General features: G+C 38.0%; 1 protein-coding gene and 1 pseudogene across 1 annotated transcript; both read right to left on the bottom strand.

Annotated features, from left to right (window-relative positions):
* Positions 1-19,273: 19,273 nt before the first annotated feature.
* On the bottom strand, positions 19,274-54,221 carry LOC120766354 (DNA-binding protein D-ETS-4-like). The gene is made up of 5 exons (XM_040091784.1): positions 52,689-54,221; positions 28,490-29,621; positions 27,514-27,674; positions 19,883-19,955; positions 19,274-19,813 (listed from the first exon to the last, which is right to left on the bottom strand). Exons 1-5 carry the CDS (start codon positions 52,731-52,733, stop codon positions 19,431-19,433), a joined length of 1,794 nt encoding a protein of 597 aa, XP_039947718.1. The 5' UTR covers positions 52,734-54,221; the 3' UTR covers positions 19,274-19,430.
* A 7,936-nt stretch (positions 54,222-62,157) lies between these two features.
* Positions 62,158-64,409, bottom strand: LOC120775945 (annotated as a pseudogene).
* Positions 64,410-72,089: the final 7,680 nt, after the last annotated feature.

The raw sequence follows: 72,089 nt of genomic DNA, 5'->3' as shown, positions 1-72,089 counted from the left end.
TGGTGGAAGGTTTCCTCGAAGTCTGTGGACCTTATCGTTTTCTCGCTGAGAGCTCCACCACTATCATGCCTATGATATGAACGTACCATTCTAAGTTAGATTAAATAGCGCCATAACACCCGTCAGGGAGATGAGAGGCACTTTAGCTTTATGAGGGATTCAGTCCAACCCAAAGTTGCTCTGAGACTCTACCCCTTCTGTTGCTGAACGCGGTTCGGGATTGCTAACTTTTACAGCAAATACACCTTCATTATCCACAACCTGCGATCCGATCGGTTCCCTACAGCTCAGCACTTAGAGATTACCCCTAATCCGCAACCGGAATTTTGAGGCTCAAGGTAATACTTTCAAGTGTTTCCTTGGGGTCACTATCTTTGCCCCTTTCTGGAGCTGGCGCTGACGTAATTAAGGGAAAACAAGTACACAAATTTTTCTTGACTTACCCATCCGCCGGAACATGGAGAAGAACATGCAACAAAGATGTTGTGACGTAGACTTCACATCGAGCAAGTATCTGTATTCACGAAGGCCTCCTCTAATTTCACTATTTTCAATTGTCATCTCTTGCGCTGTAGCAACTATTTTAAAGATATGGTTATAACATTCACCAATACTGGTATAAGAAAGCTCCGTGGCGAAGTGAATACCGGCGCGAGCTAACTTTGACCAAAAAAGACGAGTTGATGAGACGGCAGTGTTTGGAAAGATAGTCACGTAATAAAGGCGAGTTTTTGAGTCCATATGTGATATGGATGAAACTGGGCTCACTCATCTCTGGGTTCCGGGGTCCACTGACAGTCATCCAGGGGACGCCGCCGATGAGCCTACTCCAAAGCGTGAAGGCGTCGTTCTCGATTTGCCTGAGAGCCTATTCTGTTCTTAGGTCTTAAAGCCCAACACGGTCCGTATATATATGAAGAAAACTGTATTTCGTACTCCTATAAATACGCCTAATTTGCATGCCTTTTGGTGCATTTATTTATGATCTGGCAGTTTGCAGAAGTGTGCTTTGTTGTTGTTACTTGATGCGCGAAAAACTTTGGCAATAACGATTTTGTGTAGGATTACATGGGTTCAAGCACTACGCCTGGCGTATTTTAATTTCCACAGGTCTAAGACACACACATCGCGCACATCGTTCAGGAGCATAACCGCAATACATATGCACATTTGCTCGCATGTTAACTTTGGCTCGAGCAACGCAGCAACGGTGTCAACTTAGTTATCCGCAGAATTAGCGCAACATGGGTATGATTTATCCCTAAATACACTTTGGCTGCGTGTGTGAGGCGCTGTGCCTTGCAGTGTATTTGCTAAAACTACGTGGATTGGATTAATATTATTATAAGTAATTTACCGTTTATACACAAATCTTACCTAATGCCATATTGGTATACGATTTATTTAACAAAACCTGCTGTTGCAGTTTTGGTTTGAAGAAAAATATGTTAAGAGTGACATTTGCCACACTTTTATTACCAATGGTCACTTTTTAAGACAGGAACAGGAATTGCATGGCTATGAGTCTACTTTTGCTTGTATCATTGTTCTAGGTTCTAGGCAAGGTTTCCAAGCTTCTCAGAAAGGGGATCTGCATGTCTTGGGCTTCTAAAGAACTCATCGAAAGATTGCTTACGGGCCTCATTTCAATTGACGCTGGCTTACTTGGATATCCGAAGGTGTACGATTTAAGCCTTGATCTTCTAAAGACGAAACTGTTCAGAACGGAGAATCGAGATTATGTGAATTTCTTCTTAACATTTTATACAAAATACACGTGAACATCGGATTGCATAAATTGACAATTAAAATTCCTAAAACCCGAAAAGATGAACTTATAAAGGACACCACTAGATTTCTCCGATTTAGACTGGCCAGAAGGAACCTTGGTAATTTCTTGATGTATTCAGCTTATCCAGAATTGAACCAATAAGAGTCGAGTCGAGTTAGTACTCTATATATCAAGAACTGCTGGTCTACCTTTGCGACGATCTCGGTCACTGGGGTCCTTCTATACACCAAATGCTATTTTCCAAACGGAGGAGGTCTTGATCTTCCTCTGTTTCCCGGAGGGTCGAATACCTTATAGTTGGAGTGTTTTCATCCATAATGGACGATGACCTAGCCAGCGTAGTCGCTGTCTTTAATTCTCTGAACTAAATATGTCGTTTCACGGCTTATAACTCATACAGCTCATCGCTCCATCGAATGGTATCTGCTATTGCCGCTGCTGGTACTTTTAACCAACACCATAAATCTTCTCAGACCATTTCTTTCGAAAACTCGATTCATCAGATGCTGTCATCGTCCGGCGCTCGCAACATATATCAATGGGGAATAGCCGAGGACTTATAGAGTTGGTTCTTTGTCTGACGTGAGATGACTTTACTTCTTTTCAATTCCTCTCTTACCAGCCCCATCCACGCATTGACGGCGTGATGTCAACCGGGCAGCGGCACGTTCCCACTGAGGAATGGACATTCCAGCAAGCTCAAACCGTAATCCTAAATGAGTTTGCAGAGGTCCTCATCAAAAGCGGTGTCCCTTTATCCGTTGTTTTCCCTTTCATTGGTAGTGTTTTTTACGTGGCGGGTCTCAAACCTAGCGCGCAAACCCTAGGGAGGAAATGTTTCGTCTTCTAGCGTGTTCTGGTTCAGGTAATCTGCAGTTTGGTTTAAACATTTGTCGACTATCTAAAAGAAGTCTGAAATCTCTATAAACAATAAAACGATACTCAGGTCTCCAACCCACCACTTAGGTTTTACTTGGTAAGCTTTCGCCTTAGCCACGGGGAGGATATTCTATATGTATTTACTTATCTAACTATAGCACATATATTATGCGACTTTCATTAAAAAAATTTGTAAGAAAAATTCCAAAATTTCACATTAATCTCGACTCGGCAATGCGTGCAAATTCCAAAGAACTCTTTAGAAAATCCGTTTGGCGGCGAAACTTTCACCATGTAAACTGAATTGCGAAATCACTACCTGTCCAAAGCGGCTTAAAATGTGAGTGCCGGACAAATTATAAAGCAACAATAACGGCACTCTGGTTAACTGTAACGCGAAAAGTACGCATGCAAGAAAAAGCGCGGAAAACCAGGGTAAAGATTTGATACAACTTTTCAGCCACACACACACACACACACGCCCATATACCTGCACATGGATACCCGGGTAATGCTTGAGTTTTGCTTGCACTCCTGTGTATATGACATGGCAGTTGGCGGCAGGCCTCCTTTACCAAATAAATAACGCCCCAATGCCATCTCGAAGGGAAGAAATAAGTTGGGAAAAATGCACCCAAATTGCCGAATTCAATTTAATGATAGGATCGTGCTGAATTCTACAGCGCAACGTATCTGGAGCCTTTGCCGGCGACGCAGGTAAATTATGCAAAAGAACACGGCTTGTCTGCCGCGAAGAATATACGTTGGTAGCGTCGGAAAACGCTCTACTAATCTGATTATCACTATGATGGATGTTTAGCGTGGATATAGGCTTTACCAATTGAAATCTGGTCTTATAGTTTGAGTTGACTTTGTGGTACTTTTAAGTGGCTACCGGAAATTAAATATTTCCATCCCTGTTAGATTTGTTTTAACCTTATTTTGATGTTTAGGTCTAAGTGATAATGACTCTCAAGTGGGTCAGGCTCTGGTTCAGATTTATTCATAATTATATATTAACCACAACGATGCTTCCAAGCTAGAAAAATCGATTGCTTTTATATGTGTATTTACTAACTTATTGGCAACCTCATTTCTATGGAATGTACATAGGTATATTTGCTTATCAGTTACTTACCATTTCCTGACTCTCTTATTGCTAAGGATCTACATTTTATATCTGTACCTGCTTCTGGGTGAAAAGAAACAGGTTGGATTTGCATGTCACTCCTGGTCCAGCAGATTGTGTTCCCAATTCACGCTAAGCAATTCTTAAAGGAATTTGGCTTAACCAGTAGTCAGGATCTATTTTTGTCTTCTATAGTTTCAATATATGTGACCTGGTCTACGGAAAGGGGGCTTAGGTGTCAAAAAAAAGGAGGAACACTAATGAGATAATGAGAAACTGACGATTATTTTTAACAGCTGGGTTTCCCAGAAAACTAGTTTCGCACGTTAGCCTCTCTTTTCTTGTAGACCAGGGTCACATATACTTTCTATGATAATATGTGGGCACTGCAGCAACAATAGGATACACTCATATTAAACTGCCTTATGCCTGGAATGTTAGAAAACTGCGTAACGTGGTCACTAAAAATTGCCATTACGACCCTTACTATAAAAATACGCATGTAATATGATATAAATTGGTCAAGTAAATTCCTCTTCCAAGTAATAATTTTAAACTGGCGAGTTTTCAACAGCGCGCCGCAGTTCTTCCTTTTCGCTGTTTTGCTCCCTCTCCACCTGGTCTTTCCAATGGAATAGAGATTTTGCGCTTCCTCTGCTTCCCCTGGTGAGAATTGCGTCGAAAAACTTTCATAGAGCTCACTGCTCTCCATCGAATGCGATATCTGGATTGGAATCGCGTGTCCTCTACCTGGTCTTTCCAATGGAATAGAGATTTTGCGCTCTCTGCTTCCCCTGGTGAGAACTGGGTGTCGAAAAAAAACTTTCAGAGCCCACTGCTCTACTCCACGATATCTGCTGCAAAGGACCATAACCTGCAGAAATCTTCTATAGAAAGTTCGTAACGTCAGACTCATCAGATGCTGGGCTACCGTCCATACTTTTGTACCCATAGCAGGACGACGATGAGTAACTTGTAGAATTTGGCTCCTGTTCATCAGTAGAGGACTCTTACTTCAATTGGGCTCATACTTGGGGTCCGAAATAGCCCTGGGATGGATAGAGTTATTCTGGGGCGTTAGAATCGAGGCCACGTTGTTTGGTGTTCAGGCTGGTTCCAAGAAAGACGAAATTATATACCACTTCAGTTAAGGACTGTCAAACAGTTGATGAGAATAAGCAGCGAGTGTGACGACTGTTTGTTTGATAACAGAAGATATTGGCCCTGGGCCCTCAGTTCACTACCAGACCCATTTGCTTGCCGTCCAACCTGAGAAAGCAGTACTAACGGCGCGTTGTTATATCCAATGATATCGATGTCATCGGCGTATTACCGCAGCTGTACAATCTTATAAAGACCAAATTCCCATTAAGCCCTGTGTTTGAATTCATTTTTCTCCCAGTAGATTGATGAAGACGCACTGTCATTGAAGAGGTCAGGAAGTGCCCTCCCGTAACTTCAGGCATGCTCTGGGCATCAGTCACCATACATCCGGGTGGTATTACAAGAGGAGTAATCAAAGATAAGGAATAATTTTGGAAATTTCTCAAAACAAGATGCTACTTGTAAGGATCAAACTTTCTTGCTCTGGAGCCAAAAATCTTGTATATAAGATGTTGACAGCTGTTCAAATGTTAGAATTTTTCTTTAACTCCTTTGTTTGATCACTCTTTACAAAACTTTGTGAAAATCACAAAAAAAAAATAATACAATGAAGTGTGCTTAATATTTTGGGCTGCATGTTTCATTTCAGGGATTTTATTTCGCCAGCTTTGCAGCAGTGCTCACTGAATCTTAAAGAGGTATCAAATTCCCTGGCATTTTATGCCATTTATATGTATAGCCGAGGCGTATATAAAGAAATGTATATATATCTGCCATGGTCGGCAGCGAATTCATTGGCTTTAAAATGTTGTTATTTTTCACCATTTTGCTGGCCGTCCTCACTCGCATCCTGATATAAATGCATACACACACTTTGCATCCATATTACGCCATCACACGTTGGCAGCAAGAAGTTCTTTTATTTTCGTTCGCACTCCCACAAATCCCCTGTGATTTCATTCTAATAAGATACATGATTTGGGAAATTGAGTTCTATTTAATTGAATACAAGTATGGCAGTAATGGCAGTAATTATCTCCAGGCTTACAGCCATCCACACAGTACGCTTGTAAGTGAAGATTTCTTTTTATGGTAGTGTGTGTGGTTGCATTTGTATTTGCTATGTGCTCGCTGGATGCCGTTAGAAAGGAGTGAAAATTGTTTGGCAGCAATGAGATAATTCCAAATTACTTTGTCAGCATGGCATGTTAGCAATTAGTTGCGAAAATCGTTGAGCAATATCAAATATTAGAATAAGTAATGGCATTTCGGGTGGCCAAAAAAAGAAATGTGCAGTGAATGATGGAACTATTCCAATGCAAATCAATCCTATTATTTTGTAGTCCAGCTCAGCTAAGCGGCAATTTAGTGGACGAATTTTTCTTTATAGTTTTTAAAATTTCTTGTGGACACTGCAGATAATTGTAATGAAAACTTGATTTCCATTATGTATTTGTGAGCAATGATTGTTGAAATGGAGTCTTTAGACGTTTGGAATTCACTTTTTTGTGGAAACGACTCAAATAAAACTTAAATATAGTCATATATTATTATAATAATATCTAATAAAATTTGACTAGTAGCTTCCTAAACTTCGCTTGCCAAATATCAGCATGTGAACGCTTGCAATACAATTTGTATAAGCTTCCGGCTGGAAGAACATTGAGGACCAATAGACTCAAGAGAACCAAATTTGGTGAAAACGCTGGCTGAACGATACCTTTCTATCGTGTTTAAAGCCAACACACCCCGCTAGAATTTGAGGACACCTTAATATTGTGCACCTGATTGCCTGCAAATCTAATAAATTTGGCCTGACGATTTTCGAGCAATGCTGCTTTCTAACCTGTTTGATGTCACACAAGAGTTGAATGGATATCATGACCTGCTCTAATGACCGCCCGACCTTCACTGTGCTCTCTTTGGTTGCACCTAAATACTTGAGTTCGTGTTCGTTTCCATTGAAAATATAAAATAGTAAGCAAACTCGTTGTTAAATCTTCATTCTACGTTCGATGGTTAGGCGTTAAAAAGGCGGATTCTCAACCTTACGCAGGAGATCACACAGACTGTTGTGTAAGCATCCTCGCGACGCCAAACGCAAAACTCATGTAGCTGATATCAGCCAGTTAAAGTCGCTCTGGAATCTAATGGTAAATCTGCTTCAGTGTTTTTTATATTTATTTCATGGTATCATCGCGACAAGTTCCAATGATATGACATTCGGGAGTTCGACTGAACATTGTTCGGTTCGGACGTATCTTTAGAGCCAGTTGCATCAGCCGCCAAAGAAGCATTTAAAGGCAATCTTCCAAGCTGCTGATGCAACTGGCATCCGCAAAGATATTCAATCTTACTGCCTGAATCCCGATCGGACAGTGTTCAGTCAGAATACCTACAACCATTGAAAAGTGGAACGAATGAGTTCCCTGTATTTCCTGCGGATTTACCCAGGGCCAAAAGAGACCTTCCAACTGCGCTGCCGCTGGTAGTCGAACAGCGCTTGCTTACGTAGTCGGAGGCCCAGCAGCCCAATAGTAAATCGCTGGAGCCAAATCAGCTCTTAATCGCCCTATACTGCGTTATTGAGACAAGAGTGTCTGTCCTAAATAAAATTTCCTGGGCCACCGCTGGGTCCAGACACCCAAACTAATCTAATCATGAAATAACTCAATTATTTCAGCACAGTTTGAGCGCCTAGTCAGAAAACCCGCCACACATCGCTGCCTTTACCTTTTGCAGTGCAGCCACCACCTCGCTTGAAGCTGCAGGGCCAGGAAGCCTAAAGCTGAAGCTGATGGACAGCCAGTAATTAACCCACCAGAAAAAGCACACTGCGACCCCCTCCAGCCAGTCCAGACACAGCCAGGTTCAGCGATCTGGTAATCCAAGTATTTTCCCACAGTGCCTGCCTCGCAGTCATTTAAATGGCCGGATTCTCTTAGGACAACTTTTTCAAGCCATGGTTATCACACGGATGCTTTTCTATAATATCCGTTTAGTACTTGCTAATTTTTTCAAGAGTGTAATTTTTTCAGCACCTTCCATCAAACAAAATTCTGTAGAATTTGAATTATTATAGTGATGCAAATTTAGCCATGATCGTCTGTTCTGTTCTGTTTGGAGTTTGGGTTTCGCTTACGGAATTCGTTTTTTTGGGCACCATCTGATAGGCTGAGAGTTTTTATGGGTCGCGGGTCGAGGACTGTATAGGGATGTCTGACCGGAGATTTAATTATGGTACCACGGGGTTCTTGAGTTCAGTCCAACCTGCCTATGCGGGACTGGTTCTCGGGGAGTATCGTGGTAGCGTTAAAACCTGAATATTTAGAAGAACTGACACTTTGTCAGCTGAGTGTTGAGTTGTATTGTAAACCGGCTAATGGACCCAAAATGCAGATTTTAGGATGAGCCTGAACCCTACAAAGGTGGTTAGTGTTTCAATTCATCGTCAATTGGTATTGAAATAAAAGTTAGGCATAAGGTCCGGAACCGCTGCTATTTCCTCCAAGGACTGACCACTTACCAATAAAACAAGTTTTGTAAGGAGTCTTTGAATTCTACATGTATTAGCTTCAAGTTAAACAGTAAATGAATTTTGCCACCAAAGCACCTTCATTCAACACTCCACTCACTATTTTTACATTAATGCCACTAATTAAAACCACTACTCTTTACAAATAAATGCTAATAAAAATTCTTTTTAATTACCAGAATTACAAATAAATAATAATCAATCACACTACTATGAGTCCTGCACACTGAGGTGCACCTGTGCCAGACATGCACATCAGCGCTGCTATCTGCAACTATGCGCCGCAACGTACCCATCATGGGAGCAACTACTGGCTGCTTGAACAGGCTTTCGCGAATTTAAAACTAACGCATTAAAATGTACTCATTAGTAGTTTATTTACAACTTACACGCCACACCGCCAGCTCCGATTCACGCCATGCGGATCGCGCAACACTCGCCACCCTTCCGCTGGTTGGCTGTCTGCTCGCACTTTCGCGCTGTCGTCGTCGTCGTGGCGGGCTCAAAATATCAGAGCCTGCTTATGCCATCAGTAATATTAATCTGGCTGCGCTCACATTCCAACCTCTTTGCAAAGCGTTTCCATTGGCTTTGCAATTGTAATGGTAGTTGTAATTTTGCAAATACTTGCTGTCGAATGCCACTGCCGCATTTATAGCCGCAGTCGGTGCTTACTTGCCGATCTGGGTTAATAATTTATGACCGATAAGGAGGGCTTAACTGTGTTGACTCTTTGCAGGCCCTCGGAAATCTCTTAAACATTTTACGCTTAACGTATAAATTGCAAATGCAGGATGCGATGTGTTCCAAGCGCTTAAAAAGAGGTATGCGAATTGCTAATATTTACTGTTCCGTTAATTCAACGTAATGTTTACTTGATTTCTGCTACTAAACATTTTAATCGAATTTACTGGGTGGTGAATTCAATTTCATTTTGCACTTTTTCCATGAGTCCGACGCGCCGCAAATTTTACAGCACTGCAACATAGACTGAAAATCATGTATAATATATGAAAATACCAAATACGCGTATGAATACGAGAAAGTTTGACTTCATTGAATTTATTCCTCTAAAAATGTTTTCGTAAGGTTTTGGTTTTAGAAAATATCTACTCTATTATATAGTAGTAGTTATTATTACTATTGTTATTTTGGTATATTTATGATGGTTGTGTTTTGTGTCCTCATGCTGTGGGTAACCGCAATAAAAATATGTGTGAAAACTGAAGGAGGGGATTGTGAACTGAAGCTGCTCGACCATTCTTATCATCATAGATTTCTTCTCTTCTTGAAAAAGGCTTCATTGGGTAGTTTGAAAAAAGTCTTTCTGCATTTCTAGTCAAACTTCAACTTTTTTTTTACGTTTATAATGAAATTCTAATTAATTAATTAAGTACCAATTTAGTCGACTACTTTTTTAAGTGATTTTTTCCGCTAGAGATGGTTATTCACCAAAATACTTTATGGTTTCTAAGGAAAAACAGCGACAAGTAATTTTTCAATGCGCTCTCTGAAAGCCAACTTTACTTCAGTAGTACTTCAGGTAGTCCGATGGTGCAAGGTCAGGCTATATGGGAGGCACCAAAACATCCCAAACTCAAGCTCTCTCTAGTTTTTGTCGACTCCATCAAAGATGTGTGTGGTCTAGCGTTATCCTGATGAAGTCGAAGTCTTTCTGCTGGATCAGTTCTGGCCATTTTGTTGACAAATGTGGAAATCCACCGTTAGAACTGACTGGAAGCAGCCTATGGATGATTCCCTTTCCACCCCACCAAACACTCAGCATAACTTCCCGAGGCGTCATCCTGGCTTTATGGGCTACGCAAGAACTCACTAATTGACCATGATCTTACCATTGCCCATTTGATCTAATTTTCAATCTCCTCTGTTACTGTTCGTTTGTGAAATGGTTCGGTTCCATTCGTTTCAGCAAAGAGTCGCAGATGTTAATTCGGTCCATTAAATTTTTCACAGACAATTCATGTGGTACTCAAACAATGAGCTTAAAATGGCTCAAAACCGTTTGATGATGAATATTAAGTTCCTTAGCGACCTCATGGGTGTTTACGTGACGGCCATAATCAATCTTTTCCATAATTTCATCGACTTTTTCAACGGTAGGTCGACCAGAGCGAGTTTCATCTTTCACATCGAAATTACCAGAACGGAAGCGAGCGAACCATTGTTGTGCTACCCGAACTGATACAGCATCGTCTCCGTAAGCTTCACAAATTTCATTGGGGGCTTACGTGGTATTCTTCTCTTTTTTTATACAAAAATTTTAAAACATAGCGAAAATACGAAAATACTACCCAATACTATATATACTCGGTCTGCTGAGAGAGCGACTCTCTCGGTCAACGACTGCTGATGCCTAGGGGACTAGACGCCCTGATTTTTCCAGATTTCCCCTGCACGCATAGAACCAAACATGTCCGAAACATAGTTTTGAATTAACCGTTTATCGTAGAGAGATAAATTACTGCGTAGTATGTGCAATACGTCATCATAATGGTGGCTACAGCGTGCCAAGTTGCTAAGCAACCAAAAAAGTATTTGTATTTCTAAACCTTTAAAACAAAGTTGATGTAAAGCACTTGAAAGACGCGCAATGAGCTTAGCTGCGGTATAGAAAATGTGGTGGAAACGCCGTTTACATGCAACAGAGTCAAAAAAGAATGAAATGAAGGTGTGGTAGAAATAAAGACCAAAATGTCGGTTTAAAATCAGAGCTGGAAGTGGAGGATATTGCTGTAGCAGCGAAACTTTTTCTTGCTTTGGTTTGTTTGTATGTGTGTGTGATGCGTGTTTGTAGGCGGTGGATGTGTGGGTGCGTGCTAGTGGTGAATCAATTCGACTTCGCTGTAGTTTAGCAGCGGTATCACAATAATAATAATAATAAACTCAACTTTACTCTTACTTCATTTAGGCACCACACGGCACAAGGAGATGACGCGGCCCTTAGTTGCACAATCTATTAAACTTCGTTGCGTCCACGCTGACACTAAAGTAAATAGTAACATTTCTGTATATTTTTAATTATTAGCAGAAAGCGAAAAATAGAAATAAAATAAAAGTAAATAGAACTTAATTTAGCTGCACCGAAGCTGTATATCCACGCTAGTCTTCTGAAATAAAAAAAAGTTTCCATACAAGAACATTAGTTTGCTCCGTCAATTTGTATGGCAGCTTATATCCTATAGTATTCCTTGATCTTGTGACAATAACTCGTGTCAAGTTCTCTGTGAAAATATCTCGTCAAATGAGAAAGTTAAATGTTAGTACTAGCTCTGCCTGTATACCAGCTATGTGCCAGTGATCTGATCTCAAGAATTTCCTTTTCTGATTAAGCACCATAGTTTTAGACAATAACTCAACATTTCTCCTTCTGAATTGGTAGTAGCGTATAGAGAAGGACGACAGGTAAAACATGGTGACGTATATGAATGCACCCATATTCCAGCTCTGACGCTTTCTTTATGGGTGCTGGCAAACTTCCTGGCAACCTTAATGTACATATATAAATTCTAAAATTGCATAAATACAAATTACTTAGGGTGAAACCCACTGCCAGGAAAGCTGTTAGATGCAAACAAACATACTTTCCTTATCTCTCCCAGATGGTTAGGTAACATGAGAGGCATGACTGATATACTCGTGTTGAAGTGGTGGCTAGGAAGGTGGAGCGCCCTTAAGAAGTGTGTTTGCAACTTTGTAAAAGTTCTGACAAGATCTTACGACGCTACTATAATTGTACATATACACCACACATATAATGTTTATAGTAAGCAGCAGGTTGACTGTCCTGTCTTCGTAATAGCTCAATATTGCTGGAGCTGAGAGGCACCATTGCGTACCCAAACATACCCAGCACGTATACATGGCGGCACCTTTAGGTCCTTTTGGCATTAATTACCATGCCTGCATCGGCACTGCAGAACGATGCCGTGCACTGGCGTAATGTCCTCGTCTTTGCAAGGACCTTCCGCAGTACGCCAACGTCTTCAGTATTTGCGCGCGCACACGAAGTGCAAGTCTGTTCTTCCTTCTGTGTAATACTTTGCCTTTATATATAGGTATATATATATATATATAATATCTATTGCTTTTCATATTTTCTTTTAGTTAGTCTTAAATGTTCTGTATTAATACATACCCTCTAAAGTGAATATGTGTAGCAAACTTGTGAAGTGATTGTAGCAAAGACATGCTCGCGGAGTGTGCGGAGGCACTTCGGCGTACATATGGCAGAGCCAGCTGCCGCGCCACCGAATGGTTACTTATTATTGTGTATCTCTTTAACCCCTTGTCTTCTACACCTTTCGCTCCTGTCGGCATACTCGGCGATTACCAACTACTATTACGTTGTGTGTATTATACATGTTTGTATGCACATAAGTGTGTCTGTCTTATTGAAATTTTAAACTCTTGTGTTTAACTTAGCTTAACGATTGCGTTTTCCGGAGCTTTAAGTTCAAAAAGTTTTACACCAAATTTTAATTTACGATGATGTCTTGTTTAATGGTGCTCTCTTCTTGGCAGGCAATGTCAAATCTATGTTTATATGAGAAAGTACCTTGTAACATCTTAATCTGGCAGAAATTAGTAGTGTCCTCCAAAAGGCGAAGGCAAGGTGCATATATACTAATAAGAAAGGGTTAAGTACTGTCATTGTTCAATTTAAAAAGCCTGGGCTGTGATGGTCTTTAATGCGCTCAAACAACTTTGTTAGCTGGGCTCAGTTCCGAAGCGCCAGTTACGAGTTATATATTATATTCCAGGCAGATCCACGAAAAAACAATAGTCCTCCTTGCAGTAATAGACATAAGAAAGTCATTCAATAGCGCCAAATAGGTCAATATGATAGACGCACTAGCAACCCGTTTCAAAAATCTCCCCTACTTGATGAAAATGATTTGAAGCTATCTTAAAGATAGGGAACTACTGAATGATATAAATGAAAGGAAATTGGTGCAGACCAATGGAACGTTAGTTACAATGGAATTTTAAGTGTTGAAATGTCAAAACACTCCTACTTCGGACGAAATTGAAATAGTCATGACCACAAGATAACTGACGAGAAAACAAACAAATGAATGCTGGGAAGAAGTACCGCCTAACCAATAAAATATATATAGCAATGGCACAGTATGCGATACTACTTTTTAACACATATGGGTATTTTCATCGATGCGTATTTGCCCTAGCTAATACGTAAATGACCGTAAATCTCTGCAGAATCTTTTTTTAAAAAAATCGTAACGTCGATCTATCCGATATTGTTGCTAGTCCATACCTCTGCACCAAATAAATACAACGACTGTGAGTTTGACTTTGTTTGTCGAGAGAGAATCCTACTTCAATTGCCTACTTCCAGTCCGAAGTAGTAAATTCTATTAGTAAGAGTTATTCTGCGCTGGATTTCAGCGTCGAACATGCGGTTGATGATGATCTCCAAGATAGATGAAATTATCTGCTAACTCTGGAAGGAATGACTGTCAATAGTATGTAATGTGGGAGACAAATCACAGTCGCAACGACGCTCTGTTTGATGACAGAGATTTGCCTTGCCCTCGTTTACTACCAGACCTATTTGTTTCGTCTCCTCTCCAGTCCAGAGAAAGTAGATTTTAATCGGGCTTGTTTCCAACTTTTATAGAAGAGAATTTCATTAGTTCTGTAGCTCAAACTATTTTTGTCCAGGAGTATCTTGAAGAAGTCACGATTGGGAGTGTCCTTATCGTTCCCGATGCGACGGGAGCTTTGGTGTTGCTCTGCTTCCGAAGCAAGAGGTGGTTTGTATCGATCGTCTTTCACGGGTATTTTCTAAGAATTGGCGTAGTGGTAACATCTGTCAGTTGTTGATTTCTGCCTGGCACCGGCTATTACTGATAATGCACTGCCGCCGCGCAGAGGTAGGTTTTGCAACCTTTGGTAGTACGCCTGATAGAACTCTTATATGGGTTGAGGAGGTCATTTGGCGCAGATTGTCTCCCTTTTTTGTGGATTAGGCAAAGCACACTTAAATTCTACCTACCAACGCCTTTGTCGGACCATATTCTTCAAAGAAGCTGTTAATGCCTCTATCGCCCTTTTCGACACTGTATTTGAATAGCTTCTAAGCGTATTATCCATCGGTTCTGCCTTTGTGTTTCTTCAGACGGCTACTTATGTACTACCAAAAATGGAAAGAAAAATGGAATGAAATGATACAGACTACCTGACCCAGGAGATTTCAAGTCAAAAGAAGGTGAGCCAAAGTCAGGCACCACGGGAAGAAACTGAGCTGCAAAAGGTCCAGTTTAGAAAATTGCCTGGGGCGCAGATAGATAGATGAAAAATACTCAGGGTTTGTGGTTGTTTCTGGTCCTAAAGGTCCAGAACTGGATTAATCTCCAGGAGCTTGCAGGGCGACTCACGTAGATGGAGGCTGCCTTGAGTCTGCATCTACAACATTCTGCAACGTGTACCGGAGTTTCGTTTTTCATGCCAGCGTCTGCAAACTGCGTGCAAATACAATTTTGTCATGCCGGTTAAGTGCCTGTTCGCGGAATTTATCCGAGGAAGTTGATCACATTCTAAACCTTTTGCCAACCTGTAACCCTCAGCCGCGCTTGCTGCCAGTACGTTCTTTCCCCACTTCTCCATGAGCAACCTCATGGTATGGAGCCCCACCGCAATGTGCTGATTTATCCCACTGTCCTGGAATCTGACGCAGGCCGGGCTAGTCTGTCGTGCCTGAAGTAATAAGAGAAGCAGTCCGGCAGCATTGGAAATTTCTATGGTAGAAGGAAGTGTTTATAGCCCCCAATTTCATTACATCTATACTTGAGCGAAGAACAAGTTAGCTTCGGTTTTATTTTTATTTTCCTACAATACAATTCACTTATTCCATCCCGGATTGTTTTACAATACACCAACACTTTATTACATGTCAATCTGCATTTTATTTCAATTATCGAAATGTTACAATTCCTTTGCACAAATAAATAAATAATTATTTTTTAACATTATAATTAACGTTTTGTTTGCTTTAAATAAATAAATAAATTACGATATAAATAATTGATTGTTCGGCAAATAAATAAATAAATAAATATGTATAAATATTATAAAAGCAAAATGACGCTGCACAAGCCTTTATGTTTTGTTTTGTTTGAGTTTGTTTGAGTAATAATAAATTGATTTCCCATTGAGTTATTATACGGCAAAGTTTGTGAAGGTTTCGGCAACTTGTTCATATTAAATTATGTTGCAACATTATGTTGCTTGCTTGTATTTGTTGAACGCTTAAAGCTACTTCTGCACTTCTAAATGCCGACTATTATTGGTCATTAGGTGCTAAGGCGCCATTAAATAAATTATGTAATAAATAAGTTAGCACATTAGATTATCGCATAAATTAAATAGGCAATAAATTGACGTTCATTGTTCTGCAGCCTGCTCTATTTTTTCCAGGAGTATCTTGAAGAAGTCTTCACAGCACGATTGGGAGTGTCCTTATCGTTCCGATCACCACGGAGCTTTGGTGCTGCTCAAGCTTCCGAAGAGTGGTTTAGCACTTGATCGTCTTCACGTGCATTTTCCTAAGAATTGGCGTATGGTGAAGTATCTGGTCAGTCGTCGTTGACTTTCTCTAAGCCCAAGACCACATCGATAATGCACTACCAGCCTGCAAACATGCAGAGGTAGGCTCTTTTAATCTTTTACAGTACGTCCTCGATAGAGACTTCCTTATGGGATGTTGACGAGGCTTGGCCTATGCAGATTGTCTCCTTTTTGATGGATTAGGCAGCAGCACTTTAAATTCTACTCATCGGGAACGCTTTCTTGTCGGACCATATCTCTTCAAAGAAGCTGTTGCATGCCTCTTTATCCAGTTCTTCGACACTGTATTTGAATAAGCTTCTGAGCGGTTATCCATCGGCACCCGCCGCTTTGTGCTTTCTTCAGACGGCTACTTATGTAATCTACTAAAAAATGGAAAAGGAAAAATGGAATGAATTAGGACACAGACTAATCTGACCCAGGAGGATTTCAAGTCAAAAGAAGGTGAGCCAAAGTCAAAGCATCCTGGAATGCAGGAAAGTAGAAAACTGAGCTGCAAAAAGGTCCAGCCGGGAAAAAAAATTTGCTCTAAGTAGATGGGAGGAGAGAAAATAATTCAGGGTTTGTAGTTGTTTTGGTCCTAAAGGTCCAGAACTGATTAATTCCAGGAGCTTGCAGGGCGACCCACGTAGTAGCTAGAGCCTTGAGTCTGCATCTACAACTTTCTGTGCAATCTCCTGTACCGGAGTTTCGTTTTTCATGCCGCGAAACCGGCAAACTGCGCAACACACTTTCCTCATGTTGGACAAGTGCTTCCTGAGCTTGCGGAATTTATCTGGAGGGAGGTTGATCATATCTCTAAACCTTACAACTTTGTAATTCCTCTGTAGTAGCTTGCTGCCAGTACGTTCTTTCCCCCACTTTCTCTTCCATGCGGAGCAACTCCTTTATGGTATGGAGCCCCACCGCAATTCATTGCTCTAGTCCCACGTTCTGGAATCTGGCGCAGGCTGGGCCAGCCTGTCGTGCCTCCAAGCAATAAGAAAGCAGTCCGGCAGTACTGTACTTACAGAAGGGCACAGTCTCACCACATCTATATTGGAGCGTTGTTGCTAGTTGGTTTTATTTTTTACTTTCCACAATACCTACCATTCTCAACCTGATTGTTTTCATAACACACACAATTTTTTTGACATATGTCAATTGCATTTTTACCAATTATCGAAATGTTACACCTGCAACAAAATAAATAAATAAATACTTTTAACATTATAATGAATGTCTGTTTGCTTTTAAATAAATAAATAAATTACGATATAAATAATTGATTTGCCTGGCACAAACAATGTATAAATATTGAAAAAGCAACGATCTTGCCGCTTTATGTTTTGTTTTTGTTTGAGTTTGTTTGAGTGCGAAATTGATTTCCCATTGAGTTATTATATAAAAAAAGTTTCTGTAAATATTTGGCAACTCTGTTCACATAAAATTATGTTGTACACAAGCTGCTGCTTGCTTCGTATTTAGCTTAAACGCTTAAAGCTACTTGCAACTTGGCCAAGTCGACCATTATTGGTCATTGCGGTGCTAAGGCGCCAATAAATAAATTATGTAATAAATAAGTTAGCACATTAGATTATCGCATAAATTAAATAGGCACAAATTGACGTTCATTGTCTTAGGTGAATTATTACAAAACACTTCTTCCGCACTTAATGCTAAAATAAATAAATAAATATAATATTTATATTTAATAAATTAATAATTTTCTTTCAAATGGCATTTCTTTAGGGGAAAAATGGTTTAGTTCAACACTTTTTCTAGCATTGGTTATTGTTTTTGTTATTTTCTTGCATGAAAATACACGCCTTCTTAAGTTAATAAATAAATAATTCTTAAACAGCTACGAGTGGCATTGATTTGTTCATTGTCTTGCTGCTAAGTGCTTTTGTTCTTCATACAAAAAAATCAATAAATAAATAAATTAAATTAATTAATTAATTTATACACCATTGTGAAAATTGTATTTCACCACATTATTAGCAATAAATAAATAAATAATTGTGTATAAAAAATATTATTAAAAATATTTTTTGTTTTTTTTTCATTGTAAAATGTCAATAAATATGTATATAAGTAAAAACTACTTGCTGGTTCTAAGATACCTTTGAAATTGCATTAACCCTATAGCTACAATAAATAACCTACACCTGAAAACATATTCACTACAAAATTAAACCATTCACATAACATGCGCCGTAATAAATAGCTACGTATATAAATATAATGTATATATTTTAAATAACAATATTTACAATCTCCTTTGGTTAAATTGAGCAAGGAAAACGGGACGTTCATCGAAAAATCTTTTCTTTGTTTATATATGTTTACATATTTCTTAATATTTTATTCTGCATAAAAGCTTTTAGTAAAAAAATTTTCAAGGCAGCATTTCTATTATGTTTTTGGTACATACTAATATGGAAATCCGCTTTATCTACGCTTTTCTGCCAAGCACATTTTCGTTGCAAACACGCAAAGGTGTCAAATACGACTCACCCTTTTTCATAACTTGCGATATCGCTTCAGTACTTAAAGTTAAATTCTTTTGTTCATAGAACTTAAAGTGATATATCATAGATATATGGCTTTCCAGTGTTACCAAGGCGTGTTTTTCGAACGGTTTCATAATGGAAACTTGTTTTGGCAATGCATAGAGTAATAACTGAACTTGTGAAGCACTTTATACTGTGCGTGATGCTTCAAGCATAAAGTGAACTTGTGAAACATTGATTAAATACGAGTACTTAAACAAGTGTCAAATTATTAACCGCATTTACTTCGGGTTAAGAAAATACATTTCTGTGTTTGCAATTAAGCTTTGTAGATTATAAAAAAAAATGTATAAAAAGTTCATACTCTATCTTATTTATTACAAAATTACTTTTTTACTAAGTTGTTGTTATAATAATATTGCTTTAAAACCGTTCCAACGTTGCCAATTTTCATACGCAGCAATACTAACAGTATTGCCGTAAGTTATTATTGGTCACTGGACATTTCAGAGATTCAAGAATTATCAACAGCATTATTAAGCAATGCTGTGGCCTCTAACACAACAGCGTTGCGTAATTTTACAGGCACTTTCTTTCGTTTATAAATAAATAAATATTTTAATAAATAAATAATTTAATAAATAAATAAATTATTGAACTTCTTAGCATCCACGAATAAATATGTTTTCGTTATAATTTAAATAAATAAATAAATATTTTGTATATATGTATATGCAATAAATAAATAAATAAATAGCAATAAATTATTGATTTGTCATTAAGGCCATTTCTTTGCCACACCAAATGAACATTGCATAACCCAAATGCCTTTTTTATTTTCTACGCGCCGTCTCACTTTCACATTTCTTCTAATTTGTGCTCTCCAGCTTACAACTGATAGGGATGACAGAACTGATAGACCAAACGTTGTGAGCGCTCGGTCTTCTTCATGATCCCCTTCTTATAGTACTGCCGTATGGAACGCGATAATTTGTCGTAATTCATTGCTGGTCGATTCTTGCGTCCGCCCCATAATTTTGCTACACGCACCGAATCTTCAATCTTGAATATGCCCCGGTTGCGGTCGATCCAACGTATGGCCGTGCCGTGTGCATGCGGTTCGGCGAGCAGTTCCTTGAGGAATTGCCACAGGTGTATGTGTGAGCCACCGCTGCGGCCGGTGCGCTTCGTGTCAGTTGATTTTGCTGTTGTGGTTGTTGTTGTGCCGGCAACAGCTAGAGCGCTTGTGGTGGGCAGCATATCCTCGTCATCTGAAAGTGCAAGTAATTCGTTGATTAATTTGCTTTAGTAGAGATTAAAGTGTTTCTTATGAAGCTTACCGTCGCTTTCTGCCGCATTGCTGTTGAAATGATAGCGCCACACCTCTAGCTGCGCGTACAAGTCGGAGCCGCTCTGAAATGAAAGAAGATAAGGAAAATTAATCAGTGCAATTCAGCTGCTGGTAAAAGATTTTAAAAGATTTAAAATAAAAATGTATTATTATACGAGTATATGAATTTCTCTAGAAGAACAGACACTCCAGTATAGCAAAATTTTGCACGTTGAAATGTGTGATCAAATATAATTTAATGGCTACGTAAGATCTATATAAAGAACATACTAAACATGCAAGTATAGAGATCATACACAGTGCGACAAATCAGTGAAAACTTTAGAATAATTTCGACAAATGGCCTTGGCATCCATAGTATTCTCGGGTTATGATCTCCAGCGCCCTTTTCTTATACTCAGACCTCGTTGGAAAGTAAATAACGCTACATTGTTATGGTAATAGCCGTAGAATAATAGAAGTTTTTAAGACTAACTGAAGGTTTTAAGATCTGGAGCATATTCTCTTAGAACCTCCAGCGGTGATCTAGTGACTGAAACCCAGAGCATACTGAAATTATGGAGGGAACACTTTTCCAACCTGGTGAATAGCAGTGAAAGCACAACACTAGGAGATGTTAAGCCGATTTCCCAATCGATAGCGATGGAGCAGACGTCACATTGCCCGACCATGAAGAAATTCGAATAGCAATTACCCGTCTGAAGAACAACAAAGCGGCTGGGACTGATTTGTTGCCAGGCTAGCTATTCAAATACGGCAGCGAAGGACTGATAAAGAGCCTGCATCAGCTTATTTGTAGAATATGGTCGGACGAAAGCATTCCCGATGACTGGAATTTAAGTGTGCTCTGTCCAATCCATAAAAAGGAAAACCTCACAATCTGCGCCAAGTACCGTGGGATAAGCCTACTCAATACGAGATATATGACGCTATTGACATAGTTCAGCGAATTAAGAGACAGCGGCTACACTGGCTGGATCATGTCATCAGGATGAAAATATTCCAGCTCTGAGAGTGTTCAACGCGGTACCGGCCGGAGGAAGCAGAGGAAGAGGAAGCCTCCTCTACGTTGGAAAGGCCAGGTGGTGACCATAACTGGCGCTCTGCTGTAAACTCGGCTATAACCGCGTAAGCAGTGTGGAATGAACAATGGCTTATAATCACCAACCCTTTATAGATATTTCCAAATAAATAATCGATTTTCCCGTGAGGCCATAATGAGGAATGCCAAAAAGTTCGAAATCCATTAACTGTGTCTGGTAATAAAAGCCAACAACTAAACTGACGTTGCCGACAGCGCTTCTCTACTGTCGCTGCCACAAACGCATTTTTTTCATACATGCATACACACACTTCTATACATGTATATATTTGTATATGTATTTCATTTTGTATCGAAATTCGGCCTTGTCGCGACGAAAGTCAACGGCTCTCATTTGCATACGCTCAGTTAATACCAAAGTCAGTCAAAACTTAGTCATTTAATGTTTATACGGTGCCATCATTACAGTTTCTGTTTTTATCTTGTCTTTTCTAAGAATTATGTAAGCGCCCAACGAATGTGTATGGCAGCGCGAGTGTACATGTGTGCGTGTGTGGATATGTGTGGAAAGAGAGATGCCCGGTTACACAATTCGATGGCGACAAATAACTGGTATTAGCGGCGATTTTTGGAAGTTTAACGAAAGGAAGAAGCACTTTGTTTTGATTGCAACTATTTATCTACATCATACGTATATATGTATGTATGTAAATAAAAGCATGCCAGTGGCATATTAGCTCGACCTTTGACCAAACCATGCTTTCATTGCATGCGAGCAATGGACTCTCGCGGAGGCTTAGCTTTTGGAAATATTTTTTGTTTGTAATTATTGCTCTCTTTTTTTGTTATATATTTTGATTGATAGTGTGCGGCTAATAATTATATGATTTTAACAGCAATAAATTTATGTAGGTTTTCGTATATAAATTAATAAATAGCTGAGTTTTGTAATAATAGTGAATTCGAGCATTGTTTTGTGGCAAATTTAAATTGATTTTTGATGTGAAAATTAAAAAAATAAATATTTTTAAAATTTTAAAAGTTTATATTAAGTTTGTCACGAAGCTTGTAACACTGAGTTGATTTAACACACTTCCCTGTCTTCCCGAAAAGTTGCTTATTTTTCGAAACCGCCGATCTCGAACCATTATAGCATATAGCTCCCATACGAGCTGACCGAATAAATTCAAGTTCTTATTTGAAAAAGTTCTTTATTTGGCAAGATATCAGCACGCAATTTGGCTAGGACTATTACTTATAATAACGGTATAACCTCATAATCTCGGAAACAATTGTTTAGAGCAGACGCCACAAGCATATAGCTGCCTTACAAACTGACCGATTAACGTCAAGTTCTCGTATGAAAAACGGTTTTATTTGTGAAGGGTTTTCAGCTTTGGTGTCCTCGAAGTAAACGTTTTTCCTTGTTCTTCAAATTTAATAACTTCCAGATAACTAGCAGTTTGTTTTGTCTTGGGACAATTGTTTTTAAGACTATATTAAATCATTTTTAAAAAAAGCTCACTCCACATTTTCTGTTTGCTTAAAAGTGGTTCACAAAACTAAAGCTCATAGGTCAATGGGTTGTCTTCTTAGTGAGTTGTTCTCAGGAAAATCGAGTTCACGTATGCCGAGCGTACTTCATTTCCGGTCAAGAACTGGTAGTTTGGAAGCTATCTTCAAATATATAATATTTGAACTAAAAAAACTCAACCTTTTGATTACGAAAAAAATGGTATTTTCGCGAAAGTCGGGTCTAAGTAAGCGAAAAAGTTGTGGTTCTAATTAGAAATGTCTGCTGGGTGGCAATATCTCAAATAATTGGAAAACGAAAAGCCACTACAACAACAACAAAAATAATATTCAACGCAACAACTAAAATATCTAATTAGAGATGCCAGCTCTGTAACAATATTTACAAAAACAAAAACAAAAATATTATTCAATACAACAACACAAAATTTTAGCAATATCTACACATTTTTTAGAAAAAAAGACGCTACTACAACAACAAAAACAAAAATAATATTCAATACAACAACACAAAATTTTCTTATTAGAAATCTCAGCTCTGCAGCAAAAATCACAAACAATTCGAAAAGAGAGTCCACTGTAACAAAAACATTAATATTCAGAACAACAACAAAAAATTTCTAATTAGAAATGTCAGCTCTGTAGCAATATCTACAATTTTAAGAAAAATAGAAGCCACTACAACAAAAAATAATATTGAATACAACAACAACAAAAATAATAATCAACACAACAACAAAAAAATAAGGAAAACGAAACTTCCTCAAAGTTAGTGCGGAGTTTTTTTGCCGATCCGTTCACAGAGGAAACGTGATTTCAACACTGTTCCATAGAAGGTCAGTCAAGAGCACAGCATGTTTATGATGAGAACCCGATCTTTCGCTTATACCTTTTCTGTAAGCTAATCTTTGATTTTTAAGCTCACACAGCTCAAATTTTTTTCTCTCAGATATATTTGGACTTATTTGAAAGAAATGTTTTAGCATTCGGGGTTCTCTTTCCCGAATTTCTCATCTCTAACCCTTTATTGTAGTATAAGTCAAAAAAAGCTTTTATTTTAGTAACACTTGTATTTTGATTAGGGACGACTCAGATATTCTAATAAGCTCGCAATATTTTGTTGCTGGGAGAACTTGAACTTAACTTCAAATATGTCCATACAGTTTTTCTTGATCTGACACATTGCAGAATATTTCTAGAATTTAATTCTGTTAGAGCAGTCTTTTTTAGGCTGAAAACTGAGCTTAAGCTTACAAAAAAGCTCTTCGGTTCGATCTTTTTTGGAATCCGATACATTTATTTATATATTTAATTAATTCTAGCTTAATTTTCTTATTTAACGGTCATTCGACTCTGAAAGAACTCAATCAAAAAACAAGAAAGGAGTGACTCTCCCTTAATTGGCCCACTCTGAGCGCCTAATGCAAACCTAATTGGGAAGAAGAAGCACAACAATTGCTGCTTGTTATCGATATTTGCATATTTCCCTCATTTAGATCAATCAACGCTGATTTACCCGTCACCGAAATCAAAGTGTTAAACACAAAAACACAAAAGAAAGAAGCAACCAAAGCAACCGTTAGATACAACAACAACAGCCAATCAAACACGCACACTTGCAGCAATAACAAAAAAAAAATCAAAAAATGAAAAGCCAAATGCAAACCAAGCCGGCGCGATGCCATTCAGCCGAGATTGCATTGATGGAATATTTTCATCTACAATTGACACGGTAACCAACAGCAGTACCGAAAAGTGCAACAGCAGCAAGCAGACACAATGCAAACGAGTAGCGAGTAACGAAACCCAAAAAACCATTAATATTGTGATATTTATAGACCAGCGCATACGAGTGGGCCAGCAGTGATCAGACCACGTCGTCACTGCGCCGAATCGGCTGTTGTGGCAGTGAATGTGCGCCGAGGGGGCAGAGCGGGCGGTGGTGGGTCGAGAGTGGCCCAACAACGTGGTTGCCTACAAAACAGCCAAAGCGCCGAAAGACACGCAATCTACAATACGGCCCAGTGTTGTTGTACAACTACAACATATCAATAGCAGCAACAATCAACGAGCTTATTGTGTATATATAACTACAACAACCATAATGACAAAATCGGCTCACTTTCACCTTGCAATGTCGTTGCTGGTCGTTGGCTCAGTTACTTTATTTCCACATCGTCATGCGAGCCGTATTGTTGTTGTTGTCATTGCTGTTTCGACTGTTTGTAGTGTTGTTGTGCACCGTATTGTTATTGTTGCTGTGCCGTCCAACATGCAACTCGGCGACTTGTTTGTCTCTTTTCCCAAACAACTGAATTTATATTGTTGTTGTTGTTGCTGCCACTTTTGTTGCTTTTGCACATTATGCACAACGCATCAGCTTTGGGTAAATTATCACAATTCGGCGCATAATAATTTTCCAGCTGGTCGCGACGAAGCCACAACAACGAACGGCCTTTCGGCCCCCTTCCGCCACCAGTCGTCGTGGCAGCGGCGCGATAGCGGCGACAGCTACAATTTCACTAAACAACCTTCACACTCGCGCATTCTTTTTCACCTTCGTCCATGACCACGGTTACTGATTTTTTCATTTCATCGATTGCATTTCTTCGGCGACGTCTGCCCGCTCTCAGGCTGCTAGCTTGCGATTGTGTCTGGCTGGTGCGCGGCTTTGACGTGATCATGGTCAATCTGTCGCCGTCACCGACGCTCCGTTTACTCTTCCTCTTTGCACTTTCAAAAGAGTGTCGTGTCGTCGATATGAAGTCGTTCTGGCTGCGATTTTGTTTTGATTGCTGCCGCGCGTTGTTGTCGTTGTTGTTGCATTTGCCGGTTTTCTTGTCATTTTCGACTTTTTGGTTTTTTTGTTTTGCGCAATTTTTTTCGCTTTGCTGATTTCGTTGATTTGGCTTATATTGCTGCATGTTTACCGGCCAGTGTTGCCATCTTGAAATGAAATGAACATAGTATGAACTTAGTGGAATGTACCCTTTTGAGTCTTTTTTTCGTTTGGTTTTCTCTCGTTTTGTATACCTTGTTCTCTGAGATTTTGACTGGAAGGGTGTTTGAGGGCCATTGCTGAAGCTAAATTTTGAATATATGGTTACTCGCATGTGAGTTTTGAACTAAACTGTTCTTCTAGTATATTAATAGATAGTGGCAGCCGCAAAAATGGAAAGAACCGTTAGAAATTGTAAATATCTTCAGATCTCAGACCTTAAAGAAGAAGAAGTTAAAAAAACCTCAGGATTACTGTTGCGGAAGTTTTCTATTGAGTTTCAAAAGCTCAGAAACTTTCGAAAATTTTTGGGTTAGGTCAGTTTGGAACGAGTGCACCATTTGTGGGCACGGGTCTGAAAATCATGTAATTACCATTATAATTAATAGCACCCGCTATTTTATCGACGATTTTAAGAATTTATTTCAGAAATGTTTCAGTTTATACCGGTGGCAACACTCTTCAATACTTTGCGCAAGTGCAGCTCGTTTTAATTTTATTGTTTTTGCTTTATTGCCGCACTTGTTTTCCATAGCACTTGGTGCTAGTCACTTACTTTCGTTTGCATACCCGTTTATAGAACAAAAACAACAAGAAACAACAGCAAAAACACATTTTCTTCAACAAAGCTCATTTAACGCGCCGCTCTCGCTCTCTTTCGCACGCTATCGCGCTCTCCCTTTGCCACCTTTGCCTCTGCATTCCAGCGCTTCAACTCGATAACTGTTGTTATTTTTACCATTAGTCTTCCTCCTTTCTTTCGGATCTTCCATTTGGTTAGTCCAAAAATAAATTTAACACATTTTTGTTGTTATTGCTTTTAACTAGTCACTCGTTCCACGCTCGGTACCGCGCACCGCTTGCCACTTGTGTCGGTGTTGTGGTGCGTTAAAAGCTTACTAATCGTTACTAGTTTCAGCGGTGTGTTGTTGTTGGTGATGGTGGCGTCTGAAGCACCTTACCGTTGCGCTATCATTGTTGTTGTTGTTTTACTTTAATTATAGCTTTTAGGCGCAAGCGCTGCTTCTTCATTGAGTGAGTGTGTGTGTGTGTGTGTCGGGCTTATACGAAAATGACGTCAACGCGGTTACGAAACTTGTTTCTTCGATTCTCTCGTCTCTTCTTCGCTAGTTTGCTACTTTGTTGTTGCCTACTTATTTGTGTTTGTTTAATTTTACAATGTCCATTTTTGTGCAAAATTAAATTTTGGCCCCTTGATTTTGTAACCCATTCGTATTTGTTATATGAGTATTTGGAATTTGGTGCGACCACTTCGACAAGCCCGTCTTTCTTTCTTTCTCTCCTTGCTTTTGTTGCTGTTTTGCTGTTGCTGCTTTGATAAGCAGTGCTTTCGTCTTTTGTCCACCACTAAACATTATTGAATGCGTCTTCTGCACATGCCGCTCTGCCCGCCCGAATGTTGTCCAACTCGTGTAACTGTATTTTTGGGGCAAATGCATATTAAAGCTTACGGCATTTACGGTGTCGCGCACTAACAACAATACGAAACATTATAATGGAAAAACTACCTTGCATCTTGCTTTGGTTTTCTGTGCTCTACTTAACACAAGGGACGGCTTAGTAAACGAGTTGCGATTGCGTAAGTGAAATTCGTTTGAATTTGAATTTAGTTTTATTAAAAGTTATTGGCCCTAATAGCTTTTTTCGTATTTACCGTTAAACCGATTTTATGCAAAATGATTTTCGTTTATCGATAATTTGATTTTCTACTAAAAATCTATGAAAGCAATTTTTTCCGTATCTATCGATACATCGATTGTATGCAAAATTCTAAGTTAATAAATTTTTCGTTTTTATCGATAAACCGATTCCTTTTTCGATAATTCTATTTCATGAAAAATGATTTTTAATTTATCGATAAATCGATTGCATGCAAAAATTCCAAGTAAAATAAATTTTGTTGTTTATTGATAAACCGATTTTATGGAAAAGATTTTTCACCTATCGATAATTAAATTTTGCTGTAAACGATTTTGCATTTTTCGATAATTCGCCTTTTCACAAAATGCTCTTGTTTTCCACTTACCTCTGGCACTCGTCGCTTAAATTCTTCCTCGCTGAGTAATATTAGTGCTGCACCATTTTCCGGGAATTTTGCCTCCAAATCTTCAATTTCTGGCAATTTGAACTGGGCTACTGTGGAACGTAGCCAAGAGTGTGCTTGAGATACCGACCAATCGCAGGGATCTGAAAAATAGACGAGAACATTAAGACTAAATTTTTTCAATGAGACAAAATTTTTCCATTAGAGACTCGGTAAAATGGGCGTAGACACGTTTTCAAAAGTAGGAAATCAATTGGAGGACATAAAATATGAGACTTAGTTAATTAGTACCTTTCACTGCATCAATAAAGCTTTAGAAATTTCGGTAGCCCTTTGATCAATTATTGAAGTCACATAGAGTTCTCAATAATACCAAAGAGAGACAATCTTTGAAGATAGATCGTACACCTTCTACGAACAATCTTTACTATGAAACGAGCTTAGTACTTTAAACTATGAAGAACCTAAAAGTGGAGCTCAAGCAATATTTATACGTAAAGTGCTGAGAGCCTTAATATAAATTTTGAGTTTATGGTATTGAAATCGCGTATTATTCGGGTCCACGGAAATTGGAATTCATTTACTTTGTTAAATTTAAGGTAAAAATTTTTTTAAGATCCCGTATTTACACTATAGGCTGTCAGAAACTGCTAAAGCCTCCGAACTTTGACTACTTTTTTGACGTCTTGACTTAATCGAAGCACTTCGAATTAAAGTGGAAGCCTTAAGGATATACTTTGGTCTCGCGACTTTTAAATCTTTCCTAAAAGAAATAAGAAACTGCTCAGTAAGTTTAAAACCAAAAATTATCAAGTCTATTACCGACTGTAAGGAACATTATCAAGTTCGTTACCGATTAAAGGAAGGAACTATAGTTGTATAATTGACGATATTATCAATAAATAAACCCTTAAAATCGTCCCCAAAACAAGAACTGAGTCTTCAATATATAACTTACCTTGTGATATCTGCAATTTGGCACAGGTCTCCACGGCCTGGCTCTTCGTATCCTCGAGGGCCATTGAGATCACTTGTTCGATATTGCCACCAACTTGATTCATGCTACAACCCATGGGAAAGTGGTTCTCTTCGAAGAACTCACGTAGCATTTGATGATCTTGACTTTTCTGTTGCTGTTGTTGCTGATGCTGCTGTTGTTGTTGTTGTTGTACGGGCATCGCTACCGACGGTTTCAAATGACATTCACTACTGCTATTGTTGTAGTCGTTATAAGCTGCGTTGGAGAACTCCTTTTTATCGAGCAACATTTTCAGATCGATCAAAGTCTCCACATCAGCATCAAGCGGTTCCGATTTAATATCGGGCCACGACGAATGCGGAGACGGAGCTTCACAGTTGGACTCTGGTGGCGATGGTGGCAGGATGTGCAACTCTTGCTTAATATTGCAGGCATCTAGCGAGGGATATGGCGATGAGGGGTGCAGAGATGAACGCGACGAGCTCAACGAGGAGCTCTGCGACTCGAAACAACCGGCGAATTGTGATTGCGGAAAACCGTATTCCGATTGAGCGGGACTCGATTGGGGTGAGGGATAAATATGCGGATACGGTGGTGGTGGTATCAATTGATTCGCCGACTTAAGCATCGGTTGCGATTGTGGCTCGCGCTTGATCTCCTCCGGCAGGGAGATAGTGGAACCGAACGACCAGGCTTGCTCGACTTTAATCTGTGGTGGTGTTAATAGGTTATGAAACGGCACGGCGGTTGGGGACAATGCGGGTGTCGTTGTTGGTGTAGTGGGTGTATTACAACCAAATTGATATACTATAGTGGGTATATTAGCGTTTGTTTGAGCACAATCCTGAGGTAGTAGTGATAGATCGAAGTTTTCGGCATAGGCGGCGAAAGGATCGTTGTAGGTGGTTGAAGACGACGCAGACGAGGACAAGGACGCGGTTGCGTTAGATGGTTCGAGAAATGCGTTAGTGGAAACTTGTGCTTGTTCCACTTTGAGTGAAAGCGAGTGTTGAGCGGATGATTGCATCGGCGTTGTTGTGTGTGTAGTAGAAGGTGTTAGCTGCAGATGAGGCACTGTGGTGGGTGGCGCCAAGCAATTGTTTTGAGTTAACTGAAACGAGGCGAGCGAAAGAAATAAATTGTTGTAGTTGAACACTTAACAAAAGCACAGTTGGTAGGTTTTTCTAAATTTTTGCTTATAATATAATAATATATTCCAAGTGTTTATTATAAAGCGCTACGAAAACGCACCAGTCACGCACACTCACTTTTTTACAGCACTATTTTGTATATTATTTTGAAAGGAAATCTATTTTTAATCGAAATAGCTAGCCACTTGAATTGTGTTGTATCAGCAAAGGTGCGCGATAACCACAGCCTTGACTTCCGCGTACGTTTCCATCGAAATCAGATCAATCATACAGTTTAGCCATTGGCGGAGCGAATGCCGCTGAGCATACCGTCAACAAAGCGCGTCATTCTAAAACTAGTCGCTACAGCTGCTATGACAGCGCTAAATATTTCTGTAGCGCGCCGCACCAAACTGCTAAGCATACGATTTACCTCACTTAGCGCTGCCATTTTCCAAGCGTTTAGCAATGCAAATCGAGACGTTAGCGTGCTGGATAGTATGACGCCACAACGATCTATCGGTTGCGATCTGCGGTCGCGAGGCGACTCAGAGAAAATTCCCAAACGAAAATGCATTTGTGCATGCTGTGAAAGCCCACATTTTGAGTTGCTCAAAACACCCCGTCAAAGCGATTAAGCCCTTAACGTGGCGCGCTGTGTGTGTGCCTAAACACACACCCGCCTCACCACGTCCCGAACACTCGTAAATGTTAAGCATGCGCTTGCACGAAAGGGTGCATTGTGAGCGTAAATGCAAGCGCTGAAAGCTCGATGCTCCAGCCAAAGTAATGCTGGTTTGCTAAGCTAAACTGTTTTTCATTCGCGTCGTATTTTTAGCATTTCCGCGCATCAGCGACGCAAGGCGCTAGACCAAAGCTTGGCGCTAGTAAAATTGCATTTCATGCTAGAACTAGTTTGGTCGTATTTGCTAGCTTTTAAGCTATTGACGCCGTTCAATATTCTCTCCGCTTTGTTCTGAAGAGTTTCGTGGAAAAGCGCTCAATCACTGAACAGCATAAGCTTGAGCGCGCAGCTGAAAGCTAAGCTATTGTTGATATAAATATGTTATTAATTCTATTTTGATTTGAGGAGGGCTGAGTGTGTGTATATCGATATGTGCTGTTATACAAAATATGTATCTACTTTTTTATTTTTTTATATGTATCTATTTATATTCTAATTGATTTTATGTAATTTTTTGCGCTGCTAATATGTGCTCTGAGAAGCGTGTGTACGGCGTTGAACAGTGGGTCAGATTCACACCAAATAGCTATTTTAAGTCAGCCTTAAGCGGCTACCGTGAGCGGAAAGACAGAGAAGGTGCTGGTGTATGAGCTTCCACTCAACCTAGCACTAGCACGTCAAAGCAGGCTGCGACGTTGTAAGTCACTGATATGAGTACATGCGATCAAGGAGGGGTGCCACCCACGCAGGAACTTCTGGAGGGGCTAGAGGACCCGATGGATTGTAGTGTAGACGACGGCGGGGATGAGGACCGCCTCTTCATTGAACCGATCCTGTAGTGGTCGTCAACGTATAATCTAGGCATCCTGCTGATCCAAGAGCCATGAGTCTATAAACGGAAGGTTAGAGGCCTTAAGACGAACGCCAATTAAGTAATCGAGATCAATCAACCCCGAGCTTGTGTGGTAGTCAGGTACAATATTGACTGCGCAGGCCAAGGAGAGTAAAGGAGCAGAATTCATGCTGGCCTCAGCTTATTTTACATAATAAAACAAGTAGTTAATCTCTCCCAGACCTAATAGCCGGAACGCAAACAGGGATATCTTCCGGGATACGCTAAGTAGGGTAGATTGATAACAGTGTTATGGGTTCAAGACTGGAGAGTAATGTAATTGTTATGATGAAAATAATAATTAGGCTTCAAGAATTGAAATTACATTCTTCACGATTAAATTTTTGTAATGGCAATCATAAAAAATACGATTATGATTACAGTATTTTAATAACATAATTAAAGGTTTACTTATCAGTAATGGTAATCATGAAAATAAAATTTTGATTACGTTTACAGAGTTGTAATTAATTAATGTAATGTAAAATTTTTACGATTTGTTATCAGGAGAATTGTGATTACGTTTCCAGAATTGTAAATACATTCTTCACGATTAAATTTTGGTAATGGTAGTCAGGAAAATTACGATTATGATTACAGTATTTTAACAACATAATAAAAGATTTACTTATCAGTAATGGTAATCATGAAAATAATGATTATGATTACGCTTAATAATCATGAAAATAATGATTACCATTACAATATTTTAATAACATAATTAAAGATTTTCGTATTAGTAATGGTAATCATCAAAATTATGATTACGATTACACATAATTAGAGACTTACCTAAAACTAACCGCAATTATGACAATTACGATACCGTTTACATAATGGTGATGAGCTAGTAATGGTTTCACAAATTTTAATACTAGTATTGCTTGTATATGATTACTTAATAACAGTTTTAGTAATGTTGATCAAGAAAATTACAATGACGTTTCATTTCAGGCTACTTTTACAACAATGAAGATCACAAATGCTGCAATTACGATTACATAACTGTAATTAAATAATGTAATTATGAAAAGTAATGTATCCCCTTTCAGCATAGCTTATAAAATCAGCCAGCAGCGGTAATATAAGTGGAAGTTAAAAACTTTGGTTTGCATTTTATGACCGCAATACAAACACTGTGCGCTATTAACATTGTGCTATTGTTGTTGTCATTAGTGTTTGTTTAGCAGTTGCCAGCGGCCGATTTTTAAACTGATTCGGGGTTTTCCAACGCCAAGCCAGTTTGCGCTCGAGCTCGATCAGCCGTGAGCAGCAAAAGCAAGCGAGCTAAGTTCTAAGCATATATGAGCAGCTTTACTCATACATATGCAGATATCTACATATGTACATGTATATGACATGCGAGTATGTGCTGTGTAATGCCGAAGGCACTGGCAATTTTATTCGAACATTGTTTGAAATTTATATGCGCAAATTTACTTCATATGCCATATATGTATGAAGTATGTGTGTGCGTGTGCGCTTGTTGTGTATTAAAATGCAGACATAAATATGTAAATGCCAACTAGTCACGAAGTTATTACATTTTTTATTGTGCTACGCTGACTGAGAAATTGAAAATAAATAAAATAAATTCAACATTAAATAAAACGCTATAGAAATACGAGCACAACAACATGTAGGGGAATGTAGAATAACCCAAACGCTGGAAAATGCTAACGCTGGGACTTTACAACAACACGTCAGCGGCTGCTGGCTGCTGGCAGCTGGTAATTGGAGTACTGATGTGGGCAGATAAGTGGGATATGCCATGAACTGTGGCCGCAACCGTACCGATCGTTTTATTTTGCTTTGCCGTTCATGTTGTTAAACAAATACGAACAACAACAAAGCGTGTAACCGCGTACAATACAACAACAACCGCGCAGTATGTGTCAATTGTGCGGGAAAATTAATTGATTTTAATTTCTAAAAATAACTTTGCGACATGACCGCCACACCAGCGGCCAGGTCCCTCAGCCCGTTCGTCCGTCTGTCCGTTCGTCACACAATGTTGCTGTGCACAATGAAGCGTATTGTGTTGGCGCGTAAGAAAAAAATTCCTATTCGATTTATGACGTTTTCGCGTTGAATTGCGAATTTATTAGCTGCAACATTGACAGGTGTCGCGGCGCAAAGGCAGCAGCAGAGAAGAAGAATGACAGCAAAAAAAAGTGAAAAAAAAAACAAAACAACAATCACTATTAAATTGCTATTCACATGCTGAGTTGAAGCACACAATTGTTTATATCTTGATTGCTAGATACAATTGTCTCTTGCCTCAATTCGTTACGTTGACTTTACTAGCGGAGATTTAGAACATTTTGTATTTCGTGTTGTCCCGTTGTGTGAACACTTGGAAAACGTGAGTCGAGTTGGGTTTTCAGCTTCACACACGCCAAACAATCGTTGCGTTTGTTTGCGGGCATTTAAGTAAAGCAGGAAGTCCAGCGGAATTTCCATAGTGATCTAATTTTGTGCGCAATATGGCACGAACAAGACAAGGCGGGAGGAATGTTAAAAGCATATTTTTACAACATCAAGTGATAAAAAATGTTAACACTTTAAATTGATAGTTGTTTATTGGTGTGATACTTATTATATATGTATATATGTACGTTAACACTTAATTGAGTGAGGAAGCCGATTTATATGAAAAGATGGTTCAACCATTACTTTAATTGAGCCAATTAGTAAATGATCTACAAGTATATTGTTTTTAACAACATTAACAAATACTTTACCCACTTCTTATAGCCGTTTCACATAATTTTCTAATTAAGTCGATTAGTTAAAGATTTGAGTCAATTAGCAAATGTATATTGTTTTAACTGCATTAGCAAATGTTCTTAAATCCGGTTTAGTTAGTTCTCTAATTAAGTAAATTAGTGTACAATTTAATAAGTTATAAGTATATTGTTTTTATTTGCATATAAAACTCTACTTTTTAAAGTCGTTTCAGGTAATCATTTATTTAAGTCAATTAGTTAATTATTTAATTGAGTCAATTAGTAAATATATTGTTTTAACCATATTAACAAATACTTTACCCACATCTTATAGCTGGTTTAGTTGGTACTCTAATTAAGTTAATTAGTGAACAATTTAATTGACTCAATTAGTAAGCCATATGTAAGTATGTATATTGCTTTTAAATGCATTAGTAAATATTCTACCCATATTTTATAGCCGCTTCAGATAATCCGCTAATTAAGTCAATTAGTGAAAGATTTAATTGAGACAATTAATAAACAATCTCTTTGCATTTTTTGCTTGCGTGGTTTTAGTTTAGTTTACTGTTTAAATTAATACGAATGTATATGGAGATATTACCAATTAACTTAATTAAGGACTTTCATGAAAAAATAGCAAATTTTTTCAATTTCACAGCTAAATTGCTTTGATAATTGAAAAATTAATATTAATTTTCATTTGACATTTTTAAATAAATAAAATTGTGAAAAAATAAAAAAAATATTAATAAAAAATTTTAATTTAAATTTATAATTTTTAATTTTTAATTATTAATTTTTATTTTTTTTGTAATTAAAAATTTTGAATTAAAATAATTTATTTAAAGAAATAAAATTTAACATTTCTTAATTTTTAATTTAAATTTTTAATTTCTTTCACTAAAAAATAATTAAGAAAATTATAATTTTAACAAAAAAATTGTAATAATTAGAAAAAATTTAATTTTAATTTATAATCTAAAAACTACTGCATTTTCACAAAAATATGTCATACAATTCCTAGTGGGTATGACGACCACGCCCACCATAGGAAGTTCAAACTATGTTTACGCTTTTCATACTGTAAATAATCAGCAAATAAATTCCTTTTACATTCCCCTTCACAAGCACAGCACAGCGGCAACGACAATCAAGTTCGTTGCTTAAGTCTTTCGTTTGATTTGCTGAACGCCAAGCTAATTTCATTGATTTTGGTTAAAATTGAAATATTCGATTTTAATTTGAAATTCATTAATTCCAACAGCGCTCGATGGTCAGTTGTGGCAGCAGAAACCTGACTAACAAATAGCATACTTAGTAACTGAAAAGGCAAAAATGAGTAAGTAATCAAAGCAGAAAAACTCGCGATTTTAGTGCGAGTTTGAAATATAAAGACATAATAGAAATAAAAAAATTATAATGCACATTCTTGAGCATTGCGTTATGCTTTTGTAGTTTTCTATTTCGCCTTTAATTGAAATGTTTTTGTTTTCCTTTTCTGAAGGTCTTTGCATGACAAGTGTCTTTGGCCCCTTCGCTCGTGATTCATCGCTACGCCTTTGATAGTGGCAATTTCAAATGAAATATGCTCAAAGCATTGCACAACATACGCAAACGACGCATAGCATTTAAAATGAAAAATCAATAACAACAATAACAAAAAACAATAGCACTACAAACTCCAACTGCCTTGCTTTGCCCTAAGCTAAGGCCGTTGGGGGGCGCGAAACAGACAAAGTCGAAAAGTAAAAAGGCGAAATAACTTTAAACAAAGTAATAAAATAAAGAACAAATAGCTCACAAATGTCCAGATAATTTATGTGCATGTCAGCGGCCGCAGGAAAACACCATTTCATACTCGCCAGAGATATGCACTGGCAGCGGCTGATATCGCGCCGATTTTGCGCACAACCACACACACGCACACATTCGTATGCAAACAAATATTTGCTAAGTACCAGCAGGCATGGCAACGCCCGGTGAAGGGTTATGCCATTCTCGTGTCTATCGGTGGCCAAATGCCCAGCGCAATGCAGCTCCGACCGTCACGTGCGCATGCGTGTTGACAGTGCCAGTCGCCGTGTGCTCGGCCACACGACCGCTTGCTGCGCATTTGAATGCGTTCTAAGTGAATGCCTTTACGCTTTTTCTGTCTTTCTGTTTTTTTTTTTTTTTTTTTGTTGTTTTTGGATTTATGCATATTCGCACACGCCTGCTTGCGCACTTCTAATTCTGTGGGCGTTTGGCTGCGTTGGCTTTGCGCTGCCTTCGCTTTACGCCGGTGCTCCCGTCAACGGTGCGTGACAACGTGCTGCGGCTATTTTTGCAGCGATCATTATTTTGTAGCGCATTGCACTCATTTTGTATGCGAAACTTTATGCTCAATCATAAACTGACGCAAGTTAAGTACTCGCATTTAAGTATTTTTCCCTATCAGCGCATTAAATCAGCGCTACCATTATGTGGTGGATTGTATGCAATTGTTGTTGCTGACTTTTTCAAAGCAAAATGCTGCGTTTGGTATGCGCCTTATTAAAGTGCATATAAAAGAACTTTAAGATTTTATGAGCCCAAGTAATGGCAAACCCATGTAATCGCAAATTATTCCTCCATTATACTTCACTGTTTAGTTCTATATATTCAATTTATTAAGGCGCTTACCAACCACTGCATTTTAATATATATACATATATGTATTTATTATTAATTTCTTTGTTATTGTAGTGCATAATTTTGACTTTAAGTACTTCCTTTCGATTTTTCACGTTTTTCACAAATGTTTGGAAAAATTGATTGAATACCTGGTCTTAATGAAAAACTACTTAAGGAAAAGTTATGGAAAGTAAAATTTTGGACAAAAAAGTTCTTTACGCTCATGTCATAAGGATGTTTTGTATCAGAGATGTAAGTGATTTGATAAAAAAAGGAAAGAAAATATGGGGTTTAATGAAATTTTTGTATCTAAATCGTGATTCACTGAGTTTATATAAATTTTTTACAGAAAGCCTTGTAATCAGCACTTCATTCAAAAGAAAGAGTTTATACAAAACTTTGCTATGAACTTGATAGCAACCCTTACAGAAAGATATTGGCATTGAAACAGTAATTGCATGACCTAAGTAAAAATAAAGCTCAGTAATAATAAACATAGTACTTTGTTTATACCCTTGATAGGGTATTGCATATTAAGTTTGCCACTGTGTTTGTAATATTCAATAGGAAACGCCAGAGCCGCTATATATTTAATATATTTATATTTATGGGGTCTATAGAGTTTCCTTTTGGGCAATTGTATGTATATGCAAATGATCAGCATGACGAGCTGAATGGATTGAGCCATGCCCGCTTTTGTATATAGACGCAAACTTGTCCCTCAGTGTTTAAGATATCGAACTAAAATTTTGCCTGCATTCCTTTCTCACCAATAAGTCTACCGCAACGGCCGATGTCGTACCACTATAACATATAGTTGCCATACATACTGAACGATCGGAAACAAGTGTTTGCATGGAAATTTTTTTTATTTGGCGAGATATCATCAAAAAATTCGGCATTTGCAGTCACTGAAGCTAACATTTTTTCTTGTTTATATAAAAAATGGTATGGCAACGCTAAACATGTTTAGTCAGTTTTTAACTTGTTGTGTTTGATTTTATTTTATTTTATAAGCAATGAATTAGTTGGCAACTCTGCTGCTCTGCTGTTTTATATTTATTTTCAGCAATTTGTTTTAGTTGTAATACTATATAAAAGAGAATAAAAACTAAAGTAAATGAAATTTTTTTTAAGGTTCACCGATTTCGGCTGCACTAAGAAATAGCACACTTTCGGAATTTTGTAAAAAAAAAACTTTTATAAGAACGAATGCAAAAAAAATTGCTATATTTTCATTACCAGGTTAATATTTTGTTGTACTATATAGCCCCGATTTTTCAAAACAGCTTGACAGCTGTTAAGTAAGCTCTCCACCAGTTTCTGGCATCTACTCCGTGGAATGCAATACCACGCCTCCTTAATTCCAACCCAAAGATCATATGAATTTTTGATAATTTTTTGCCCGATCTAAACTTTTAAATTATTCCAAAGGTTTTCTATTGGCTTAAGATCGGGACTTTGCGCTAGCCATTCTAACACATCAATACTTTCGGTAAATAACTAATCCTTTACTGCGCTAGCTGCACGTTTCGTATCATTTTCATGCATGAATATCCAATTAACATGCATTGATTCAAATGATAATGACTTCATTGTGTGTCTTCGGACAGCTTCGAGGGCAATTATCGGCTCCAAAAGTACTTCGTTATCTTTCTTTCTGAATTTCGTATTTTTGATGAAATGTGCTCAAATTAAGGCATTAGATAAAGGAAAAATAAATTTTATTTTTAAAAGTGAAGGTTAGGTCAGGTGGCTGATCCCTTAGCAAGGCGTGGACATCAGTAAAATTATTTATAACGCTTTGTGAACAATTATAGAGAAATAAAATAACTAATAATTTGCTTTAAATATATGCGCAAATACAAAAAACAAATATTCAAACAAAACTTTTTCTAAAAGTTACAATTTTCAATAACTTTAATTTATTGTGGAAATATTCATAAATGAGTATATTTAACCAAATATAATCTAAAAAAAAATCACAAACACTGGTTTCTCGTAAGAAGAAAAAATTTAAATTACTTTCTTTGTGTATTTTTGTGAATATTATAAATATCTTTATTTTTGCCATTCCTTTCCATCACATTAATTTTTGTTTACTTATAAACGAGTAAATCAATGTTGTATTGTTACGTCACTGTTGAACATACCTAAATCCAAAATATGCCAATTTGTTAACACAAAACTTTATTTGCAGAAATATGTATGCCCCAACATTTCTTTACTACCCCAAAATCCCAAAAGATATTTGAATTGGAAAAATTCCCGTTTTAACTACCGCTTTTAATGACGATGAGATATTATTGGTCTTTATCAAATTGCCGCTGAGAGGAAAATCTATTTTTAGCTTTATTGTAAGATAAAAATTCGATGGATTCCCTTTGCTACCGTGCAACGAAGCATTCATTTTATAACTGGAAATCCCTTACGTGAGTGCAATTGAGCGCATAGATTTAGTCAAAAATTACTATTTAGCGTTTGTTAGTCATGAAAGCTGATCGGTGGCTCTCATCAATTTAGAGTCAACTAATCATAAATATTAGTTTATGTGTGTGTGAGACTGGAATATATTAAGAATGCAACTATAATTGAGAGCAATAATCCCAACAATGCTGTGGAAGAAAATGGGGAGCGCAACTGGGCTCGTTAAAATTGTATGACGCTCATTATTTATGGGATTTTCCAAATTTGCAAATATAGAAATTTATGAAAAAAATCATTGCCTTAATTTAAATTGCTAATTTTTAGTAATTCGAAATGAAAATGAGTCGTTGCTTGCTGTAGACTCATTACCTCAGGTGATTACTGGAATTAAAAAGAAAAACAACTTGAAGTTTGATAAATCGCTTGAATAATGTGTATAAAGATATGTGGGATATTTTCTCAATAATATTATTAAATTTTACATTTGTTTTAACTGATTGGCGGCAACGAAATTGTGTGGCGCAACAAAATTCCATTAAGCTGCTGGTGTTTAAGCAGTTAAAATAGTGGTTATGTTGTTGGAAGAAGCAATTTAAATATAGTTTCGGAATATAAATATGCACTCAGGGTTTGAAATTGAATAGTTTGTATGTTGCCACCTGTTTTAAAACTTAAAATATTTAAAAAAAATTTAAAAACTATAAATTGAAAATATTATTTTATACAAGAGTGCAAGAGAGATTATTTAAAAGTTTAAAATATTTTTTGGATGGTGTTGCCACTTAAAAATATACAAATACTACAAAATTTTGATTAGAATAGAAAAGAAAAATAAGTTAATAACGTATGGATTTTAATCCAAAAATGTAAAAGTCGGCTTGCACTGAAAATTTTGTATACGGGATGCCACCTTTTTCAAATTTTGAACTTCTTACATTTGTGTTTCTTTCTGGGTTTTTAGGGATTTAGAAGCGATTTAAAAATATTTAAGAAATCGTACAGCTAAAAATTATTTTTGGTAGTGTTGCCACTTAAAACTATACAAATACTACACAATTTTGATCACATAAGAAAGGAAAAATAAGTTACTACCGTATGAGTTTAAATCAAAAAATGCTTGGAATTGAAAATATTGGGATAAGGGTTGCCAACTCTTAAAGTTTTCTATTGAAAAACTTTTGTTAAAAAAAAAAACAAGTTGAATAATATGTGCATCAATTCAAAGGGGCTTAAACTAATTAAAAAAAATATTTTGGGGGAGTGTTGAAACTTTTGTTTTTAAGGGTCTAAAAAGCGAGTCAAAAAAATTACAAGGAAAAACATAAAAAGCTGAGAAGGAAAACAAGTGAGAAAATAGGTGTTTCAATCCAAAGAGCTTTAAAATTGGCGATAATTTTTTTTGGGAGTGTTGCCACTTCTGAAATAAAAAACCGGTGAAAATAAAATAAAATGTATTTGCATCAAACCAAAGCGGTTTAAAGCAGCATGCAATTGAAAACTTTTTTGTGGCGCTGCCGCCTATTTAAAAGTATTTTATTAGATATTAATTATTAACATTTTTTTTATTACAAGTTTTTTTAATTAACATTTTTTTTTAATAAAATTTTTTTTTCATTTTTTTTTATTAAAATATTGTTTTGTATTAAAAAATTGCATCAAACTAAACGGTGTTAAGGAAATTTTTTATTGAAAATATTTTTAAGAGCAAATTTCCAACTGTTTGGAATAGAGTATATATGTATGTATGATTCAAATTGTAAAATCAATACTAAGGTAGTCATATTAAAAGTGAAATGAATTAAAAACTATATAGAAATCAGGAGCACATTTATCGATCGCAGCGTACTCACGAAGATATTAGTTTTGCAAAACAAAAAAAACAATAATTTTTTTTTTTAAATTTTGTGAGGAACAAAGCTCCAGCTCCAAGCTTGCTGTAGATTGATATATGTACTTTTGTTCTACAATTACCATAATTTTTCGAAATATATACACCTGAGAGCAGCTTTATTTCTGGGAGCACAGCTGTACGTACTTAAGCTCGTCAACACATACACACAAATATACATACATATGTATTACTGTAGTAAAGTATGTGTGGCGGCATTTGTGTCTGCTCAGAACATAGCTATTATGAAATCCAGTTTGTTAATACACCCACCACCAACAACAACACACAGCAGCAACAAAAGCAACAAAAAAAGAAGTACGAGCATAATAAAATCAAGCGCTCGCGCACGATCAAATAAATGGGTTTGTACGCGCTAGCCAATGATCTACGCGCATATTAATCAATACAAAAGACAAGATATAAATAAATACAAAAAAAAATATATAATAAAAAAAAAAACAAAAATAAATAATAATAATAAAAAATACAACAAAAAAATTCCAACACCATTTTGTCAAGTAAGCGTACACAAGTGTTTATTTACACATGTATTTGTGTGTGTGTGCGCCAACTTGTTTTCATGCTTGGCTTAGAACGTTCGTCAGTGATCCACATGCATAAATATAAATGAAAGATTATTTGCATTTGTTCCTCTTACATATTCAAATGGCGCTGGTGTTGTTGTTACTGTTGTTGTGCGCAGCAATTTGTTATAATTTCAATGCTTGTTTATCGCTCTGTACGCCTGTGTGCATGCGTGTGTGTGCACTGAGTTGGCTTTTTCTACGTTCTGCGCAGTGGCAACTGACCCAGCCCAACCCAGCAGCCGTGGCGGGCCAAAATCGCACCGAACGATTAGCAGCGCTTGCCTTTTGCCTTTTGCCTCTTGCCATTTGACGTTTGGCGTTTGTCAGTCGCCGCTGAACAAAGAATTATTAGACTCAACTTGATTTGTATTTATAATTCAACCTTGAACAGCTACAAGCAACTGGAGCCGTCGAAGTGGCAGCGTTGCAGAGAGAACCTGTACAAAGTTACAAGTTTTGTTGCTACTGTCGCGTTTTTTTTTCACTTTTTGTGCCTTTTACTGCCTTTGGTAATGGAAATGGTAGCGTGAAGTAATAAAACCGGCACGAAGTGTTCAATTAGTATTGATTTTCAAACCTTTTATTATAAATTTACATTCGCAATTGTGCTGATTTAACAGTTAGCTTGTTAATTACATTAAGTGCATCGTACGCCGCTCCCTTTGGCCACGCTGAACCGCTCCTGCAACGCTCAATCAAGCATTTCAGTGTCAGTGGCGAACGCTTTTATCAACATATTCTGAAAGACTCGTTTATTTATGCGATTATATGTCAATATTATAAATTTGAATTTCATATTAGAATAGAGCGGCGTAAAAAATGAACGACATGGCGGTACAGGGTGGTGCGGAATTTAATTTTTTAAACAGAAGAGGCTGTATTTACTAAATGGTTTTTATTTGTCGTCTAATAGTTATAAACTAATATGTGAGTATATACCGTGTCCGGTTATAACCGCGTAAGCAATAAAGAAGAAAATATACAGGGTGCATAAACAGTTTGAAGTAGTAATTCTACATTGACAGCGGCGCGCAGTTGTTGTAATTCACGTATACTTTGCGTCAAAGTCTTTGCTCAATTCAGAAAACATTAACCGAGCATCTTGTAGATAGTAAATTGGCATTGACTTGTTCGATTCACCATTTCTCTACACGCAGTTTTAGTGGCTGCTCTCTTTCAGCTAATAAATTAATACTGACATGTTCCTTTCACCATGTCTCTGCCTGTGCGCTCTGCTCTTTAGTCACATATTTCACATGAGTAAGCAAAAACAAAGTTAGCGAGTTGAGTTTGGGACAAGAGAGCAAGCGTATACCTTACTCAAGTCGTATAAGCGTTATCTTCAATGCTACCAAGTTCTGTTTTAGATATTTTAGATCCGTTCTACTTTGCGATTAAATACGCTGGAGGAGGTATATTGAGCGAATGAGCATTACTTTTGCTAAGATGAACTTGCATATTGATTAGCACACATCTATTTGAATTTCTGTGAGTGAGTTATTAACGAATGAATGAGGAAATTGAGGCAAGCCATCGAAAAAAACGGCCTGAACTGATCAATAGAAAGGGCTTTGTCTTCCACCAGAACAACGTTAGCCAACACTTCTTTGATGACTCGGCAAAAACTGTGTGGTTTCAATGTTTTCAAAGTAGTCGTTAGGACATAAATGACGATCAACATGTGGGCCAATCAAAATCCGTGATCACCGGAAATTCCATCGGAACTGTGCGTGAATTCATCAAAAATAAGCCGAAACCATCATTGAAATTCATGGAAATGGAATTGAACATCTCCAAAACATCGATTTATCGAATTTTGACCTAACATTTGGGCTTACGAAAGGTATGTGCATGGTTTGTTCCGCACAAATTGACTGACGACCAAAAATTGCTCAGAATTCAACATTCGAAAGACGATTATTTGACCAAAAATCACATTTTAACCATTAACCACTCTCCGTATTCACCTGATATGGCAGCGTGTGACTTCTTCCTTTTCGGAAAAATGCATTTGTCCATGAAAGGAAAACGTTATGCAAACGTAGAGGCCATTCAAAAGGTTTGCACGAGTATACTGGCGGCCATGCCGGCCAACGAGCTGAGACACTCGTTCGACATGCTTTTGGACTCTGCAAAAAGTTGTATTGAAGAAGAAGGAGTCTATTTTGTATAAAATAAATTGATTTTGGCGCAAAAACAATTTGTTCTGTTTTTTTAAAGTCCTGTTTACTTTAGAGCGCATCTTGCATAATTTGAAATTTGATTAAAAATACGAAAGGACTTTTTCGACTACCCTATATATGTAAGTTTTTTGAATTTCCAAGCACCGAAAACTGCCAAGATCAATTTTTCGCATTGAAACTAACCAATCAGTTTAAATTTATATTTTTTTCAAACTTTATTATTTACATTTGAATCACCCTGTAGAGATTTATGCATTTAGATTAGTTGCAAATCGCACGAGCCGCACACACAAGCGATAGCCATCAGGTAGCGCTCGGCCTGCAACCAGTTGGCCTTGGCTGCTGCTGTGGCGGCCAGTTGTTGGCTGTGACTGTGGCAGTGCCACCGAGCGGCTAGCAAACCAAGAATGCATGCATTTAAATAAAAATTAAAATTATATTAATTTATAGTCGCATTGCAATTGCGGCGATTTGCGCTTGTGGATGCACGAGCAACAACAAGCTGAAGCGTTTTGCTTGTGGCAGGTGTGCAACAGTGCTTACTAAAAGTCAAGCGACATATTTGCAATGTCCACCGCACCCCTTACCCACCTCACTGCCAAGCCATTAAATCTCAATTTGTTCTGTAGCAGATCATTTGAATGCCAACTCTATGCTGTTGCTCTGCGGAGCGCTGCAGCTTTTTGCTAAGCGTTTGCGTTAGTGTCACCGACTCTGTGTGGCACGTTTCGGCAATAATCTGAAATAATCGCATTACAAGAAACGCCGCAGGCATGTCGCAGCTAACTTACATTGCTGCGCGCGGCTTAATTAATTAAAGCCGTGGGCACGGTGATGGCGCGACAGCAAAAGAACAATTGTCACTGCCGTGGTTGGTAGCTGCGCATGCGTGGGTTGTGTCGTTGGAAAAGTCACAAAAAAATAAGAATCTTATATAAATATTGCTTGGAATTATGCAAACATTTTAGAATCAAAGCACTTCAGCCACTCAAGTCAACTGAAACAACATCAACAACAACAAAGTGGTTATAAAGTTGTAATAATGTCGACGATTTATGTCTGTGTGGCGGCTAGCAACGCGCAATCGTGACTTGAAACTTGAAAAAATATTAATCTCAATTAAGCGACGACCTTTCGCGATTTCAAAATCAAGCCAAGCGCGCTTATAGCTGGGTCCAGCACTTATGTGTGTTTGTATGCATTTATGTGTTGATTTAGAATTGTGTCGCATGAAGTGTGCAACAAAATGCAGTTGCAGATTGTTACATTGTAGCATGCTTCAGGTTGTCTGATTTTTTTTTTGATAAATTTACAACTGTTGACATTTGACAAATATATTACAACAAAAACTGATAAAAAATTCATATGGCGTATAAAAGTTCTTCAGTGGGTTTTATATAAGAATTTGAATAGAAGACTAACCGCCAGTTTGGAAAAAACATTGGCACAAGTGTATTGGGGTCAGGGCAGATTACTTTGAGAGAAACAATATAGATTTTGAAGAATTGTAAAATTTTGAAATTCATCAGTTATTCAGTCCTAAAACTGGTAACAGTGTAAGAACCCATATTATTGAATATTATCTACTACAATTTATAGATAAAGAGCTACGCTGTAAGGTCCTAAAATTCCGTTTGCTGTTTAAGAATATTACCCTTCTCCCTCACTTGTTCAAAATCTTAAAAATTTCGTTTTTCTTATGGCATACGGAGTTTGTTTTGCGGTTGTTCTGACGTTCGTTGAAAGTTTGCGATACTCGAACAATATTACTAATCGAAAACTGAGTACATAAAGTATTTTGAGTCCCATAACACAGTACAACAGCTAATCTGGGGGGTGAGAAATTCCAAGTCAGGGTGATGGTACTAGGTCAGTATAGTAGAACCCTCAAAAGGTTTGGCATTCGTATGTGTCAGTGTTTTTATGACCTTTTAAATTTTTTCTTATGTTATAGTGAACGAAAATTGGGTACCAAATATAGTGTGTAAAAGCTGCTAAAACCGTCTAATGGATTGGAAAAATAGATAATAGTGGTTCGCGAGTTATGTTAAACTACGTTTTTGCCAAAATGTTACAACTAAGCGAAAAAATATAAGGATAAGGAAAAATTTAAAAGGTCATAAAAAAAAACTGACACATACGAACGCCAAACCCTTTGAGGGTTTTACTATACTGACCTAGTACCATCACCCTGACTTGGAATTTCTCACCCCCCAGATAATAATCCCAAAAAACTTCCACAGTGTAATTTACCCGATTTTTGCATCTGAATTATAATCCTTGCTATATTAAACCAGTACAGAAGCCTTTGGGGTCGTTTTTTGTCAGTAATGTATATATATATAGATATATATATGTATATAATACCATCAGAAAGTAGAACACACCTAGGACCTAGGACACACCTTTTTGATTGAAAATTGGGCTTTTCTTCGATTTTATGTCGAAATAAGGTTTCTATATTAGGATCTTTAAATGAAAAAATGCTGTGTTTGGACATAAGAAATTAAGTTTATTCCAGGTTTTGTGAAAGATTTCGTTATACAAAGTTTAGAAAAAAAATAAAATAAAATAAAAATAAAAACCCAAAAATTTTAATATTTTAATTTTTTCACATAAATTTTGAGGTTATGAGAAAAAAGTCTGTATACAAAGGTTGCAGATCTTTTCATTAACTACAACTTTGTTCCATAACTTTTTTGTATATTACTCTTAGTTTTGTCGGAAATTGACTCAAACCACTTTTAACTGTTAAAATTCAGCCACGGCATTTCCCTTACTCTCCCCGACCACAAATCGCACGTATTGTTTTCTTTCAATTTAATATAATTTTTCGTTTCATTCGGTTCCGCCTTATTATGATTTATTTTTGCTCTTAAAAATTATTTACTCTATTCTAATATGATGCAGAAATGATTTCAAAAGCGATATTACAATTTGCTTCGAAGGAAATATGGTATGTTGAATGATTCTCAACTACATAATAACCCTTTTTATCGTCTGGTTTCTTCTTGTCTTCATAGATTTAAACATCCTGAATATTTTACAACTTTATCGTTATTACGGAATTTATATAGATTCATTATATTAAAAAATTTTCCATTCATAACAGTCGATGGTTTTACAAGTCTAACCAGTGATCTACTATACAATTTTGCCGTAGACTTCTTTTTCTGAATGTTTCTACAATAAACTTTCGAAACCTCTAAATAAATCGAACAGCTAAATTAATGAGTTCAGACATTCTCAGATCCTTACAAAATATTTCAAATTATGTCTAGAAAATTTCTCTGCGTAAGCAGAGAGCAAATTAGTCATATTTCTTAGGAACAGTGTTGCGAACACACAACTTCTAAAGGAGAGAGAAATGTTGATGGTTTTTGCAGTAGAATTAAAGTGGATAAAATATTTGGATTGTAAGTGGAAAATGTAAGAAATGTAAAGGTTTGAGATTTTATTGTAAAAACTAGAGATCCGAAAAAAAGAAAATTTTAGGTTTCTACTATATTTTATAATACTTATGAACTAAAACTGTTTCGGAAGTCTCTTTTTAATAAAAAATTGAAAAAATTAATTTTCTAATAAAATATGTTGATGTAAAAGTTTTCAAAATTGGAATAGTATTGTTCACAGGCAAGTATAAATATGTATGTATGTATACCTAAAAACATTATTGAATGTTTTAATTTTAGAGGCGTAATATTTCTTTGGAAATCTGCGAATGGCTTATAAATGCAGAAATATTGAATATTTACTTATGAAAAAAATTCGTTTAACATTATAATTCCTCGTGGAATTCAAAAAAATCGTTAGTTGTTGCTATGCACATACATACATTTGAAAATATTCTTTGAAATTTTTAAGTTTATGCGGCAAATAGTTCCGGAGATATGAGCTTTTAGTAAGAGTTTTTTAACTTAATGTAAGTTTTAATCCATTGTAAAATGTAAATTTAAAAAAAAAAAAATGTATTCTTTTTGGGAAGCCATCATTTTCCCAAAACCAGTACTTAACCGGTACTTAACCAGTACTTAGCCGGTACTTAACCAGTACCTACCCAGTAATTAACCAGTATTTTTGTCATTACCTGTATTCATCTATTGTTATAATATATGTATATTTTTTTTTGTTTTTGAGTTGGGATATTTTTAAGCAGAAATATCCTGCTCATTTTCAAGATGCTTAAACAGTTTTCGAAATGTATCGCCGATTATTAAAGTGAATTAAATTCTTTAATTGTACTTTATTATTGGTTTTGAAAAAAATAAACTACTCAAAGAAAACTCTCGATAGACACGTATTTCTTGACTTTCAAGAGTATAGAACCAGTGAAAAGAGAAAAGGGACTAAATGATATACCAAGGAATTTGAATTATAGGAAGACAAGCGCATCACTTTCTGAATAACTTTGCTTATTATGAAGCAATAACGGTTTTGTGGTGCAGATGCGAGAGTATAAGAGAAAAAGTGCCTTAAATTTTAGAAGCAGCTCAAGGTAATGAGGTATATACATATGTACTCATATTACAGAGTGTTGACCAGTAATCAATTACTCAAAAACTTAAAGCATTCAGTGAGGGTAAATATAAGTTTTCTTTTAGTATCTTTTGTTTTATGACACTTTAAGCACACTAGTTACAGCTCACAAACTCACGCTATATAATTTCTACAAATCAAAATGAGTACACCACACAAATTATAGCCATTCTAAATAGGTGGACGCATGCTAGCGCTTTTAAGACTGTAAAAGTAAGCAGTTAAAATTGCAATAATGAAAAACACTATAAATAAATACCACAAACGCTTTGTTGTTGCTGTTGTTGTGTTTTTCAAATATTACTGTCGCCACCTAAGAACAGATAAGTATTTATGTCATTGATTTTCCACTTGGTTTTTGTAGTTTTTGCCTTGCATTCCATAACATTTCTCCGCATTGATGGCAATCTACACACACACGCGCATACACACATACATACTCAGTACACACATTCATAATTACGGACAGTATTTATTTTATTACTGCCATAATGAGCGATTTTCACCCCATAATACAGACACCCGCTGTTGTCGCCTGCTGCCCGCCGCGTCCATAGTCCGTAGCTGCCAGCAGGCCTTTAGCTGTCGAGGCCGGACTGCCTACATGCGCGTACCGCACATGCCTAGTTGGTCCACGGATGGACGACATAGTTGACACCAGCATGCTTGCTTGTGGCCAGCAGCGCCGCCGTCGACAGCAACAACAGCATAGAATTAGAAAAGTAACACAAGCAATAAAACGAAAACAAATAAAATGGCAAAATGAAAAGCAAAACTGTTGCTGAGGGTCCAGCGCTGCGCAAATGACATTCTCTGTGGCAAGTGTGTATGTTTGCGCGCTGCTGGTAGGTACGCGAGTTGCTAGTTACAATAGCAAACGGTGCGATCGCTGACATTGACGGCCAAGTGTCAGATCGTTTAAGCATTTGCGCGCCAACACCGTACAACAGCGCGCCGAAGCGTGGCGCGGCGAGTGGGGGAGCGCAGCAATAGCAGCTAGTTCCAGAAATAGCGCCAGCCTTAGTGGCAGTGCGCGGGGCGGTGCAACGCGGCGCGCTAAATCAGCAAATCATGACGATCATCAGCAAATCAATCACAAATGGCCAATTCAAGTTTTTGTCGCCTTTGTACTTTGAGAAACGAGAATATCCTAAGTAGGTCTGCAAAGTGTCGCTTATATTGGCGGTGTGGCAGCGCTGCACCGCCACTAGTGCGCGCACAAAAACATGCATTTTATAAGAAGATGAGGAATGTAGCCGCTTTCTGTCGACCGCGACGTCAGCCGCCGCCGCCGCGTATGTTCCAGTGGTGCAACGCCGCCACTAGCACCGCAACACAAGTTGCCTGGAACAACCGCAACAATAGCAACAACAGCGCGCCAGCAGCGGCAAAGTGAAAATGTCATTTCGCAGAATTTGCTAATTGTTAGAATCTTTCTGTTGTTGCCCGTTTACTAATGCACTCGCTATTATTATGCGCCATTGCGGCAGCGCACAACCGCACACACACACACATACATACAGCTACAAGCTCGTTGCTTGTTTGTTTGCTTGCTTGTTTGGCCGCTGTTGCTTTGGTATTTAGTAGATTGAAAGTTGGCAATAATTAAAAATAGTTTTCCATCTGTCGAGCTTAGTCTCCGCAGTCACCGCTCGCGCTCCACCATTCCGGTAGCTGTTGATCTAAGCGCTTGCAGAGGCGCTAGCAAAAAAATGCTCATCTGTAAACTTGAGTAACTAAATGCATAAATATTGTTGCTGTTGCGCATGCGTGTGTGTGTGTGTGTGGCGCGCTTCTATCACCGGGTTAAAAATAAATAAATTTCTATTTTCCACCAATCACCTTTTTTGTCATTAACAGAATTTTCGCTCTGCACTACATTCGAGGCATTCACTAACTTTTGATTCACTTACTAGCTTACTTAGTTGCAGATTGTCGTTGCTCGCTCTTGTTGTTGGTGTTTTCTGCGTAATGAATGCCATGCATTTTGCTTTCTAATGCTAGTGGTCCATATTTCTACCAATGTGGACTCTCCCTTGTTCAATAAAATGCAGCATAAAATTATGGCGTAAAATCGCTTAGCATTGCAACAATTCCACACACACACACACACATAAACGAAGTGGTAATTGTGGATTTAGAACACTAAAATGCGAATGCATTGACATCGCGCTTGAGAGGAGTAAATTCGACATATTTTTGTATACTGTATGAATGTATGTGTATATATAGATGCATATATATATACGTGGCTTTAAGTATTCTTTGTTGTTGTTTAAGGAAAACTATAATATATTGATGTTTAAAAGCATTTTTGATAAAAAAAAGAACATGCTCTCCATAGGTGGCGCTGTGGTAGTTTTCTCAAAAAATCAGATTTAACACGTGATTATGAGTTCTTTAAAATATTTAAACAAAAAAACTTCGCAGAATTGCTTACCAGTTTGAGCTCTTGAGAACCCTAAGCCCTGGCTCAAAGGGTATGTAAAAAAGCAAAGTTGCCGCATTTGGGACGAAGAGCATACTGAAGAGATTCAAGAGCTACAATTTCATCCAGAAAAGAGAACGGTTTGGTGTGGTTTGTGGGCTGGTGGAATCGTCGGTCCATACTTCAGCCAAATGGCGACCATTACAGCGCCATGATAACCGACTATTTCATATCTGAAATATAAGCTCCTATCGTCGTATGGTTTTAACAAGACGGCGCCACTTCGCACACATCGCAACAGGCAATGGATGTATTGAAGAGATAATTTCACGCTTTCTGTCGGCCATCAAGATCGTGCGATATTACACCGTTTGACTTTTTCCTGTGAGGGTATGTAAAGTCTAAAGTCTATGTGCACAATCCCGCTGCGAAATGCTCGAAAGAGTCATTGAAAATTGAACTCAACGGATCTACCATCTGAGATGTAGCCGCGGCTAACATTTGAAAGAGATAATCTTTGAAAAATAAATACCAAAGAATGTTCTTTCGAATGATAAGAAACATTCTCCATTAAATTTGAAGTTTCTGCATTTTTTATTAAAAAGAGTAAGGAGCCTTGACATGTCAAATAAAGTTCGAAATAATAAGTATTTTTGTTAATACTTGTAAGAACGATTTCTTAAGCCACTCTGATGAGTTTGACACAAATTTTGACTAGTTCTTCGAACAGTTTCTGTATTCATCTACTGTTAATGAAATGTTTTGTAGTTGTATTAAACGCTTCCCTCAAAAATTCTTTAGTGGGTTTTTGAAGTGATCCGAACAAGCTCGTATCGCAATTCTTTCATCCTTCGACTGTATTCCACACAATTTGTAGCACTGCGTCGCAGAGCCTACTCGTGGCTGCTTTTTGTCTGCTCACATACGGATGAGTGGGATGTGGAATGGTCGAAGCTAAGAGGGAAAGTTGGCTTCTTCATCATCCAACTCGTGTGGGGGCCTCATCACAGCGGAATCGCTGGCAACTATAAGGCCGATGAGCTACCCAGAAGGGCTAACTTGTCTCGCTAACACCAGAATGAAACCGAGTTGGATCTCGATCGACGTCTTGCGTTTCTAAGCTGTTCAAGTGAGGTCCCTTTTAAAATCGGCCTCTTAAATCTAATCTAAACTAGTAAGAACTTATGATACGTGCCTTAATTTCGTCTTTAAGTTTAGGAACCGAAAGAACAGAATGAAACCGAGTTGGATCTATATTGACCTTTGCGTTTCTAAGCTCTCCAAGTGAGATCGACCACTTAAATCTAACCTAATCTAACCTAACCCAGTAACAACTTGTAATATGCGCCTTCATTCCATTCTATAAGTTGAGGATCCTATCTCTGTAACTATGATTAAAACTCTTATAACATGTTATTCTAAAATATAGTAAGATTTTAATTGAATTATCGTTTGATTTGAACCTGCGACCCACCAAAAAGTTGTGACGCACTCGTCTAAAACTAATTTTATTACTTAAGGTGCAGATTCGTACCACATTTATATATATGTATGTGTGTATATATACACCATATAAATACTATGTATATTCAATATACACATTGAATATAATGTATGTATACAATACATAGAAACATAAATCATTTGCTGCATATACACACAGTCATACACACATTGATTATAATATTTTTGTATGAGAGAGAGGTGTCAAGATTTGACTTCCAGACAAGTGATAAGGTGTAGGCATACCTAACAGCAGGGGTTATCAGCAGCTGAGCAAGATCACACATACAAGTACAAACAAATGGAAACAAATATATAATCATTTGTTTTCGAACTTAATTTGATGGTCGGTATAATATTTTCTAAATCTAATTGCTAACAAATTAAGATTATTAAAGAAGAAGCTAAGAAAAACAAATAAAAACTACGCTTGGTTAAGCAAGTAGTGTGAGTATTGCTTATAGCTAGACCTAAAGGTTTGATTAAGGCACCTATGTGTACGTATATATGTAGAATTGTAGACTTGGCTTACCTTATTCGAACTCGAATAGAACGTGGACATTTTCTCGCCTTCCATATTTTCGGCGTCCTCGTGCAGTTTTCGTATAATTTCTTTGTTGTTATTTTGGTATCAATTTCGTTGCCACTCGCGGCGCGGCAGTTTTGGGTAACGGAGCGCTATAAGTGACCTTGCATGCGCCCACTTTATGCGCCCACAATCCAACGAACGCTGAACTGTGGCGTGAAGCTGTTATCAGCTGGCGTACCGTTGTGGTACAATTCGAGTGCGACGGTTGGGTGTATTTCGAATGGCCGATTCCAATATTTATGAAATATATGTGTATGTATTTCTAACTAATTATTTGTGTTATGCGTGTGTGCAATGCAAGAATGACAATGCATTTGCGTTGGTCTTTGTTGTTGGCGCGCGATATCTGCCTTTTGGCTGCTATGTGACTAGGCGCATGCGTCGGACGCTGCGTGCGCGCGTTCGCTATCAGTGGCGGCAGTGTGCGTGCGAAGTGTTTACTTGCGCAGTTTTCATTAAGATTTCGACTTACAAAACAACAAAAGCTGTTCAATTGATAATATTTCAATAATTCGTGTGCTGGCTAGATGCGTGTGGCCGTTGTAGCTGCCGCACATATTCTCTGCTGATAAAGATGTGCGATTTCGGCTCAGTTTTGGCGTTGTAATTTTTGAATTTTGATTATTTTCAGGTTTCGTTTTTGTAAAAATACAACGCGTTGTTGCTAGCTGTTGGCCAAATATGCTTATTTGTAGCTTTGTATAGCATTTATGCGCAGTTGTTGTTGTTGTTTTTGCTATTTTTATTTATTAAATTTACGCGTTTTTTTATTTTTTATTTGGTGCTTCAATTATCACTTGCGCAACTCGCTCTAGTTAATCGCATTATTGTTGCTGTTGTTGTTGTTGCGATAGCTTATTTGGGCGCGTTACGATTTGCGCTCGTAATAATGGCACACACAAACACACCACACACGCACACTGGCTCGTACAAAACAACGGCGACTTGGCTGTGTATTTTCTTATCTCCGTTTTGTCGCTTCTTCAGTTGACTTTTTCAATTTCAATAATTACATACAATTTTGATTAAAAATTTCCTCATTAAGTTTTTTTGGTTTTTGTGATTTTCAAATTAGTTATTGTTTTTGTTGTCGCACGCATAATTCACCGTTGAATTTTGCACCAAATCGCAGACTCTAGAGAAATAGAAATGTTTGTTTACTTTTAGCGCACACTGTGCGTCGATCACTTGTCGCTCGCTGTCTATAATTTTCGAAAAATCTATAAACTTTTTAAACGCTTTTATAACTTATGTTACCAGTTTTTGTTTCGTACCTAACAACAATTATTTTTAATTTTTTTTTGCTTTTTATGTTTTTTAAAATGTTGCTTTGCTACATTTCGTTGTTCGTGTCTTCACTCAGCGCCGAATTATGCAAATTAATATTTTTGTAAAATTTTTCTCGCTTTTTTGTTGTATAAATATTTTGTTACTTGTATTATTTGCTTTAATTTGCACACCGTTTTTTGCTTTCGCGCAGCCCAACCGTTCGCTTTGCCTTTTCGCTCAAATGTGTGCGCTGAGATTCGAAAGATCGCATGTCTTACCTCATTCCAATTGAAAGTGGAAGCTTTTATTGCCAAACTGGTTTTGTGCAAAGAGTGTGTTGAGTGCGTTTTGTAAATAAAATTGGCGTTGCGCGTGTTACCAACACTTAATCTACACACACACACAGATACAAACAATTCAATAGCTGTAGCGTAGCGCCTGCTGGCTAATCAAGTGTATAGTTAGCAAAACACGCCGCTAGCACGCCAGCGCTTTCAACAGCTCTTAGTTGGTTTCAGTTTTACAACAACAAGCGTGTGGTGCAGAGCTTTTGATCGTCATTTCTTGCTATTCTCGTTTAGCTTTTCGTCACATTATCTGGATAGGCAGTAGTTGATGTCTAGCAGCCTGCATTGCTAGCAATATTGCCAGTGGAGACTACGTATTGCTTATATGTATCTAGTAATGTAACTAGTATTGGTTCTGTAAACATTTCGGAAATTTTTGGTTAGTTTCTTAAAGGCAATCTCTACTGACCCTCGTGCGCTTCTTCTTTATTTTCGTCGACACCGCTTTCGCGGTTATAGCCGAGTTAACAACAGCGCGCCAGTCGTTCTTCCTTTTTCCTGTTTGGCGCCAATTGGAGATTTCAAGTGTAGCCAGGTCCTTCTCCGCCTGATACTTTTAAAAGAATGGAGGTCTTCCTCTTTCTCTTTTCTCTACTTCCCGCATACTCTCAGAGCAGGAGTGTTTTCATTCATTCGGACGTCATGACTGAATGGAATTCGAGCTCTACTGGTCCAATAATTAAAACCCTATTGCAAAGTATTCTAGTTCAAACTTCAGTTGTTAGCCTTCATCATATTTCGGTTCAAAGAATCGTTTAAAATCAAACAAAAAAAGTCATTAACTCTTACATTTTAAGGGTTTATGGGCTGGAGTTTTCAAAACCTTTCTAATAATGTGCTCAAATGACATTCTGCAAAAATTATGAATTACTTTTCCGTCTTACGTTACAATACGAGTACCTTTCAGGAGGAGTGCATTCCAATAATGAAGTCTACGGGTACATAATAATGAAAACGGATGTATCCAAAATTTAGGTGTTCTCTTCTATCTTCAATATATTTAGCGTTTCTATAGCTCGTACATGATTGCTCGATCATTTTTCGCATTAAGTTATCATGATAAAAAAGCCTGCTCAAAAATATTGCCAAGAACAATGGCAATAAATTGGACAGCTGTTTGGCAATAGCTATTGGCTCTGGAGCTGTGCAGTGTCTGGAGTGTTAACATAGTTGTATGCTTGTGTAGTAGCAGTTGAGAGAGCGTTTGAGCTTGTGTCGTTTAAAGCTACGCTTGGAAAAGCTTAACGCAAAAGCTCTTTGTTGAGCTTTACATAGCATTGCCATTGATTGTGCTTATAAAAGCTCTGCTATATTACATAATAATTGTTTTGAATACAACTTATGATTGAAACACTGGAAAAAATTATAATCGATTGTTATTTTTAATTTTTAAATGTGATTTCACTATTTTGAAGTTAAAACACCTCCAAAAAACTATTTTTAATTATCAGTTATCTGTCCCATCTGTAGCTAACCACAAATAACCTGATCGTCTCTCCTGAGAACAAACTTATCCACAGATCTCGAAAAGTTCTAAAACTATATGTATGAGAATGAATCATCCCTACTCGAGATCAGCTAGCCCAGAAACGGTGTTGTGACTGCTCTTCTTACTGAGAAACTAATATTAGTAAAACAAAACTATATTTAAGCCACAGAACCTTGTCGGCAAGAGTGATTCTCCGTTGGATTTCACAGCTGATGTTATTGTTGGTGTTGATGCTGGTTCCAAGATAAACGAAATTATCTACGACTTCAAAGTTAGAACTGTCAACAGTGTCGTGGAAGCCAAGTCGTGATTGCGACGACTGTTTGTTTGATGATAGGAGATATTTCGTCTTGTCCTCGTCCACAACCAGACCCAAACGCTTAGCTTCCTTATCCAGTCTGGAGAAACAAAACTGGCGGCGTGGTTGTTGAGGGGAATGATATACATAAATATCATCGCCATACACCAGGAGCTGTACACTCTTAAAGAATATTCTACCTTTTCTATTCAGATCTGCAGCTCGAATTATTTTCTGTAGCAATTGCTTGCAGAAGCCATATGCTAGTGAGTTCCCTTGTCTGTCCTTCCTGATGCTGATGTAGCTTTAGCTTTGAGGGATACCAAATTCACACATAGCGGCATAAAGGCAGTTCCGCTGCCGTTCAGCAGGCTGTCGAAACGTTCCATTTATGACTTCAGTATGCTTTGTACATTAGCAACGACTGGATCACCACTTTGGGTCCTACAAGAGTATGCTCCGGTCTAAAACTTTCCGTTAGTCACCGCATATTTTCGAAGAATTTTGGAGCATTACACCTGTCGGTTAGCCTTTCATGCTCTTCATACTCCCTCATTTCGGCCTCTTTCTTTTTTGTCAGCACATGTGTCTCACTTCCCTCTTTAACTTTAGGTATCTATCCCACACCGTTTGTATTGTGGTCGTTCGCAACATTGCGAGGTAGGCGGTCTACTTTCTCTTCTCTTTGGCACGACAGTCCTCATCGTACCAGCTGTTCTTTTAATCTTTCCGAAAAGTAATGGTTTCGCGTGCAGCCGTTCATAAGGAGCTTGAAATGCTGTTTCAAAATTCCCTTATACCGAGTTGGACATGAATGCTCTCAGAGAACAGGAGTGCAAGCCGAGTAGAAAACCGTTTCGCTGTCGGTTGTGATAGTAGCTTCTCGACCTCGTACCTTCTCTGTGTTTGTTGAGGGGCGTGCTTTGCTGTACAGAGGCGGGCGCGTATCTTCGCTACAACAAGATAGTGGTTCGAATCTATGTTAGGTCCTCGGAGCGCACATACGTCAAGGACACTGAAGATGTGTCGTCCATCTATCAAAACACGATCAATCTGTTATGAGCATGAAACCAAATTAACTCCAAAATACTATTAATGTTTCTAAATATTTGAAGCTGTCACGTTCTGTGAACAGAACCTGCCTAAAAGTATGCTTTTTCATTTTAAAATTTAGTAATTAGAAAATTAAAGGCATTTCAGTAAGTCAATAGGTAATCACAAAGGAGACATTTCTGAGACACCGGTTGGTCGGAGACTCTATAAAATATAAATAATCAGCATGATGAGCTGAGCCAATAGCCATATCCATCTGCTTGTACGTTTGTCTGCATATATACGAAATAGTCCCTTAGTTTTTGAGATACCGAAATTTTGCAAGCGATTTTTTTTGAAAAGCTGTCGAAACCGCCGATATCGGACCACTATAGCATATTGCTGCTATTCAAAGTGATCATACGGAATCAAGTTCTTGAAAGCAACCTTTTATATTTGTGAAGGGTGCAACCGAAGTTAACGGTTTTTCTTGTTTATTGCATTTATTTGCTTTTTTTTGTTGACTTACGGTGTAAATCCTAATTATTCACCGGAGCCGCTACCAAATTGACATTTATATTTTTATACACCATTTTCTACAGAATTCAGTCTAATCATCATTTGTTTCGCTTATTCTTTCTATCTTCTTAAGCGGTTGGCAAGCGCGCAGCTCCAGAGCTCACGTAACCCAGCGACTAAGGTCGTTGCCACCGAGCTTAGCAACTGCAAGCGTCCTCCACCGTTGCACAGCAAGTAATACATGCATTTCAATCTTCATATTATTTCTCTGCGCTGCGATGACAATGTTATTTTGCTGCTGGTGGTGCTATCGATATGACTGCTTGAAAACTAAACCTTCCACTTCAGTGCATCCGACCGTTCGCCGATTCTTCTAATAACACAAGACATGCCACACTCGATTTATAGCAGAATTTATTGAAACGCATAAAGTACGCACACAAATCACACGCATCTACATACATACAACCAATACATATATATATACACACAAATACCAGCGCCGGTGGATGACATCTTGATATGCTCGACGTATTGGAACGGTGTGACAGCCATTGCAATCCTCAGCTCACAGTTGTTGCTATTGCTTTTGTGCTGCATGCTTGCATGTTTGTATTGGTGTGTGTGTATGTGTATGAGTAGTTGTTGCCGTGTTTCGCTGTCATACTGATTGAATTGTTGAATGATGCTCACTTATTTATGTGTAATAAAAATCGCTTTGGCGATCCCCCCCGCAACCGTCACATCAGCGCTCGGACCACAGCGTTAGTGTTATATCCTGCGGCTGTCACTCAATCGAATGCTAACACCATGGTGTGCAACGCAACCGTTCGCTCGCATCTTTCTCCATCTCTACGCTCAGTCGGCGTCCGCACATTTCGTAGCAAGCCGCAATCAAGTGGCTGCAACAACCACATCAAATTGCAAATGTCATTGTGACATTTATGTTTCATTGCACAATGACATCGATGCAATTTTTTGACAAGTCATAAAGAGGGTGATAACACCTTAGGTGTGTCCTTAATACTCACGCTTGTATTCGTCTCTAGATATGTTTATTTATTTTCACGTTTCTCTTTAATTTTTTGCGACTGTTCCAGTTGAGTGAGTTCGATAGTTCGGAGCGTGTAAAAGTTCAAAATTACACTTCTTAAGATTCTTTCTTCGCCACTGGCTTAAAATCAGCCTTCTATAAAACTTTTCTGATATTTTGAGGTACCTTGCAGTTTATTGGCCCATGAGGTTCTGTGAAATAAGGACACTTCAGTGCCATAAGGAGCGAAGTACGACCTAATATCTAGTAAAGCTCCTTTCAGTTATGAACTCATAGCCATTAATCTCCTAAGTTGCACGACATCAACATCATTCAAAATACTACAACATAGCTTTCAGAATGACAAAAAATTCGTCGGCTCAGAGCTATATTTCTACAGAACAAATAACAAAGTAATCTTTGTTGTAGCGAATAAGAGCCAATGTCAACCATCACTGAATGAGTGACGACTACCGCGAACCAGACGGCGTCAGCGTAAATCAACTTGATTTGTTGGGAGCCAGCGGTTCCAAAAGTGGTATGGTGCGAGCACCCTCAGTATTTTAAGTTTGCTACGAAGTTTATAACACCTAGAAGGAACCTATCGGAGACCCTATAAAATTTACATATACCATATTTTGCGCCCAAAAAGTAAGGTGACATTTGAATTTAAACTGCTCACGTCGAAGGATTTAGAGAATTATTTTTTTTTGGGTTGGTAGTACTGTCAGTCACATTTATGTCAAATTTCATGTCAAAATATTCATTAGTGTTTGAGATACGTGTCGTTTTATGAGCTGCTAAAAGGGAGTTTTTCGTTTTTTGCGATGTCGAAATTTATTGAACAAAGAATTTGCATTAAATTTTGTTTACGGAATTAATTTTCTGCTGCGGATACGTTGAGGATGGTGCAGAAAGCCTTTGGCGATGAGGCTATGTCTAAAAAAAAATTTTTACAAGTGGTATAGTGAGTTCCAAGCCGGCCGTGAACGTGTCGAATACGAAGAGCGTCCAGGGTGACCATCAACCTAAACCGACGAAGCTCACGTTCAACAAATCAAAGATTTCGTGTTGAAAAACCGTCGACTAACAATTAGAGACCTTGCTTATGAAGTTGGCATATCGAAAGGCTCAGCCAATACCATTTTGAAGGATGTTTTGGGCCTCAAGCGCGTCAAATCTCGACTGGTACCAAAAATATTGAATTTTTTGGAAAAAAGGCGTCCCGTTGAAGTGTGTGAAACGATGCTTTCCGACTACCAGGGTGTCATGAAACGCATTACAACTGGCGATGAGACTTGGATCTATGCTTACGACCCCGAAACAACCGATCAATCGAGCGAATATCGTGCCAAAAGAGAGCCGAGACCAAAAAACTCGCGCCAAAGTCGCTCAAAAATCAAGGTCATGTTGACTGTTTTCTTCGATTATCGTGGTGTTGTGCATTATGAATTCCTTTCAACCGGTCAAACAGTCAACATGGAATATTATTTGAACGTTATGCGTCGTTTGCGTAACGCTATCCGCCTAAAAAGGCCGGAATTGTGGAAAGATAGTTCTTGGTTTTTACACCACCATAATGCACCATCCCATAGTGCCCTCGTAATTCGTGATCATTTCGTCAAAAACTCAACCCATATCGTTCCGCAACCACCGTATTCACCTGATCTGGCGCCGTGCGACTTCTGGCTGTTCACCAAGCTCAAAAGACCGCTCCGGGGACACCGTTTTTATACGATAGAGGAGATTCAAGCCGCAGCGAAGACGGAACTGAAGGTCATCCCGGAAAGTGACTACAACCAGTGTTTCGAAGATTGGAAAATCCGTTGGCATAAGTGCATTGCATCGGGAGGGGATTACTTTGAAGGGGATGAAATTGATTGAAATTGATTTGGAAGGAATAAATAAAGAATTTTCAAAATAAATACAATGTCACCTTATTTTTTGGGCACAGTTTTTATGGGAAAATTTTCGCGTCTAAGATTCCTATTATTTCTTGCATGTTTGAGAGTAATCGTTTAAGGTTAGATTGAGTGTCATCGGAAGTTCTGTTTTCCGGATATAGCTAGCTTCCGAATCAATGAAAAAACTAAGAAAAATTAAAAATTGATTTGTCATCAACTCGAAGTCACAATTTTGACACATTATCATATTATATTTTTTCTAAAAGTGCGATATACTATACTTGTATATTTTTGGCGACTGTGAGTTTTAATGTAGTTAGGTATTCTTGCTTAGAGCGGAAGCGCCTCGTAGGAGCAACAAGAGGTCATTCCTCAATTACGTCGACGACATCAAAAAATACACCGACCAGACTTCGCCATTAAAAGTGGAGCCATCAACACCTTCACCGACTCCCTCTCAGTGAATGGTGTCCTTGGAGTCAAACCACCGCCCATTGCACACGAAGAGCTCGAGTTGCCGTGAGAAACGAAATTGATCCTTGCGCAGCTTCGTTATGGATACTGCAGATGGTTAAACTCCTATTTATCCAGAATAGAGCTCAAGGTATCTAATACATGTCCTGCGTGCAATGAGTCTCCTCATGACTCTGGCCCTCTCTTTGCATGCCCCACAAACGCTACTCATCGCACACCCCTCTCCCTTTTGTCGAAACAGCACGTTTCTTGCGCCTACCTTTAGATGACGTTGACGGCAACTTAGCTAATCCTTACCATTACAACAACAACTAAAAAATTACTCTCATTCGCCTATACAATTGGTGAATTGCCTTTTAAGTTTCCGAGAAGTTTAGGGCACGGCTACTATGAAATCATCCAGCAATTTAACTTACTCCTATCATAGCGATTGCAGTGTCTGCCCGTGCATGTATGTGTGTGTGTGTGAGTGAAGAAAAGAGAGTTGTATATAACAGCAGGAGACGATGACACTCGTTGATGTGATACAACATAATGCACTCCAGCAATTTCCAGTTATGTAATTTTAACACCAACACTCCACACCGCGCCGCAGCAGCGTGCCACATTTTTCCCTTTTTGACATGTGCGACATGCCCGTAATATTTATTGTGGAAACGAACGCACAATTGCAATAAGTCCCACGCGCTTGCCCCCTCACACCTCTTTTCGTGCGGAGATGGCTGAGCGGCCAAAACACTCCTGAAGCGTGCGTTGACTTGACAGCAAATGAACTAAGCAAGTATTCCAGCGGGGCAAGGTGCTGCTATCAAATACCGAAGAAGGGCAGCGGAGTCGGATGAGCGGTGCTTTATGTGCGAAATGCGCCAAATTAAAAAATACCAACAACATTTTCAAAAGACGTGTGGGAATTCTGCATTATGGAATATTTCTATTTTCAAATCATTACAATGCCATACATTTGGGGGAACCTGCGAATGGCTGGCTTTTGTTCGCTTTTAATTTAGCACTTTGTGCACGACAACATGCATTCCGTGCGCAAAGCACTCAATCTCTTTCAGCTTTGTCCCCGAACAACAGATGGCGCAGACACTTCAGCAGAGCGGCGAGGAGAACAATCAACAGCAGCAGACCCAGAGCAAAGGCGCCGATCACATCCAATAAGTGGTAAGTGAAGAGGGTGCGAGGTGAGCGTGCGGAGCAAATGTGGAGTTATTGAAAATATTTAGAAAAGATTTGGAAAACTGCCTGAAGTCGCGCGCAGGTGGCTGTAAGTGGTGTGCGCCGCGGTGGCGTAGAGTTTATTCAGTCCAAAAGATTGCGGTCTCTAGTGGTGACATTAGCTGATCAAGCAAAAGTGCGCGTTAGACTCTGTGGACGGAGAATGTTTTAATATGAACTAATACAGCATAACTCCATTAAATATCCATAACTGAACTCACCTAACAGCGCGCCTATATTTACCGTTGTGTTTAATATACGTATCATAAATGGCACGCTGTAACCTCGCGGCAGTTAATTGGACGTCGAGTGTTAGCTGTATGGCATAGCCATCGGCGACTGCCGTTGCCGCATTCACATCATGATCGCAGAGGACGGGCAGCATTATCACTGGTACCGCATGATAAATCGCTTCGTACATGCTTAGTAAGCCCGCCGTGTGTGATGAAGGCTTTGAGACGCCGATGGCCGAGTGTGTCTTGCTGCGGTAACCAAGCGTTAAGCCGCTGACATATTGGCAGCGCGCACCGATGAGCCCATTGAGCAGTAGATGACACCCGTCGGCGCAGACGACATAAAATGCTCGAGCTCCTGCGGTAGTTTGTTGACTGGGTGACAATATATGCAAGCGATATCGGCTACATTTGGATATTAGGGGCGTGGGTAGGTCACACTGGCTTGCCCTTTCTGTAGTATGAATGACACGTTGCGTCCCAGTATGTAGGGTGCTGCAAAAGACGGTCTAAGTAAGTTTGCAGTACAGCGTGTACTTGTGCGGTGAAATACTGGAATTATAAATAGTTTATATTCTAGATTTTTAGACTTCCTGCTCAAGTTTCAAATAGATTCGAAGAAGTATTAAATGGAAGGTTGCGATAACTACTGTTTTCTTCTTCAATTACATAAGAGATAACTTCACTGGGTCTAGAGGGTAGGAATGCCAGGTGAAAACTAACGGCATAACATATAGTTCCTCACTACTGAAGGTAATAATGTTTCCACTGCTTAAGCTAAATGACAACAGCAGCTTAGGAAGTTAATCGACTCCCTTTTTTCTGTAGGCGTCTGAAAATTTTCAAAAGTGTAAATATTTACTCATCTTATATAGGAGTTCCGCCGTGATATGAGTAAAAATATTTTGCAGGCGTTGCCAGAAATTCATGGAATGAGTCAATGTGATGAAAACATGCGGTGGGACACATTCGGATTGCCAGCCAAAGACAAGCTGCCCGTTGATGTACCTGAATGGCACGCCCAATCGATGTACTAAACCGAGTGCGCATTCGGGAAAAGCGCCGTCGAAAATGGTTAAATCGTAGCTTTTCGAAAGCAGCGAGTGGATTGTTGCAGTATCACTCAGAAGACTCCGCCAGGCCTGCGGGAAAGAATGTGAAATGACAACTGATCTTGAATCTTGAATTAGATCTTCACCCCGGCCGGATAGCGTAGAGCTTGCCACTGTGTTAACGGCAGTTTTCCATCAAAACGCGCACCAACCAAATCCAAGTCCATGTTTTCTTGTATATAGTCAAAAAGCTGTCCTGGTGCCACCTCTTCTAAGCCTTTGTGTACAGCAGCAGATTTAAAGCCACTGACAAAAGTAATTTGATGTTCCCTATTAAAAACAGAATAATAATTTTAAGTGCATCTGATTTTTTAATAGTCTTCAATAATTCAATTAATTCTTAAATAGTTTTGAATTACTTAACTAATTTTCAATTGCTCAATTATTCTTCTATAACTCAAATAGTTTTGAAATACTTTTTAATTATTCCACCGCTTTTCAATTACTCCATTACTTTTAAATTACTTTCTATAACTGAAATACTTCTAAAACACATTTTAATTACTTTTCAATTACTTAATTATTTTTAAATCATTTCCTTCTTACCTTTCAAATTACTTCTTACTTTTGAATTACTTAATTATTCTTCAATTACTTCCTTCTTAACTTTCCAATTACTTCTTAAATACTTTGGAATTACTCACAAAATACTTCCTACTTACCTGGGTATGAGTCCATGAGCTAGCGCCAAGAACGGTATCTTATGTGACTTGGTGCCTCCAAGCGTTATCATTAATATGTTCGCAGCTTCGGTGTTGTTTGGATATAACGCAGATATCAGGACACACGCGATCAGCGGTAAAATACTCATTTTAATTACTTTTTTCTGGCACAAAAAATTCTAACTGTTGCGCTCAATCCAAACTAAAATCAGTAAATGATAAGCATACCGCTTATTTGGAGGCTCCAACCCTTGATTTATCTATACAAAAAGAGCTGGCACACGCGACACTTTCAATCATTAGTCATACGCACTGGCGCACACAACAGTTTTCTATTTTTACGGCAACGAATTCCAAATTACAACTTCTATAAATACATACATACAATTATTTGTTGGCAATATTTACTTCCGGTGGAAGTTTTTTCTTGTTTCTAAATATAAATCACAAAAATATTCGAGGTCAGGCAAGCTCATGTGCTCGTATTGCCTAAGAAGAAGTAATAAAGAATACTCCATTAAGTCATAAATATGTTCGTGCACTTAACTTAATTGCCAGGTGACAGCGTCAAAGCAAGTTTTATATAGTAAATTTTGTATACCTGTTAAAACTATCCAATTATATTACATAACTACATGTAAACACTACACATAATGTGTTTCAGAAGCCAGCGTCAATTCCATTAAGATTTTCAATTGAAATATATAAGTTAAGTGATATTTTATTTATTTAAAAATACCCTAACACTTAGATCAAAGAATGAGACTGACTCTCCAGCCTTGGTCTTCTTATTAATTGCAATGAGTGATAAGACTTGTGTGTGTTCGTGCTCATGCCGGAATCGTTGAAAATTGTGAAGGTGATGAGCTCTGCTGTATCCATGCGGCCAATATGGTCAACCACAAAAACTTGCTCAGAATGAATATAATATGTCCTTTGAAGTACTTGCTTTCATTAAGGTTTATTGTTCTTTAGATATAGGTGTACTATTCGAAAAGTTAGTTAGAATCACTGCGGCGTAATGTTCTGGATTACGAAACTTTCTCTAAATCGACATCTTCTGGACATCACACCTTCAATGGTATAAGCAAATTGGTTTGAATAGAAACTGTTTGCCCCAACAGACCTGTGATCAAAGCATGTTTTCCATACTCCTACTTTTGAGCAAAACTCCTAGATGTGGGTCAAGTCTAGGAGTTTTCTGACATCGCAATTAATTAATTGACAGCTGTCCAAGTGCTGGAGTTCTTTTATTAATTAAAGCCCATTCTTTAATCATGTGTGATGAACTCTACTAATATCAATAAAAAGAAAAAAGAGGTAACCATGGTGTATGTCACAGCTAAAAATCGCCTGATCACAGGTTTGAAACTTTGAAAAAAAAAAATTTTTAGTAGATGCCGTAGTCAGTGCTATAAAAATCCGTATTATTATGGGGAATAGCAATTTGTACTTCGATGATCTGGATAGCGTGAGTAGTGTATATAAAACATCATTTTGGATTTCTGTTTCTGAAAATCGGGGCACTAGGGGCGCGCAATGTTTAGGCAAGGTTCTCTAATGATTGGCTGCTAATGAAAAAGCGGTGTTTTATAGACTTCTTCTTACATACATGAATATCCTTTATTATACTATATTACCTCAGGAAGCACTCGGATTATATTATTGTTTGTTTTCAACCTAATCGTTTTTTTTTTTTTTTTGATATCTAAGACTCTCAAAAGTGGTAATAATGATCCACCTAGAGCGACAGCTTAAGATCGAAAATAAAGTAAGGCAGTGTGTAATAGTTTGACTATTTGTTGTAAAAGAAAAATAAAAAGAAATCTTAAAAGCTACAAAGAAAATCCCAAAATCGAGTTATTTCATTGACCTTCATCCGCACAAGGATATGTACACATACACACCATCTCAAACACATACATATAATACTTAATTTCTTTGATGAGGGTTCATGTTGTGTGCTCTTGTTTATGGTAATACATAATAAATGAACTGCGAAGAACTATTAACTGGACTTTCGACCGGTCAACTTTTGTTTCAAGGGGCGTCAAGCAGCTACCAGCCCGCCACTTACTCGCCCGGTTGGCCAATTAACTGGCACTTGGCTTTTATGCTGACTTTTAGAGACGTTCAACAGCGTTGCCACAAAATGTCAATTTTAATTATTTATATTCACTTTTCATATGCAAATACCAAACACTGTAAATTTCGAAATTAATTTCCTTGTCCATATTTTACACTCGATTAATTTGTTCGAGCATTATTATTTACTTAATTATGAGGGGCGATGTGCAAACAAGCTGAAATAATGCAAATAGCCCGCTGCTCTCCAAGCGGCAGCCGGCCAAGCGGGCAGGAAAACAAAAGCACACACGCATACGCATATATATGTATATAAGTATATAAACTTAAATACGAGTAGTTTCAAAGAAAATGTGAATATGAAATGATGAATTTCCACCAGAAATGCCAACAATTGCTCATTGAAATATTGAATAAAAGCATTTTGACATGTGTAATTATTCGAAATTCTCAGTATTCAAGCGCAATTATGACAGTTAAAAGTTAAGTTACAAAAGAATGGCTTGAAAAGCGTTAGTGAATCAAAATTTGCTCTAAATGTGTTATATTGACATGAACGGACAATAAAGTAATTGCAAACACTTAAATAAATAAATGAAGCATGTTGAAAATGTCGATGAATCTAAAATTTAATACTTTGATTTCGAAATTTCATGAACATTCTACTATGTTACTTACGATTACTTCTTCTTCTTTACTGGCGTAGACATCGCTTACGCGGTTATAGCTGAGTTAAGAACAGAGCGCCAGTCGTTTCTTCTTTTCGCTATTTGGCGCCAATTCGAGTAACAAAGTACAGTCAGGTCCTTCTCCACCTGATCTCTCCAACAGACTGGAGGTCTTCCGCTTCATATGATTCTGCTGGAGTGTTTTCATCCATACGGATGACATAACCTAGTTAGCGTAGCCGCTGTCTTTTAATTAATCTCTAGGCTCTATGTCAATGTCGACGTGCATCACCTATAGCTCATCTCTCCGTCTACTACGATATTCGCCGCTGCCAATGCGCGAAGGAACATAAATCTTCCACAGAACGTTTCTCTCGAAGATTCGTAAACGCCGACTCATCAGAAATTGTCATCCTCCATGCCTCTGCAACATATAGCAAGACGCGGGTGATGAGTGACTTATAGAATTTGGCCTTTATTTGTCGAGAGAGGCTTTACTTACAATTGCTTACTCAGTCCGAAGTAGCACCTGTTGGAAAGAGTTATTCTGGATTTCGACGACGACGACTGTTTGTTTGAAGACAGGAAATATTTCGTCTTGAACTCGTTCACCCTTAGATCCATTTGCTTCGCTTCCTTATCCAATCTGGAGAAAGCAATACTAACGGAGCGGTTGTTACGGCCAATGATATCGATATCATTACCGTACGCCAGCAATTGTACACTCTTGTAAAAGATTGTACCTCCTTAATTAAAATCTACAGCACGAATTATTTTCTCCAGGAGTTAATTGAAGAAGTCGCACGCTAGCAAGTCGCCTTGTCTGAAAACTCCTTTGAAAACGAACGGTTCGGGAGAGGTCTTCCCGCTCCTGACGGAGCTTTTGGTATTGCTCAACGTCAGTTTATACAGAAGATGGAGCTATGTGTTCTCATGAGCGCCATTCACTTGGGAGTGTCCAGAAACGATTCTTTTACACATGGCTCAAGTAGCTCACGGCTTCCGATCTTAGACCAAGTATGCTCTGAGTAGCTATAAAATATCCGTTTGAAGGCGAGATAAAGTGAGAAGGCGAAGCAACCCACATCAGGATTGTGCACTGTGTTTGGGACCCGTCACTTAAAACAACATCCCCAAGGAAAAGGACAAAATAGCCTCGGATGAGAGATTCCCCTATACTCTTACTTAATGAAGAAAAACTCTCTGTTTAGATGACAAATTTCTTTAGGCGCTGTAACAAATTGGGCCGACTGCAACGAAATTTTGTTGCGGAACGAAATCTCGTCACGGTCGCACCGAATGGAATGGATCTTAGGAAAAGTTAAGTGCAGTATATTTAAACTGCTTAATGTCAATTCCTTTAATATTTGCTTACTATAAAATAAAATATTTGGATGTTGCCACCTGTGTTTAAAATTTAAGAAACTGAAATTTTTAAGAATCACTAAAACAAAGTGCGTTTCTCATTTTAAGGAAGTTTTCTGGTAAAATTTTTTGGAAAGAGTTGCCACTAGTTGCTAGTTTTTTTTTTTACTTTTAATTATGTTTTTTTTTATTTCACTTTAATCCTTTATTGCAAAAATTTAAGAAAGTTTTTAAAAAGTTAAAACTTTTCTTAAATGTTTGATTTTTAATTTTAAATTAGTTTTTTTTCGTTTCAATTTAATAATTTATTGCAAGCAAAAGCTGACGATTTTAGGAAGGTTAATAATATTTTAAGGAGTGTTGCCTACTGTTCAAATTTTATTTGCAGAGGTAAATTTATAAGTGAAATACTACAAGATGAACATGAAACTGAACGGATTTAAATCAGATAACGAGTGTGTTGCCTTTTAGTATCTCGAGATTTGGCAACCTTGTGTTACAATCTGGCAACTCACAACTTTGTCGTAAAGTTTGACATTTTTGATGTTAAACACACTCAGAACGTTGTGACATACGAGCGCTTTTTGTATCGTTTACAGTTTCAATAAAGATCCTAGATTGTTCCAGGACGAATTTCGTAGAGGTGGTTCAAAATCAGTTGTTTTTCCGAAAACGATTGGTGTTATGCGCAAACTGGTAGCGCAAGATCGTCTTGTGACCTATATTGAGATTGGGCAACTATGGGCATTAGCGTAACCAGCGTAAATTCAATATTCGATGGACATTTGATTGCAGAAAATTGTTTTTTTCATGTGGGATCCCACACAATTTGTCGATGACTCAAAAAGAAAAACTCCAGGGAAATGTTAAAAAAATACGATAGCGATGCAACGAAACACGTCTACGGCATCGTAACAAGTGACGAATCATGGATTTGCGCTTATAAGCCCGAATGTAAACAGCAGTCAAATATATGGGTGTTTCAAGATCCGCCGAATCCAACAAAAGTAACTTTTTTTGACAGTCTGGGTAAAATTTGTTGATACTTATCATATTTAAGCTTTCATTAAACAGCATTTAGTATTTAGTGGTTACAACTCCAGCACTGTCAGAAACAAAATTTAAACCTTAAGAAAACTAAATCCTTCCATTAAATAACATAACGATTGAGAACATCTGGCAATAAGCAACCTCTTATTCATTGAAAATTGTTAGTAAGTGGGTACACTTACCTTGCTTTATAACAAATTGTGGATGTAGAGTGATCTCGATTTTGAAAATAAGACCAGTTCCAATCTCCTTATTGCAGTGTTGTGGAGCTGCGTTTCAATGTTTGTTTTAGGTTAGGTTTCATTGGTCTGTTACGCCAATGAGTCACGCATGAAGCAGTTCTGGTGCTATGCGATACCAGATAGCGTTCAGTTATTAGGTCCATGAGGACTAGTCATTTTTTAGGATGCCTGTGCTTGGTGCCGAATTTTAACCGACTCTGCGGCCTCACAATTGATACCTCCTAACGTGTATCATAAAGTGGGAACCCTAGATGCTTACAGCGTAGTCACAAAAGACGCTCCACAGTTTTCCTGGTGCCTTGCTCTAGACATTTCTTGCAGTCTTCTCGATCTGTCAGCCCCATTCTGCGGGCGTGTTCCTACAGTCTCTTCTATCCCGAGCCAATAGGAATTTTGTGTACTTCTGATCTATCGTTTTGCACATGACTTTTGCTGTTTGGCACCCAGGTATACATTCCATTGGGTTTTGATTTTCTTTACCACGCTTCTGTCAAGGTCGTCTTATAGTCAATGATGTTGATCACATTTTCAGATGTTAGCTGCTTGGCTGTCTACGTAGATGTTGACTTTGGATTTACCCGCAGGTGCATTAGATGACAGCTCCGCGGCTTTAGTAATAGGAAAGACCTCTGCGTGAGATAAACTGTAGTGGTCAGGCAAAAAGGCTGTCTTATGCCTAACTCTACAGAGTATATTCGCGCACCAACTCAATCCTTCATTTTCGAGTCATACGTATAAATGTTTAAGGTTTTCCGCGCATTTTGCTTTAACTTTATTTCAATTGTATTTTTGTAGAATTACAAAAACATAAAGTGCATACTAAGGACCAAGTAGAGCAAGCAATAATTTACTTATTGCAAAAAGAAAAATCAAAAAAAATCTATTAAAGTAATTTATTGACAAAAAGCAGACGCCTCCTGCTTATTGGCAAGGAGAACTTCATAAACTTTGTTATTACCTGTCTACTCGGGTGACAGCAAGGAAATAGGAATATGATAAAGGTGGGGAACAAGTAATGATGCATAAATAAATAATAATATATAACAAGCTGGATGCACAGTTGGTTGCACAGTCGGTTTCAAGCTGCACGCTGTCTCTCTATACAGGTTGCTCGTAAGACACTTGGAGAAACGCTACCTGCTGCGCTTTTGTGCGTCTAAGTATGTATGTATGTACAACTAATATATTTTCATATACATAAAATAGAAATCAGGGGAAAAGTATATTGCTTCGAAATGCATGTAGACCTCTTCTTACGTTGCGATCAACTAAATACAAACCGTGTTAGTAAAAAAAGCTTTCTTTTATTAATATAGTTACACATTTGTTTAGGATCGAAAGATTGTGAAACGTCAGCAACTATCTAAGACCACTGCCAGGCTGGGTTACGTTAGAGAGTTGATCCCGAGAGAGATCGAAAGCATCACCTCTGGACATCCCGACTGGTATTTTGCGTTAATAAGAACTTTTAAAAATGGATGGAAAGGTCTTTATATGTATGTATATCTTTGAAGTTTTGGATCTAAGTATTCCAAAGTTGTTGAGTTGGCTAATACAGATTCTTGCCTGGTTCACCGAAGATATGACACGCAAAATTGCGGTTGTTTGAGTCGATGTTGTCCGCATTGTCCGTATTTGGTGGTTAGTTTTCCTAATTTCTTGAAAGACAACTGTCAAAAAAATGGTTGTGTACTACTGAGTATTTAATATTCTGCGATGTTCTGGTGGTTAAGCTGCGATATTTCCGGTTTTCCTGAAAAACCCTGAAACAATCATACAGTCGACCGCTGTTTACCTTCTGATTTTGGTTGATCTTCACTAAATTCGCCTTGGAGTGATCTGCGACTTCGATTGAATTCACCATACCGGCAATAAATGGCATTTGAAAAATTTAGTTAAGCTCATCGTTGCAGTGTTGCTGAGTTAATCCACGTAGAAAGTTGTAAAAAAAATAGTTTCGTGAAAATATTCGCTATCCAATTCCATTGTTTGAATGAATAAAATTAATATTTTAAGTTACTGTAAGCAACACAAATGGCGATCGTAAGTCAAAACGTTCCGGGTATGTATAAGATCAAAGATGTCAAATTTTACGATAAAGTTGTTAGTGGCCAGTTTGCAACACTAGGGTTGCCAAATCCCTAAATATACTGCAGTGTTCTAGTAGTCTGAATCTAAGGATCATGCTGAGTTGGCGACCAGCACCAAACTACCATTCACAATTGTTGTTTGTTAGAACTTTTTTTATAGTATGTGGAAGCATGGAAAGCCGGAGTGTGGAACTTTAATCCGCTAAACCTAACCTACTCCCAACTCAAGACTCTCCCTCGGATCCACTGGT

The sequence above is a fragment of the Bactrocera tryoni genome, chromosome 1, assembly GCF_016617805.1.
Source record: "Bactrocera tryoni isolate S06 chromosome 1, CSIRO_BtryS06_freeze2, whole genome shotgun sequence".
Lineage (NCBI taxonomy): Eukaryota > Metazoa > Arthropoda > Insecta > Diptera > Tephritidae > Bactrocera > Bactrocera tryoni.
Note: the sequence above shows the minus strand (reverse complement) of the source record. Positions and strands in the feature narration are given on the sequence as shown.

What these genes read in the sequence shown, in the direction of transcription:
- LOC120766354 (XM_040091784.1), bottom strand. Translation starts at nt 52,733, where the DNA reads ATGGAAGGCGAGAAAATGTCCACGTTCTATTCGAGTTCGAATAAG. An exon ending in TCTATTCGAGTTCGAATAAG is followed by an intron (nt 29,622 to 52,688) that starts GTAAGCCAAGTC and finishes GCCTCGTTTCAG; the next exon opens with TTAACTCAAAACAATTGCTT. An exon ending in TTAAGCGACGAGTGCCAGAG is followed by an intron (nt 19,956 to 27,513) that starts GTAAGTGGAAAA and finishes CTTTCATTTCAG; the next exon opens with AGCGGCTCCGACTTGTACGC.